This window comes from Perissodus microlepis, chromosome 14, assembly GCF_051167445.1.
Source record: "Perissodus microlepis isolate ML-2025 ecotype Zambia chromosome 14, ASM5116744v1, whole genome shotgun sequence".
Classification (NCBI taxonomy): domain Eukaryota; kingdom Metazoa; phylum Chordata; class Actinopteri; order Cichliformes; family Cichlidae; genus Perissodus; species Perissodus microlepis.
This window is the reverse complement of record NC_140474.1, coordinates 16,762,851-16,834,274: the sequence shown is the minus strand read 5'-3', so window position 1 is coordinate 16,834,274 and position 71,424 is coordinate 16,762,851. Positions and strand designations below refer to the sequence as shown.

At 39.7% G+C, this 71,424-nt stretch overlaps 4 protein-coding genes across 17 annotated transcripts in view; 1 reads left to right on the top strand and 3 right to left on the bottom strand.

Annotated features, from left to right (window-relative positions):
* The window catches only part of ptgir (prostaglandin I2 receptor), a 26,401-nt gene extending 3,289 nt beyond the window's left edge, over positions 1-23,112 (bottom strand). The window contains exons 1-3 of the mRNA XM_084950967.1: positions 22,608-23,112; positions 21,370-22,413; positions 1-119 (exon numbers count right to left, since the gene is read on the bottom strand). The exon at positions 1-119 is cut by the window's left edge and continues 3,289 nt beyond it. Of these exons, the coding sequence (XP_084807093.1) occupies positions 1-119; positions 21,370-22,200 (950 nt within the window). The 5' untranslated portion in view covers positions 22,201-22,413; positions 22,608-23,112. The remainder of the gene's footprint in view (positions 120-21,369; positions 22,414-22,607) is intronic.
* Positions 23,113-32,173: 9,061 nt separating this feature from the next.
* calm3a (calmodulin 3a (phosphorylase kinase, delta)) lies at positions 32,174-41,460 on the bottom strand. Its single transcript, XM_084950627.1, has 6 exons — positions 41,235-41,460; positions 35,699-35,729; positions 35,129-35,272; positions 34,630-34,736; positions 34,138-34,273; positions 32,174-33,958 (listed from the first exon to the last, which is right to left on the bottom strand). Exons 1-6 carry the CDS (start codon positions 41,235-41,237, stop codon positions 33,930-33,932), a joined length of 450 nt encoding a protein of 149 aa, XP_084806753.1. The 5' UTR covers positions 41,238-41,460; the 3' UTR covers positions 32,174-33,929.
* A 2,573-nt stretch (positions 41,461-44,033) lies between these two features.
* Positions 44,034-50,253, top strand: LOC146373743 (uncharacterized). Of its 14 annotated transcripts, none has more exons than XR_014802254.1 (9): positions 45,119-45,203; positions 45,401-45,516; positions 45,614-45,682; positions 45,844-46,217; positions 46,366-46,445; positions 46,807-46,896; positions 46,994-47,172; positions 47,265-48,491; positions 48,608-49,442. XR_014802254.1 is itself a non-coding variant. In XM_084951344.1 (4 exons), exons 2-4 carry the CDS (start codon positions 49,443-49,445, stop codon positions 50,203-50,205), a joined length of 399 nt encoding a protein of 132 aa, XP_084807470.1. In that variant the 5' UTR covers positions 47,526-48,491; positions 48,608-49,442; the 3' UTR covers positions 50,206-50,253. The 14 variants fall into 14 exon arrangements, 1 of the variants encoding a protein (XP_084807470.1); XR_014802251.1 differs by having other exon boundaries at positions 46,665-46,896; XR_014802252.1 differs by having other exon boundaries at positions 45,844-46,896; positions 47,265-48,112; positions 48,232-48,325; positions 48,400-48,491.
* A 4,086-nt stretch (positions 50,254-54,339) lies between these two features.
* On the bottom strand, positions 54,340-57,546 carry LOC146373742 (uncharacterized). The gene is made up of 4 exons (XM_084952013.1): positions 57,399-57,546; positions 56,758-56,965; positions 56,142-56,307; positions 54,340-55,171 (listed from the first exon to the last, which is right to left on the bottom strand). The coding sequence occupies exons 1-4, from the start codon at positions 57,500-57,502 to the stop codon at positions 54,525-54,527; spliced, it is 1,125 nt and encodes a 374-aa protein (XP_084808139.1). The 5' UTR covers positions 57,503-57,546; the 3' UTR covers positions 54,340-54,524.
* Between the last annotated feature and the right edge of the window lie 13,878 nt (positions 57,547-71,424).

The window sequence follows — 71,424 nt, the reverse complement described above, 5'->3', positions numbered from 1 at the left end:
TTGCGGCAGATGATAAAGACCCAAGGATCAACGATGGGGTTGACTGCATAGAATCTGAAAGCTGCCAGGTTCTCTTTGTCACCGCAAAATGGATGGATCGCATTGATAAAGCCTGCAATCTGTAAAGAAAAGACAGAGAGAGCGTCAAGGTTAGATGCAATTCCTGTGATTTCCAGCTTACAAGTGTAAATGTTTCTGTACCGTCTCTTCTACAAGGCCAAGGTCAAGAGTTAGAGAGACAATTTTTGTAGAATTGTAAATTAAACAATCAAGATGTGTTTGAAGTGCAAAATTTCAAGTGAATTGAAATAAAAATCTGGCATTTTTATATACAGCTCTGCATTCTCAGAAGTTCAGAATTAATGGCCAGGTAAGACCTGTTCCCTTCAAAGTACTGAATTTGTATGTCATAGCTGTTCACTGTTAGTGTAAGTGCGGGAGGTCATCATTAGGCTGACAACCCCAAATAATCTGGTGTATTGTTAAAATTTTACACTGATCAGCTCACCAACACCAAAAGACCTGAAAGACCACAGAAGACAACTGAAGTGCGTGATGACAGAATTATTTCCAAGGTTAAGAAAAACAACTTCATAGCATCTAACCGAGCCAAGAACTCTCTTGAGGAGGCAGATGTATCATTGTCAAACTTTATTATAAAGAGAGCCTTCATGAATGGAAATACAGAGAGTTTACAACAAGGTGCAAACCACTGGTTACACTCAACACCAGGAAGCTCAGATTAGACTTTGCCAGAAAACATCTAAAAGAGCCGACACAATTCTCTAAAATAATCTTTGAACGGATGAAACCAAGGTGAGCTTGTACCAGAATGATGAAGACAAAGGTATGGAGAAGAAGACAAACAGTAATAAGTTATTAAATGGTAACAATGTATTTTTAAAAATATTAATACGAATTTTTGAGAGGAAACTTCTTGACAGCGGAAAGTTTTTGGCACACGATTAAAGATATTAAAGAATAAACGTTGTCTCAACTGGATGGAGACCATTCGAAGCTTCCTCCAGCAAATAGAGCAGAGTCGTCGGCACTTTGTTGCTAAAGCCAGATGAAAACTCAACTGCGTGTTCAGCATCAGTGTCAAAGGAGATGGCAGTTCATCTTGCTGTGCAAGGCTTTAACAAATGTCAGCATCATCACACTCGGTGTAAGCGCATCTTTAAGTTTCAAATGTACAAAGTGTTCCGAAAACAGACCCACATAAGGCAGCATGTTAAAACCACATCTTTTTCCTGTATCGACCTTTATGGTATGACAGACTGGAGAAAAGCAGGCCAGACAACAGCAGCAGCTGGCTGCTTACAAAGCCAGGGCAGAGAGAGAAGCAGCAGCTGGCAAAGCATCTTTGTCACCTCACTCCCATTCTCTATCAACAATTCTCCATTTCCTCCACGAAATATCCAACAAACATTCTCCTAATTAATGGCTTCTGCTGATTGACTGCTTTTCTACATCAGTGTAAATGTTTCCATGTTGCTAGGGACTGGACTGAAAACTAATAAGCAAGAAACATGAGAGAGGCCTGAGGGAGAGTCCAGACCCAGTGCAGGGACCAGTCACAAGCATGACTGCATGCTTCGCACACTTATCAGCTGGCTTAAATCAACCAAACACGATATTTCACCTAAACATGTCTGGGTATGCTGATGACAAACAATAAAAAAAAAGACAACAGAATAAGAGAACAAGCACACCCAAAATAACAGCACTTATCATGTGATTTTACCGAAGGCGTTGAGCTCAACGGTATAACAACATCAAAATCCTGGAAGAGAGCCGTCATCCTGCATGTGTCAGTAGCAGTTACAGTTGAGCGTGGAATGAAATACTCTCCAGATGTTTTTGACTTTTTAGGAAGTAAGCATGCAATTTTAAGTCATCTAAACTTTCTTGAATTGCACAACTGATGCTGGCAGATTCTAGCGGATTTCACAGGCTTAATAAATGGCAGATAAGACACGGAGGGATTTTACGAAAACACATCTGAGCTAGTGTGTCCTCAACTTCCTTTCACACAACACGTTTCCTTTTTTGCAGGCGTAGACTGCAAAATTTCACAATTTACCTGCTGCCACCACTTTATTAGTAAGTTTCTCTCCTCCTTGTTACTACATTAGTAGCAACTGGTAGTAAAATAAAAAATAAATAATAAAAACTCCAGCTTTAGTAAAAACCAGTAGCTTCCAAGATGGAGTTGGAACTCAATAAAATTATCAATGTCGACTGTGTGTAAATGAAATGCCAGCAAACTTGAAAAATAGTCACCCAAAGTATGTAAGCAGGAAGTCACTGCAGCATCAAGAGCGGTAATAAAACTTTGAAAAATTGGGGAGCGGTTATTTAATAAACTCATCTGGAAGTATTCACAGAGTTTTGAATGTTTGTTTTGTTAGTTGAGAATTATTATTTTTTAATTCATCACTGCGTGAAGTGGCTGTTAACTGCTTTGTGATTGCCAGCGTAGATCACGTACATTACTAGTCTTAAAATTGGCTTTTGTTACCTAGACATCAAAGGTTACACTGATATACACGCTGAAAAATTGAAGATTACTAAATTCAAACAAACAGTTTGAATTTAGTAATCTCAAGATTTATGTATCGTGTGTGTGTGTGTGTGGAAAAGGGCCCGGGGGTACAGATGTCAGCACAATTTGGTGGCAGATACATTTTAAAAGATGTTCGTAGGAACGATAAAGAAAATACAACAACACCCTTAACTATTTTGGCTTCTGACCTAGGAAAAGGTCTCATGCTGGCAGTAATTTCTTATTTGATTTAATGTTTCAAACAAAAATGAATCTTGGCATTAAACACACTAACAAACACAATGACAAATGCTTCTTGTGCTCAATGCAAAGTTATGGTACCCTTAATTCATCACGCGGCGCTGCCAGAAACATTTCAAACAGACTCGTGTGCTCTGCTACCTTCCTTGCTATTGTTGTCTCACGCCACATTACCACCCTCGCTCATGCTTCTGCTCCCTGCATGCCACCCTGCCTCTTATGGTGCTCTCAGCAGGCTTTAAGCCCCGCAGAGACAAACACAAATCACAAGCCGTCCACTCAAAGCACTACAGGCTGTGGGGCCAAAACTGATGACATGTCAGGCTCTCCTTAAACAGGAGCATATTAATGGATCTGTCTGTGCTTAAAGAGCAGGCCAGACATAGAGGGAAAGCATCATGGGGGATTATTTAGGAGAACAGAGAACCTGGGAGCTGCAGGGAAGGCGTGATGAAGACATATAATGTATCATATATGTACCATATATAAATCTAGCCAATAAAGTGCCGTACATGTGCAGTTGCATTCACCTATCACCACCCACAGCCTTGCAAATTGTAATGAAAAATACTGAATGAAACAGAACCTTGTCTCTTTTTTAGCCATGGAGATATTTACCTTTTAACCAAATACTCTTTTAAAGCAGGTAAAAAAAAAAAAATCGATGGATTTTAAACATTTCACAATTATACGCAGAAAGCTTTGGAGGGCACTGTTACCAGACAAGTACCAGACTAGTATTATTATATTTCAGCTGATGGTTTCACATCCAGACTATTTTACTTTGATATTTTGACAGCCCTCGGACTTCTCAGTATGGTTTTACCTTGCCTGCATGCAGCTTTCTCAATCCTCAGTTCCTTCCCTCACCACCTCTCCTCAAGTCTTAATCCTACCCAGCAGAGATGCAAAGAGAGTGGAGCCAAGGCAACAGGCATATAACAAAATGAGGTATTTTTGCTTAGACGCTTAGACGCTTAGACAATCTGAATGAATGCAGAGACTCCTTTATTTACAGACACCCCCCCATCAATGCCATGGTTTGTATATTCCAGCCGTGTCACGCACGTCTTTCATGCGTCATGGGTAAAAGCGCTTTAGCAGAGGATCCAACACCTGTGCACCCTCGAATATAACTCGTCCGACAAGCCTCCTCTCTCCTCTCTGCCAGATGCATTTTAGGAATTGAGACATCCTTCAGCTTGGCATATTTAGATTGATTTCTGGGTCATGGTGGTGATGAAAGACAGAGGAGATGAGGAGGCACGTGGCATCATTTGCTCTGGTTTGACCGGAGATGCAGTTATCGTTTATTTAGGCCACCCGTATTTTGTTTTGGAGATTTTTTGTTTTTGTTTTATTTTGCTCAAATTGTTTTTTGTGGATCTCGCTTCTTTGTTCTGACAGCCTTCATGTACCTTTATCCAGGCCATCTGTTGTAAATAAGGCATGTAAGACACACATAGGTTGCATGTAAGAGGGTTGGTGATGGCTTCATTCAGGAAACAGACCACATAATGGATTTCTACACTCTACAACCCATTACTGCCTATCGTGTTGTCCTAGTGGACTCCCCTAACTCTGTCTTCCTGATCCTGTTTCACTGCAGATTGAAGCTGAAACTTTAGAGCAGACAGTGCAGAGAAAACGGGGCTTTCAGAGATCATTTACAGATCGATTACAGTCTCTGAAGGAATTAAAATTTTGGGGAAAATATGCGTAATTACTTTCCTTCCTAGAGTAAGAAGAGAAGCTCAATATCAATCTCATTGGCGCCTGTTAAACCTGCAATATTTGTTTTGGGTGTTTTTTAGTTGGAGAAAATGAACTATTAATACAAAACTGACATCGCACGTGCAGCTTCTTTCATGTTTGTATTCAATATTTGTGCTTCTTTAACTTCTACAGAAAACAGCTGGTTCTTTAGTTACCTAATGCACCGCAGTGTTCGCCGCCCGGCTGCTGGCTTTTCAGGAATTGGAAAGCGTGTTGTGTAGTCTGAGTTCGCTCAGAGTGTTTCCGTTAAAAAAACACAGCCTGTGTCAGTAACACTGATCATAGCTTGAGCTAGATCTGCATGAGTCTAAAGCTATGACTCCCACAATTTACAACACACGAACTCATTTTATCTGTGCTTAATACAAAAGCACTGATTTTAACAGGTTTAAGTATGGAAGTGGCTTAATGTGTACTGACGTTTGCCACAAACATTATTGTTTAACAAATTTCTGCACTTACAGTTTTGTGTTATCATCATTTCAGAGGACGTCACACTTACAGTCATTTCGTGAAGATCTACTCACTATTTGCCGAATCCTAACATTTGATCTGAACCTGACCTTAAAAGTAAAAGCCTTTCACCGTAGCCATCCCCTTCAATGGTAAGCTAGCAGTAACACAACACATGCGACCTTATTGCCTCAGGTTGATTCATTCACTTACATTTTGCTCTGAAGTGATTCAGCGATGCTCACACTGATGATATTCTGTTTCCTTCAGCTTCATAACTTGCTTACAGCTGTTAGCCTTTACAAGCAATAGTGAGTCATTTGCAGACTTTTTGGTTCACTTCATTTAAGTCTTTATGAGAAATCTAACACACCCATCCTCCATGGAATAAATTTATAGGCTTGAGCTTGATTAATGCTCTCATCTTGCTTTTTTGGAAACAAATGAATCATTTTGGGCTGTAGAGTTGGCAACAGCACGAGAGCACAATTTACCAAAGGTGCGTGAAACTTTGCTGTATTTCTGTTTTTTAGCCAAAAGGTTGCATTAGTGCAGCGACAAAGATTCCTCGGAGGGGGCTCTCTGCACCGGGGCTGTGATCGACCGTGGCTGCCCAATTTTACTCTTTAAGTGTGTGTGTGTGTGTGTGTGTGTGTGTGTGTGTGTGTGTGTGTTTGTGTGTGTGTATGTATCCATGATCGTTTATGTTAATGAGAGTGTGGGGAGTGAGTTGGAGGGCGGGGTGGGCTGCTTTTAACCATGTAAAGCACTTTGTGCTACATCTTTGTATGAAAAGTGCTTTATAAATAAAGATTGATTGATTGATTGAAAGATAATCGTACAAAGATTTATAACCATGGCATAGCATGGAGGAATCTGATTCATTCAGCACTTTATATGAGGTGAATCATAAAAACTACTAACTACACACAGATGAGCCATGACAGAAAAATGAACGGCCTTTTTATTGTGCAACTCCCTTTAGTGGTGTTTTTCCATGCCTAACATACAACACTGGGAGAAGGGCTTCTGGGTCCTGTGGGATGCACAGCAAGGACTCTGTGTTCCTTGACTGTTCTTGGCCAGTTTGTTTAGTAAAGCTTGCATGTACGGCGTGTCCTGGTAGGGAAAGGGGGGCACATGTGCATGTAAGGTGCCATTAACACAGGATACACTTGGTTTGGGTGGCACATGTTAAAATAACGTCCATATAAACGCCAGGACCGTACTATGTTTCGCTTCACCTTTCAGTGTTTTCTTTATTTATATTGTGGCTGAACTGTGTACATATTCGTGGCTTTATTTTTGAAAGTAATCTTTTACTTTTAGTGACATTTTTCCACATGCAGTAAATTGGTGGAAATGTGAGTTCACCCAAGTGTTTTTTTCCCTGTTTAGTTTTCTGAGTTGTCACTTCTCTTCAACTTCACACATCAACGAACGTTATCTCTGTTTTCTTCCCGTGTGTATTTATCGAAAGATTCATTCAAAACATGACAGCAGATTTCGTAACTCCGCTGGAAGGTCAGCGAAAGGTTCACCACAGCACACTAAAGTTCATTGATCCATTGATCATTGGAGATTATAGGATTTCCACTAACAGCTATGCAGGAGTGTTTTCTGTGTTTTTTCTCCTGAACGCCTTAAACAGAGCAGCACGAGGCTTAGTGACATAAAGGCTGTCTGAGGATGCTTATCTCTGAGGATGATTATCTCCTGAGATCCTGAAGTTGTTTTGTTTTTGTAGTCGGTGAATTATTCAGTGTGGCACTATAATGCAAGGGTAGACAGTTTTTTTTGTTGCGTGTTTTCTGACATTTGAGGTTAAGGAGAACGTACAGAGAGGAAAAATGAGTGGGTGTTTCCTGCCGACACCATCTGCAGGATATACATCTCTGGTGCATGTACAACGGCTCAATGGTAACATTTGTTTTGCTTACTGACTTTTTCACAGAAAACACATCCCAGTCTTTAGAGATTATTATTAAGCTGTTCATTTCCATGAAAGACATTTCCAGAAGACAAAAAACTATATGCTGCAATAAGTGACAGTAGTATAGTCAGTCTATATTGCTATAATCAGACATGCTTCATCAGGGGAATTACACTGTCTACACTTACGGTCCATTAGTGAGCTTCCTCTCTAAGATGTGCCCAACACTACAGTGAACTACTGCACCTGAAAACATTAAACCTTTTACGATCATCATCCATAAATGACTTCTGAGAATAACGGACTCTCTGAACACTCACGCATCAATTCAACTGTCTGCAAAGACCACAGGGCAAAGTAATATTACATTTAACACGCATGCCTTGGTATCGCAAAAAACTGACTCTTGTTTTAAATAGTACACAATGTCTTATATATTACATGCTTTCTAAGTTTGTGGAAAACACATAAAAGTTTTAAGACAGGCCTTTATTATCTCTTTAGAATTCAGGGTCAAATAAAGCTGTCACTCTGAACTCTCTCACAATTAAATCCTGTCTCCGGAGCAGGATGTGCCAAATGTGTAGGAGTTGTCGTTTGCTTAACAACTGAAAAAAAGAGGCTGGTGTCAGAACTACACTTCTCAAACTCCCCAAAAGAGGAAGTGGAAGTAACCGTGAAACCATAAAACTCCACTTTTCAAACTGTACAGTGTAAAATATGAGGCACAGTGTTTTAGCTGGGCAAATTACAAAACCTTGAGAGTATTACAACAGAAGAAGCTGTAGACCGACACTTCCTCTTCATTGGAGATAAAAATGCTCATTTTCTCTGCTGTATCTGATGCTGCTGTGGTCTAAAGAGCTTGGAAAGGAAAGCGTCTGGACTTCTTTAAGTTTCTTGAAACTTAAAACTTCAAGAAACTTAAAGAAGTCCAGACGCTTTTCTTTCCAAGCTCCTTAGACTACGGTGACCTGGATGACTGAGAACCTTCACAGACATGATGCTACTGTGCTTTCGTGTATTGTTGACAGGGTCATATATGCCCTTTGAATACAGCAGGAGTATAACTTCAAATCGAACAGAATTGCTCACAGTAAAGTGTAACTGTTGTTGACTGAGGCTGTGTTTAATGTCACTAGTGGAGCCAGATGAATTTAATCCTGGTTGCGACATTCTTTCACAGAGAACCATCTGGACGTCATCCATGTAAATTAACCGCACATAACCGAGGACTATGAACTAAATCCCTTGTTGCTGTTAGCAGTGAAAAACATCCACTGGAACTAATTTGCTGTTGCTTTAAAACATCAGTCCTATTTTTTTGTTTGATTTATTGATCTTCCATCCCTGTTATGGCATTATATTAACTCTGGTGATGTGATGATATGTGACATGGTCACGTAGTCAAAGGGTGACACAACCAGCTGGGGTGGAGGTAGCCGGTGAGCGCTCTATGTTTTAAGCACTTTGTAGCTGATAAAGCCACGATTCAGTTATTTCAATTATTTTATTGCTTGCCATCCCAGACTAACTTTCATATAGTTATGAATCTATACAGCAGTAAAATAAAAACAGTGGTCAAGATCCCAGGAGGTTATGATTAGCACACTGTGTTTCCACCCACAGCAGGTGACAGGTGATTTCCTCACTTTACTGCAATGCCAATAAAGTCTGTTCAGCTGACAACTGTTGCTTTTGTGTTGACTATATTTATTAGACGAACATCACTGGAAGCGACTGTGTGTTTTTATCACTTTCGCACAAGGTAAAGTCGACCTTTTTTAACTGAGGTCATTTTGATCCAGCTCATCACCTTTATTGCACAACAGTGAAAGGAGAGTGAAAGTAAAATATGCATTTTTTACATTTAAATTAGTTTGTTTCCAAATACTTTAAACGTTCTGAAGACGCAACCATAAAAGAAAGAATACATTACTTACATTAAGCCTGTCTTTTGAGCTACCATATTATAATTCTGTAAATCGTAGGCCTACTTTCTCGTCCTATATTTTGGATATTTTTTAGCACTACTAAATGAATGGATGTTGTCCACAATGAGGAGCGCGTGACATACAAAGAAGAATTCCAGGTCTTAACACGCACAGCAGGCCTTTATTTTGGGCTTTTCCAAACTGGTTCTAACAGCAAACCAAAGCCAAATAAATCCCTCACCCTCTTTAGTTGTTATATTTTTGGGATTAGCTTCATTATTACAGTAAAAACACTGCAATATAAACCTCATTAAACTAAAAGCGCAGCATATTAGCAACAATATTGCAACACTATTCTGGTTAAACACAGCCAAGAGAGTTACACCTGCATCGCTATGTGGTTTTCACCACCTGTATGGTGCAGTTTTAAAGGTTATCAAAGCGGTTTGCATAATTCATTTATCCTGCTAATGCGAGCTCCAAATAACCACAAAGCACTTCCTTTATGAAGTCTGTAAGTGACTATTGCTAAGTGCTTTGTTTGCATGTTTATTTGGATCTTTGATTAAATTTATAACTGGCATCCTGATCAGAACAGCTGCAATTCAGCATGATTCCTTGTCATTGTCCATCTCTTAGTTTTTCCCACTGAGCTGCTGGGACCAAGAATCTATGTGCCAGGCTGTGTGCTGGGTGTGTGTCAGCTGGGGATCAGCAGCATAGCAGCATCAAAGGAAACCTCTCAAACAGAAGATAATAACAAGGATTGAATCTGGATTACGGCACTATCGAAGCACACAGAACAGACTCTAAAGCAAAGCTAACTGTTACACAACTGCGAGACAGATTAACCAAATGAGACATAATGTACACAAAGAGTGAGAAGTGAAGCCAGCTAGTTGATTCCTTATGTTTTCAGTCTTTATTCCCAGATAACAGGCTCGCGCTCGCACACACACACACACACACATGCACACACACACACACGTTATTCATTAACTATCGATTAATAACTGTTGAATAAAAGTTTTGAATGATTCTGTCTCGGTTTCTAGTTCTGTTCTGTGTAGAAGAAACATGACAGGAAGAAGAAAGTTAGATATTTTATATCACAGCTTTTTAAACTACATGCATTCATTTCAGTTTGAGTGTTACAGAAAAAAAAACAATTAAAAAAGTACCTCGCCATGTCACTTGTGCACAATTTTTATCAACAGCAACTTGTCTGTAATAAAAAAAAAAAAACAGTTCCTCTACTTAGGAAGTAAAGTCTCATTTCCATCAGTGAGGGGCACACATCTAAAACTATACAAATACACCCTATGTGGACTGGCTATTTGCCGACATGATGTATTTTTAGGATTTTGCAGGACTCTCTGGGAGAAGATGAGAGCAGAAGAAACTTCCCATCATATTCTCAAGTTCGCTGCAGAAGTAAACATTAGCCAGGGCGCAGTGACCCCCAAAATTTCAAACCACCAACTCGTCACTACTGTCTGGTTGCAATTATGTTGTTTCGTTTGTTTAGTCCCTGTTGTCTACATACTCTGTCTTAGATGTGTTTGAAGGCAGAAGTCAATCCACGCACAGCTGAAATGCATTTTGGAAAGAATCACAAAGAGGATTCATTGATGTGTCCCCCCACCCCTCATCCATCAGCTCCACCCACAAACATTTTTTTAATTTAGTGATATCCTAGATCAATGACTTCATTGTAATTCTATAACTTTATGTGATGTGTGGAAAGTACAGATGCTGGTGCTGACGTATCCTGTCTCCGTGTTGAATAGTTAGAACAATGCTCTGATTTCATTAATAGAAGAAGAAACCTTCAGCCGCTCCTTTGTGGTAAGGCATCACTACAGCAGGTTAACATGTTTGGGTTAGCAGAGCTCTGCACCAGATGCCCTCGTTTCTCCAGCTGGAATCAAACCAGCAACCTTCCACATGTTGAGCAAACATGTTAACCACTGCACTACCGAGCCAGCAGTCTCTGTAACAGGAAATTAGTATTACATTTTTCACTGTGACACTAGCAAAATTATTTAGCTTTCTCATGGAGATTTTCTTTTCTCTTTAAAGGACTTCAAAAGACTTCCTCATGACCCAAGCTGAGGGCACACCTGAGCACATAAAATACACACATTAATAGGATTTATTGAGATGAGAAAGGTCTTTACAAGAAATATCAGTAACCTGGTTAGTCATACATGATTCTTACTCAGCTGGACGATTAAATTAAAAGCAGGTTATATGAGAGTCAGTCAGTTGTAGACTGTTGACCGAACTGTTAACAGTTTTTACAGTTCACAAAGTTTTTTTCTTCCTTCCTCTTTTGGGGCCCCTCCAGCGGGCAGCGTGGCCAACTCAGGGATCACCCTAAGCAGTCATTTAGTTGGCCACGCTAAAAACCAGCCTTGCTATGATAATGGTTTTTAACTGCAGCAAGGGTTTCACCACATTATTGAACTTGAGTGTCAACTGCTTCCCTTTTCAAGTGTCCTTCAGCACATCAACAGATGCTCTGCGTATTCTGCCATTGTTATCGTCTGTTTGATATGAGGGTGTTATATTTCGCTGCTGTGCCATTGTGCCAGGTCGTTTATCTCCTGATGCTGCAGACAAGGCGGAGTAAAAAACAAGAATCCTATTGTTCTCTGGAGCTGCTAACATAAGGAGACTAGACTTAGCTGTATTTACTTAAGCTAATTATCAATTGTAAAACACAGATAAGTGGTTGCCCAGGCGGAGATTTGTGTCTCCACCTGGGTATAAAACCAGGGGTTTTTGCTTGTTAGATGAACGTGTAAACCACTACACTGTGGAGCCATTATGAAAAAGTCACACCTGTGTTTTTCAAATCAAAAATACATTTTTAATTACACAATGTATGCCTGGGGGAAATATGATTACTGTATGTACCAACATATCATTTTATATCATCTGTTCTATATAAACTTTTGCCTCGTCTTGTGACTTTCCTCACAATCTGAAGCGACTACACAAGCCCTAAGGTTGAGAAACTCTAAACTTGGGTGTGGAGCACATTTCACACAACAGCGTGTGAACAATGACACTGTTGACAGAAAGGCAAATAACTGTGCACACACGTGGCAAAAAAAAAAAAAAAAAAGCTAACTACCCAGAGCTCTCAAAGTGAGTGTATATGCAGCAAATGGCTAAATGAAAAAAGGGGTGCTGGTACTTTCTCTTGTATGTATACAGGCACACCAAAGCATGACACCTTACATCTGTTTGGACCAAATGCCTATGTTCCCGATAAGGATTAGCAAGTGGAAAAGAACTGAATCCTTCCTAGAGTTGCTGATCTTTTGCTTTGATTGTCAAGGCCTCAGCCACATAGGTTTAGTGACCATGCACAGTAAGATCAGTAGGAAGAAAATTTATCAACAAATGTATATGCAATACTAACAGCCTAAACACATATAGAATCATACAGTGGATCACTGGTTCCTCTACATCAATTTTACTGTATCTACCATAAATAATAGCAAATAATTCTTGCTGGGTAATCCAGCTGTGAGTGCAACTGGTTGCCTGCCTCTCTGTATTGGCCTTGGTTAGACTGACCTGTCCAGGGTGTACTCCCACTTCTCGCCCTGTGGTAGGTGGGATAGACTCCAGCTGTATTACCATCAATTATCTTAAAAAAAAATGCTGCAAAATTAAGAGGCCTGTAATCTCAAGCATTAGCCAGAGTGCAGCGGTAGTGTGAAACTGTTACATTTCATAATGTATTGTCCTTCCAGTTTTACCACTGAAGTATTCAATATGTAACTACAGAGAAATGTGTGGTAGACAATCTGGCTGGAAGTAGAGAGATCATTCAAAGGACAGAGAAAAAAAAGTGCCATGTACAGGAAATAAATGACGCGCAAAAGCGCGACAATCACTGTTTTGACGTTTAGATTTGAGACAAAAAATGACTTGTATAGAAGAGTCTCTCATAGCCACAAATCCACAGTGAATTATTAGCCAGACTCAAGACAGCTGTTTTCAGCACAAAAGAAGATTCCCTGAGAGTCACCTACCCTGCACCAAACAGCAGACCAAAAATGTCAGAAACTAGATGGTAAACAGAACATATAGCAGCTAAAGGAGCAGATTTATTTTTACTTTGGGAGTTGGTCACAGAGATACAACTGAGGGACACATTCAGAAACACAACATTAAATAAGTGCTTAGGCTGCTTCACACTTGTTGGATGTGCAAATAAGCAGCTATAGTTACGGCTCACTTTCTCAGAGTTGAAAGTCACAAAAAAGTCTATTAAAAAAGTATCTACTAAAGGTATTCATTAACAGTGCCAAAGCATTTCGAGCTCAATCAAGCATCCAGAGTACAGTACAAGGTTCAGTTAAGCACATAATCATCATCAGTCACAAATAATTTTTCATTCGGGGAACCAAAAACACATGAACAGATGATGATTGCTGCAGCTGCCCCCATCTGCTCCACATCTGTCTTTAGCCTCTTCCATTCATTCTATTCCTCAGCCATTAAAGACCTCTTCCACAGCTGCTCACCTCCTATTGTACTGGAGCCTAAAGCCATGTTCTCCAGCTCCCACACTTAACTGGCACATCAAAAGGTTTCTTCAGGAGATTCGTTGGCATCATATGTTGTCCGATTTCAAAATGAGTTCAAAGGTAAGGCAAACAGGATAAAACTACAGGTAGTACAAAGAAAAACAAGATCAACAAGCCTGCAGCCATCTGACTACTGAAATACAAATAAATACGTGCACATGCATGCGCATTTGTAATGTGCACAAAATAAATGCTTATTTTATAGCAATTATTGTTTTTATTGAGTTACATTTGAGTATGTTATTTATGTTAAAAATAAAACTGTTTGCGTAGAAATAGGAAAGAACATTGATTAAATTGTTTTACATATTTTTTGTGAACGAATTACTTGATTGATCAGGCAATATGTGCTTAATTTTTAAGTTTTTATTTTATTTTATTAGTGCCCTTTTTTTCTTGTGGGTGGTTAAACTTTAACAATGTTTCCATTCTGTAATCAGAAAAAGCCTTAAGTGTACAACATAGAGCGTGTTTACCAGCAGCAAAAAGAAGATGCCCCAGTGCCCACTTTTACAAAAGCAATCCAAAGTAATTAATTACACATTTTACTCTGATGAAGCAATTACAATTACTTGACTCGATATAGTTTTAACAGGACAACTAATCTCTGATTTTTGCGGATGATGTGGTTCTGTTGGCTTCATCAGGTGGGGGCCTCCAGCTCGCACTGGAACGGTTCGCAGCCGAGTGTGAAGCAGCGGGAATGAGGATCAGCACCTCCAAATCTGAGGCCATGGTTCTCAGCTGGAAAAGGGTGGAGTGCCCACTCCGGGTCGGGGATGAGTTCCTGCCCCAAGTGGAGGAGTTCAAGTATCTCGGGGTCTTGTTTGCGAGTGATGGGAGAAGGGAGCCGGAGATCGACAGACGGATTGGGGCTGCAGCTGCAGTAATGCAGATGCTGCACCGGTCCGTCGTGGTGAAGAGGGAGCTGAGTGTAAAAGCGAAGCTCTCAATTTACCGGTCGATCTACGTCCCTACCCTCACCTATGGCCACGAGCTGTGGGTAGTGACCGAAAGAACGAGATCGCGGATACAAGCGGCAGAAATGAGCTTCCTCCGAAGGGTGGCTGGCCTCTCCCTTAGAGATGGGGTGAGAAGTTCGGCCATCTGGGAGGGGCTCAGAGTAGAGCCGCTGCTGCTCCACATCGAAAGGAGCCAGCTGAGGTGGTTCGGGCATCTGACAAGGATGCCCCCTGGGCGCCTCCTGGGTGAGGTGTTCCAGGCATGTCCCACCGGGAGGAAGCCCCGGGGCAGACCCAGGACACGCTGGAGAGATTATATCTCTCGGCTGGCCTGGGAACGCCTTGGTGTTCCCCCGGATAAGCTGGAGGAGGTGGCTGGGGAGAGGGAGGTCTGGGCCTCTTTGCTTAGGCTGCTGCCCCCGCGACCCGGCCCCGGATAAAGCGGATGAAGATGGATGGATGGATGGAACTAATAATCTCTTAAGGAAACTCCCCAACACTGTATAGATGTTTGCATGTGTGTATCTGCTTATAGGCACAAAGGAAAGGAATCCTCTTTGTTCTTTTCACAAAGTCAGCTGCTGATTGCAAAGCATCTTTCCTTTTAGAGACAACACTAAACCTCACAACAGGGTTAAAATACCACAGAAACAAAAAAGGTTCTTATTTTCAACTCTGTCATAGCATTAGTACTTTTACACATGTAAGTACGACGCCCATGCTGCGTGGACTGTGCTTCTAACAACAACCTAAACACATGCAAAGGTAATGGTATCCTATGCTGATGTCACGCAGAGTGCTTTCCATTCTAGTTTATGCTTCCTCCTGTCCTCGCTCCTACGTGGTGTGGAAACAGTTTTCCCATAGAGAAGATGGGGAGCGAGAAGGGTCGTGCAGGAGGTTTTAACAAGAAAACACAAGTGCATTGCTTATAGAGGTGGCACAGTGGTTAACACGGTTGCCTCACAGCAAGAACGACCTGAGTTCAAGTCTGCCATCTGTTTTTTCTGTGTGGGGTTTGCATGTTCACCCCGTGTTTGTGTGAGATCTTTCTGGATGCTTAGCTCTTGTTCTTTCTCCAGCTTGTCGCTCAAGTTGGCAGTTTAGCAGAATTAAAGAATTCAACTGAGATTTCCAACTTTTGGTTTAATTTTAGACAACCCCTGGAAGGCATTTTAACTTGAATCTTCTGGATATGTCTGGATTTGGGAAATTCCCCTCTTCATCCACACTAATTTTCTCAATCTGGATCCAGTTGGATGCAAATAGGAGTGTCCCTGAAAAAAAACACCAAAAGCCTGTTATTCTGCATAGTTTCAATGGCATTCAGGCTGGGCATGTTAATGCATGTAAGAACTCCAGGCGGTTTGGAAACTATTGTTATAATATTTAGTTGTACGCTTGTTTAAGTCCTGCAGGGGAACAACAAACATTCATCTAAATGTTCTTGAACTAAAAGCAGAATATCCTGTGAAATTTGTCTTCATAACATTTTGTTAACTAATACCTCAATCTTTCTTAAATCTATGACCTGACAAATAGTTTACCAATTAAATTTTTGTGTCTTTTAACAGAAGAACTATGTGCTGCATACTGTTCCACATAGCATTTTGAAAACTTCACTCTGTGTGATTTCTCTTGCCCAGGCCTGTCAAACAATCCAGATTTATGAAGCGCTGTGATGATTCTCGGAGGAATGATGCCCTGTAAATGTGTTAAAGCTGCCTGCTGTTCATCATCTTCCCAGCAATCAGCCCTCTTGCCCAGTTAGCTCACAGCTATTGGAAGCAAATTGATATTTCCATTTTTCTTTTTTCCAAATCACAGAACACACTGTGCTCCTGTCAGATTTGTATATCACCAGCCCCAGCAGAGTGACAGAGAGACAGGGTTCAACAGGAGTTATATGAAGTCCAAAGACTTAACATTAAAGTAATTGAGGCTCTTAAATCAACGTAACATGACGTATCTACTGTGAGAAGAATCAAAAAGAAAAAGGTTCGTTTTTTTAAACAAAATAAAAATGGAAATTTTATTTTTATTAGCTATTTCACCGCTACTGCCACTAAGCAGTGTTTAATCTTTGGTCTACATTTGACAAATGTGCAAAGGAGATGCCAAACTTTATACTACGGCTGTGGGCGACTAGTCGACTAGATGTTTAAACGTTGCTTGTCTTGATGGTCCGTACTAGAAATAATATTTGGGTAAAAGTATTATTCTCTGTGAATGGAAGATGTACACAAGCAAGGGGGAAAGTAAACAGACGATAGCAGCGCTGTTTTGCAGTACTCAGATACTAAAAAATGAGCGGCTTATACGTCGGCTTTGTCAGAATAAACTGGAATCTAACCACGCAGCCAAAGCAATGTGTAACCGCATAATGATGCTAGCAGAAACCGAGGTTCTTGCTGCTAGCACTGTTAAAGCTCGCCAAACACTGTAATTTAATCATTGTGTTTGCTAATCTCATACACGACGCACATTTCAGCTACATTTAAAACATGTTTGGTTATCAAGAAACTTGACTCATATTTCATGGAGCTCATTGGACAATGGTTAACTTTGTCCATTGAAAGTGTGCTCATTGTAAATGTTTTCTGACGCTTTTCCTTCTTTTAGACTAGCAAATTATTTTGGATCCCTACGTCATATATCAGAACGCTGATGGTTTGAAAACGATTAAAACAAATAACTTTATTATTTAAATAACAGAAAAGAAGGAAACAACATTCACAGGGTGACATTTACTGTCATTCAATTTCCAACTTCCCAGCCTCTAGCCTTCCACCTTACTTAGACGGCCACATGGTGGGTAAAACTACTCAGAAGATCAATGACTGAAGAATTAGTATGACCTCATTCGAGCTGTTATTTTTTTTTTTTAGATACAAATAATATTTTCAAAAGCGGCTAGCTGGAATTTATCATGGATTTTTTTTGCACTCCCTAACCACACACACAGGAATCAATACAGATCTGATGACTGAGATGGGCATATGGCATCTGCCCTAATGGAAACCTTTTATGAATAAGTTAAAACATTAGTGATTAAATCGAGCCCATGCTTCTGCTGATACAGTTGCTCACTTAAAAAACCCCTAAAAAACAGGAAAAACCAAAGGCCTGCCATTTGTTTTTCATTATTCACAAATGGGAGTTTTGGGAAAATTTCTAGCGAAAACAACTTTATTGAGCCAGGTATTGACCAGATGGGTCGCTTCAGGAGTTCCCATAGTGACACTATGAAGGGCATCGATTTGTAGGCTGGAGGAAACAGCCTTTAAAATAGAGATTACAATAGGTTAAATACTCACATGATTCTTATTGAGCTGTCAATTAATGCTTATAAACTTCAATGCCAGTATGTAACAGTCATGTTATTGTTAATTCAGCAGTATCAACTTGCATAATCCTGAGAGAACGCTTTAAAACCTGTCCAGCACCAGGAGATGATTTTTGTTTTTCATAGCTGTATTTTTAAACATTTTACAACCAACAGAGAGCATACTGGCAATAAATTTGACAATAAATCTGTAACAATGTGTCAGTATCTGCCTGAGATTAGCTCTAATTGGATAACTGAACCTAATAGTTTCCAGCTGTCTGCATCAATTGCACGGTATGAAAAGTGTGAGTGGGAGGTAATAGATAACATAAAGATCAGGGTCATAGTTTGACAAACTTGCTAAATAATGCTTATGCGAGCCAGGCAACAGTAAACTAGACATACATCGCCTTTCCTTCTTTGTCTCATAGATCGTGTTTTACCACCTCTCTGTCTGCAACACTAATAGTTAATCTTGCCGTACTCAGAACCAGACCTCAGAAAAATGCAGAGAAAACACCGCTTTATTTATTAGTGTCCAAAAGCCATTCAGCGGATGCAAGATTGTGAAATGTGATCTGTAAATACAAAGTCCACAGACATTATTTATACCTGTGAGCCAAAGACCATTGAAAATAATGAATGTGTCGTGATACGATAAATATTGATATTCCCTGCCAAACTTAAATTTAAAAATGTAAGTGTTCATTTTCCAGTGCCTGCTTTTCATCTCGCCTACATCAACCCAAGTGGAGTACAGAGCCACAGAAGAAAACCTAATTCTTTAAAGTATATTCAGTTCCTCAAAAGTGATCTGAGACAACAAACACTAACCGGAAACACATGCTCAATGTTTTTATTTCTTCTTTTTGCACATTGTTGTTGTAGAAGTGCAAGAATTAATGACCAAATGAAGACTGTATACCTCTTAAGTGAAGCAGAGAAATTGAGAATATAAATTACACTTGAACTCTACATTGTTTTCATTGCAATGAACAGATTCAGACTTCTCTGCCCACATCTGCTGTGCCTCAGGCAAACCGACCATTATTAATCATGAGCCTACATCTGTCTGGAAGCTCTGACACGACAATCAAAACCACAATGTGAACAACCATACATGCACACACGTCTGCTGAAACGCTGCTGCAACATTGTCTTTCATTATATATGCAACGGATATCAAGCTCATAATTTAAGCACGTTGATAGCAAAACTTAACGTTAGGCTAAATTTGACTTTTTCGAAAACAAAGCTCAATTATAGAAATACATAGGAAAGCTCAAAAGTAAAACAATTTTCTATTTTTAACTTTGAAACTGAAACACAAACTGTCTGCATGGCTTTGCAAAAGGAGGACCGTGTGCTTGCAAGCGGTGAAGTTGGAGTTTCCTGGATTCTTACTCAGAGCGTGAACGAGTATGTATCGTCATCCCTGTCACTCTTAACCATAACTCAGGGCAAGTACAATCACATGCACCCTAGGTTAGTCAAAGCTTTAGGGCAAATGTTACCACAAACCACCAAGAAGCAGATGGTGAGTAGACGGTGAATAGCACGAGCATGACAAAATGCATTTTCAGCTTCCTGTAAACTAATTTATCGTGAAACCGTGTGTTCAAGAATGAAAAAAAGGCTAATATACATATGACAGCACATGAATGCCTTTATAACACGATTCACACATCCTCTGTGAAAGGCAGGGCTGGACCAGTCTGTCAGGGTTGTCAGGTTGTAGGCACACTCCTCTTAAACAGAGGCAGATACCGAGCTGTGAAGAAAAATGCATAACACAAACACACAAGCAGCGACAGTGTGCTTTGTGTGGCAAAGGCTGCACTTAGGGACACACCTTTCATTAGCAAAGCACAACCGTTAAGGAGACTTCAACAGGGCAGACAAACACATACCACAACTTACAAAAACATCAACCGTCGCCATGCCACCAAAAGCTTGCTATGTCCATAATGATTACAGAAGGAGGGAAAGGAATTCACTTTATTAGATGCACACAAAGTTAGGAAACCCTGAGGCTAAAATGACCTTACTCCTGTAAACTTTTCCTGCCACCAAACAGCACCTACTGAGCACCTACCACCTACCAACACTGAGGTGCCAAAATCTCCAGTTCCTTAAATTGGCATTTGAGGATCAAAAAGTGCGTCCAACCTCAGACTACAATGCAGAATGCCTGGACTTTCGCAGACATAAGCATTTTTGCAGCCTGACACACTTCACCCTCTTGGCTGAATGTTTTCACTTCCTGCACCAAAAAAGGAACAAAGCAAAGACCACAACGCTAAAATTGAGCCTTAAAAAGCACTCACCAATGGATGAAGTCAGGTGGCTCCATCCATCTTATTTACAGATTACATCAGACTTGTCTATCATCGCTGCAGATAGTGCACAAAAACATCCACTACAGGCCAGTAATGATGATAACAATAACTAAACCTTCTTTAACCCTTTAAAGCTGGTCGGAGTGGGCACGCTCCGTTTTGCATAACTATTTTTAAATCCCGGTAGCACTGCAACCACATAAGCTAGCGCAATAATTTTTTTTTGCATATGAAACCGGATGAGTTGTACTTACATCTTATGCCATCAGCTTGTCCTAGGTCACAGTTTCCTTCCACATATAGCTTTGCAAAAACTGCATAAAAAGCACTTACAGCAACAAAAACATAATATTCCAGAAACAGGCTTTGCCGATCTGATCAGCTGTTCATAACACTTCCTACATCCATCAGCGCGAACTATCGCATATCCGCCATGACCTGCCCGAAACCGGAAGTGACGTCATTTTGCGGAAATGTAGTTTTTTACCATCAGGACCTTATGAGCCTATACTTGTGTTTTTAAAAGTTATGTTTGACTTTATGACTTTCTGTGTCGTTTCTGGGATGCTTAGGACTCACATTGCACTGCTGGAAATAGTTTCTTTTGATGCATATGCTGTTTTTTTTGCAAATTTGCATTATAATATTTATTTTCGTTTTTCCTGCAGTATATAAAAATTGGTGTATTTCAAAAATAAAACTATGAAGACACTTAAAATAAATTTCCTGTGGTGGGAAACTAGTTTGTGCAACTTTTTTGTATTTACAGTTTTGAGGGATAAGCCTCTTAAATTTCTCTAACTAGAAATATATGTTAAAAAAACAAAAACAATTTTTTCTAGTTTATTGCACTTTTTTGCAATTTATGTAATTACTATGCACTTAATGCATACATATTATTAAAAATTGGGCTATAATGGTTGTATTGATGTATAGCAACTTGAAATGCTCCCAAAAATGGCACTACAACATGTAAAAATATAATATAAGCTCTGGCGGATTTGGTTCTATGGTAGGTCTTAAAGGGTTAACTTTCCCCTTTTTGTCTGTAAACTGCTGTAACCTCTTTTCATTTCACTGTGGAGCTGTGGTCATGTTTCAGCAAACTGCATAAAAGCAATCAGTGTGTCACCTCTCCTTCAAATGTGACTGTGTAGTAAAACTAAAAGGAAAAACAACATAATATCAGTAGCTTGCACAGAGGGAAGGTCAAATATAGACTCACAGTGAGCGGCAGTGAGCAGACCACAAAGATGACAGTGATGAGCGCCAGCAGCACCAGGTGATCCATCTCCTCTTCTCCCTGCCCAAACCAGGCCAGGCTCAGCCTCCTCTTTCTGCCCATTGACCCGACCGAGCCACGGCGCAGTCTATGGCTCTTGTGCATCTTGCAAAGGGTGATAATCACTGAACCGTTGCACACGAACACTGCAAAGATCAGCAGTGCCGTGAGGGAGGAGTAGGACAGAGAGAAAGCCAAAACCAAGTTGGCCTGTTCATCCTCAGTCGCATCCATGTCAATGAAGCACCATGTCCCAGGGCAGTACTGCCTGAATTTACCGTAACCAACGAAGGGCAGTAGGCAGAAGGCCACAGAAAATAGGTAGATAAAGAGAAGGGTAAATTTAGCAAAGTTGCGGCGGATGTGTACAGAGTAGAAGTAAGGGTGGCTGATGGCCAGGCAGCGTTCCACAGCCATGGCGCACAGGATGAGCGTGGGTGCAAGGCCGAAGAAACTCATGGCAAAGCCGAAGAGGTTACACAGTCCTTTACCGCCCAGGTCTGTAAGGGACATATTGCGGGCATAACAAATGAATACAGGTGGGCTTAGAAGGGAGGTGCCCAGAAGATCTGTGAGAGCCAGGCCGGTTACCAAGATGCAGAACACAGAGGACCTGGAGCGATGCTCCTTCTGATGCACTCCCAGGATAAACAGAGCCAGGAGGTTTCCGACAACACCAAGCAGAAACATGATGATACTTGTGGCCGGTTTGCCATCACGGCCCACAATGCAGGTATGGTTACATGGTTCATTTGAAACAATGCTATTATTCATCTTGTTGAGAAGAAAATAATAACCCCCTCAGTGTGGAATTAATAAGGAATTCCCAGACATCAATAGAAAATCTTGTCCTCTTGACAGCAACATTTGGCAAGACGTAAGACAGAGGAGACGTGTGGTGAGACTCATAATCCTGTTTTGAATTAAAATATCAGAAGCCTCTTTTTCCTCCTCTGGTTGTTTCTTGTAGACAGTTTTCAAATCTTTCTGTGGACCAAAAACAAACAAAGAAAACAACGAATACATATCTTTAGTTCTCATAAACATAAAGCTATAATCTATGGGAAACCCTAACCACGTTTTCACAAAATACAAAACAGCCACACTTTTCTGATTCTTCTTACGTCATCACATTGAAACTCTTAAAATATATCAAATTTTACTAAGAAATACTGACTCACCTTTTACTGGATCTGACAGAAAGCCCCCCAACACATAAAAAGTACTTGAAAGAAGTTCTTCCCCTTTCGGTAAATCATTAAAGGTAGCACGAGTCTGCTCTGGTGTGCTGGGTTTAAATGTACCGCTGCTGGAAGTGTCGGAAAAACAGAATGAATTCACGGACGGAGAGGAGGACTGCTGGCGCGGCGCTTCTCCTTCAAACTTTATCTCTCTGTTGTCGTTGTGCCTCCTAACCGGTTTCGGATCGATGCAGTCTAGGCTATAGTCCCTCCCACTGAACTTGTGACTCAGATGACATCTTGAGCAACAGGACACTTTAGAGCCGATGCAAAACCGTATTTAAATCCAATAGAATTTCGGTGCTTTCTAGTGACTATTAACCCTTCCCGTTCTAAGATGGTGTAGATTTCAAGATAGTGTGCATTTGCACCGAAATATTTAGTGATTGATATATCATAAATCACTAATAAAGATGGGGGTATAACTTAACTTATCCATTGTGAACCATTTAAATAATACCTGGAGTCTAGGCTGCAGTGAGCTAAAGTAAACTTAACTGTGGTTGGTCTATATATAAGAAATAGGAACAAGATACTGACAGCATATATATTTGTGGACCACGCCCCCACCACACCCACACACACACACGCACACACACACACACACACACACACTTAGATTGACACACAAGCTTCGTCTTGATGTGAGCTAAGAACAAAATGTTTAATCAGTCTTTTGTGTAAGTATTTGGTTTGGCAGAGTCTGACATTCATTTTTATGAAGGTGCTTTGAATAGCCTCAATCTCTTCTTGCTTACATTTCATGCAGCCTTTAGCACAAGTCCAGCGATGCAGAGAGAGAGAGCCAGTGCACACTGGCTGAGCATTTTGTGATGGGTGCAGCCTCAGCCCTTCCACACTGGTTTATGCTTAATTTGTGAAAGCTGTAGTTTCTGTTTTATTTGTACAGTCTGTAAAATACTGATTAGGAGAAGGTGGGGGGTAAATACAGAGGTTAATCCTTCAAGTGTGTTTGCTCTGGAAACAGTGCTTCACTTTGATTTGTCCATGTCATGTTGGCCACGTATTACTACATGTATTGTTTCTTACATGACGCCTATACACACAAAAACATATAAAAGGGTTTACACAGTCATATGTTATCATTATATCTTCCTTAACTGGCCATTCTCTTGACTGATGTATGTGCAGGCTGCGCTTGGATTCCACTGAGGAGAAATGATCGGAGAGCAATACATTTAACACTAGACGCTGTTATTTCATTTTGCCACACTGTTTTCATCAGCAAATAAAAGGAAAATAGCTGGGATGAGATGTTTGCTGAAAAACATAAAATCCTCATCCCTCATATGCTATTACTTTAGTCCTTAATGGTTTGTTTCAGTGACACCTACAAAGGATACTAACAATAGAGTCATCACAAACAATAGCCATGAATACAAATTGCAACATAGTAATTACATTTCACTGCTCACTTTCCTCTCAGAGTAATCCTATTCACGCTTGCTTCCTGTTGCTGTTTCTGTAGCTGACCAGTCATATTCATAACAGCAAAGTGCCGAGCTTCAATTATGAATAGAGTAATGCAGATCAGATTTCTCCTTGTGTTATACTTTGTCGAGTTTTGCAGAGTTACACAGCTAATACAGAGATGCAGTTTCAGTCTTCTCAGTTTCACTTCATCTCTCCAGCATTCAAGCACTCCCTCCCTCCCTCACAAAGTTTACTGTTAACTACCAACTTGAGATCTGGATAGCACTTGAGTTGTTTACAGTTGCTTTGCCCATAAAGCAAACCAGGCTAGCAACTTTAAATAAACAACACACAAAGAAGCTAAAAACAAATGCAGACATACTTGCAAACATTCCTCAAACCATCAGATGAGTTTGTGAACATAGCAACTGAGGCGCCAAGATCATAACACTTGGTAAATTTAAACGACTGCTTATTTAGATACATAAGCAGTTTATAATAGCTTTAGCAAAACTTTGGTTTACAATCAAAGCTGTAGGTGTTTGCTTGTATGATCTTAATTAATGACTAGATGGATCTGGCAACTACAGTTCAGATGAAATATGTACTCAAAATAAGAAATAATGGATGGCAAAATACTGGAAAAATGAAGAATGCTGTATGACGGACAGATTAGTGAGAGGACTATAGGTGGGTGATTGGTAGATGAATAGATAAGTAGAGTAGGGGATGATATTTTGGATAATAAATGAGTGAGTGGGTGAATGGATAGATAACTGGTTGACAGAATGGATACTAGAAGGCTGATAATGATTATGAGTGGGAGAACAGCTGGATGAAATGATTAGATGTGTAATGACAGGAAGAATTATGGACAGCTTGATGGACAAACAGATTATTAACACTGATTGACAGGAGACCTTGGGATCAAAACTCGGAGTCTGTTTGATTTGAAGTTGCAAGCCAGAATTTTTGAATTCCCAGTGGTAATTTCCAACTGGAACATGCCCTCAAGTCGGATTTGCAACTTGGAAAGTCGAAGCGCCCCCACTAACCTTGACTTAACAGTCTAAGGTTCTGGCAGTGCATGTAAATATTAGTAGAACTATAACAACTACTGTTGTGTATTTTTGACTAGTTAAATAAGCCATATGTAGTGCACTGAGCAGACTCCATCCATTACGGTGACACAGCAGTGTTTTTAAATGTAAGAAAACCCCTAAAAAATTGTGCTGTACTGCCACTGATGAGTGAATGGCTCAACTTTTCCATGAAGAAAAGCAAATCCTGTTTCTACTTGCTTTTCCAACTAACCTTTGACTGTCATCTGACGCAAGTATTGGTGCATCACCAGCAAGTGGTGGACCCGAAGAAAGACGAGTGCTATGTAACTCTTTTCAAGTGAACACACTCACAAAACTCTGGAAACTGATAAATTAAGCCAATCTGGCTGCTTGAGGTTAGCGCCAAAAACTGAGTAATTCCACAGAGAGTTTTACGTTAAAATGCCCCAAATTGTTTTGAATCTATGGTTAGCTTAACCCCTCATAGCAAGAGTGAGGAGGGCTAACATTTTATATAATTTATCCATCTGGCTACTGGAGCTAGAGGTGTTGCATTGACTAATAGGTGTCCTGACACAGGTAGTTGGAACTAGTACCTCCACTTCTGCATCTTTCTGCTGTTTTTGTGCTGTTAGAGGTTATAGGGACCTTAAAAATGACATGTAGACCCGCACATCAGACAAAGTTTCACTGAGCGACACTAGCTGTCAAACAACATAGCTCCGGGGATCACTCAAGCACGCAAACCCACTGTCACATTCATTAATTTTCTCTCAAGAGCACTGAGAGTCATTCCAGAGAGGCACAGAGTAGAGGCACTGCTCCTCATCAAAAGTGGCAAATAGGAGTAGTTTGTTCGTCTGATTAAAATGTCCAAACCACCTACAGCTGGGGTCACAGGTTTGCATACACTCATCCTGATTGCTTTGAACTGTTCTATTTCAGGGTGAAATAAGTCTACAATATCTTTAATATTTAAAACATCTTTAATGACTTTTAAAATCAAGAATTGGATGCACAACTTTTAATCTATGTTGGATTGTCTGAAATCCACATAATCATTCCTACTTCCATTTAGTTAAATGTCCCTTAGGAAAGTGTACCTCGACCAGACACTTTTGGTAACCATCAACAAGCTTCTGGCATGACTCTGGATGGATATTTGATCACTCCTCATGGGAGAATTGGTAGAGTTCATTTCAACTGTTTTTTTTTCCTGGAATGGTCCCTGACTGTGCGCATAGTCCAAATTAAAAATGGAAGTAAAAAAAGATGGACTATGAAACAGATGTGCGAACCCCACGATTGCATTTTTCTTGACTTGGCTGCTTGGCAAGTTTAAAAATACAAGAAACACTCCTATTTAGAAATGGTGTGCCATTAAGTGAAGTATCAAAATATATTGCTTACATTGGTCTGTGAATTGTTAAAAAAAAAGGCTGATATGAAAACAAAGTCTAGCTAAATGTTGCTTGAACAGTATTTTTCCTTTTCTTTTCTAGAGAGAATAACAGCCTATGAGCCAGCTGTTTTTAAGTACAGTAGAGGCAGTGAGTGGACATGAATATAAACCGTCTTACCTGATGAGCATCTTTTTACTTTCAGTTGAATGTCAAAGCAGTTTTCCTGTAAAACAAATGACGCATCTCACATCAGCTTGTGCTTTGTTTTCTGCTCAGAAAATGTCATTTCAGATTTAGGACAAAGGAATTTACTGATGTGAAAATTCATTTTCAGGAAGAGAGCATAAAAAAAACAAACCTCATGTTTCCCTACAGAGTGGCTGAATAATGACATTACTTTGTCTTCACCAGAATTACGAAACATGTGAAGTTCAAAGATGTTTGAACTTGGTTGTTTTCATCTTTCTTTGTCTTCCTAATTGGAAGCAGATGTTAGCGGTAAAAGATCTGAGAGGTCAAATCAGATCTCAAGAGATCTTGGAAAAGCTCCCAAAGCTGAATTAGATTATGAAAAAGGTCATATTTAGCATATGGATGAATGCTGTGCACTTGTGTCTGTTGACATGTTTCAAAGGGCCAAGTAAGAGTAGATAAAAAAAATGCAATAGATTGGGGGAAAAAAGAAAAGATTTCTGTGCCTACACAGATTTTCCATATTTGTACGGCACTTCCTTCCTGTTGGTTCTTGTTTTATTTTAACTGAGTGATTCAGGTACTGAAGTCATGGAAATAATAATCACTAAATTATTAAATAAGCCACCACGTGTTTTCACCTTCCCATGTCACGGTGGGCTTTGTTTCTTTCTCCTTTCAAATTCACCCTTCATTTGTGTTTTTACATTCGAAAGACCGGTGACGCAAAACACACTCTAATTATGAGCCAGATGCTGACGCAGACCGTAAAGATGTAAGCTCAAGATTGTGGAGAACATGCTGCTGATCTAATACAGATACAAACCCATGTGCAAAATCCCAAAATACTTTGAAAGAATTTGAGCTCACAATTCATGCCAATTCTGTTAACATTTGTATTTTTCATGCTCACTTACTTTACACAAAGATGTATTGCATATTTCTGTTCTATAAACTGACCACTCTGTTTGAGCACATCATTCATCTTTAGTCCTCAGCAAAACTGCTTTTAGTGAACCATCAATTGTGAATTCCAACAGCCAACTTATATGAACACTACTAATACTGCCAAGATGAGAGAGAAAAGCTAGAATTATGTCTGAAGCTTGTTTTCGGCATCTGGTCAAGGTAAACTAAATATTAGGGGGGTTATGTATACTGTTGACTCTGTGTGGTTTAGAGGAAATCCAACTTGTGCACCCAATTCTTTGTTTTAAAAAAATATATCATTAAATACGTACGCTGTAAAGTCATTCCAACCTGGAAAACGAATGGTTCAGCCCAAAATTAATGTGACATTCATGCCAGTGACGAATGTATGAAAACATCTGGCCGCAAATGCAAAAGAGGAAACAAGAAGTAAAAACTTAGAACTTTCTTTTTTGTATTCTTTCCATTTTTAAATTCAATCACTTTTTATTGAACTATTTTAAGAAAATCACAGTCAACAACATTTTCCTGCCATTTAGCTACACCCAGAATTATACTGTTAGCAGTTGTGTACACAGAAACGGAAAGGGCTTCCCTGACGATAGACATGCAGCTACAATTCAAAAATAATAAGACAGGCCTGCACTGGCTTACTTTGGTTAATGCAATTCAAATCATAATAGCATATGAAGACGTCTTCACTGCTGATGGAAGCTGTTTATTGGTTGTTTTTTATTTTTTCAAGAAGTCCCTACTGCTTTGTCTTATCTATTTGCAGGACTTGGCTTTACTTTCTGTCCATCAAATTAAAAGCTTTTCAAATAAGACAGAGTTTGAAGATTTTTCTTCTCCACCACAACTAATTCCACGTGTATGGATAAATGATTTCCTTTGGGCAGAGACTCCACAAAACTCTTTTTATTCTATGCTTTGCAAAACAAGTAGATCCAGCCTGAAAGACTTTATAGTGTCAGGTTTTGCATCCTGAGTGTGGAGATTTACAGGACTTGCATTAAAAATGATGTTATGGTTTCTTTTTTTAAGCATAGTGAGACCATTGTGGTTGTAAGTTCGGAGAAAGAAGGAAATTAAATACCAGAGATCATACTTAGAAAAATCTAGGCTATTTGGCTGAAGTCTTTAGCAGCATTAGATGGAAACCGCTCCAGGAACCACAAAGCAAGAGAAAGCACTCAACCTGAAGTGAAATGTCACATAGCCCTTCTCTTGAAGATGGGAAAGGGATACTGAAACTTTAGTTTCCATATCTAGTACTTTAACCGTGAGAAGTTTTCATTTCTTGTTTATTCTCTTTAGCTTAACAGTATCATAATCTGAAATGTATGCAAAGTCTTTATTAAAGGTTAAGACAAAGCTAGCTATTATTTTGACAGGCTATTTCAAAATAAACATTCAGAAGTTTTAGGGGACAAACACAACATGCATTGGAACTTTGAGCAGAAGGTCCAAGATTGTTTAGTTTTTATAATAAATCATGCTGGCCTGGGAGTTTGAGAGTTCTCTGTAGTATCTCAGCTGTTCCTAATCCTGCACTCTTCCGGACAGAGAGCTCTGATGTTGTGCCTGGAATTTGCTGGAGCCACTCTTTAAGTTTTAGGGTTCCAGCTCCTAAGTGCTCCAATTAACACTTGGACCACTTTGGACTTTTTTTTTTCGGTTCTAGTTGTTCTTTCACCCACTGATAATTCTCGTGGACCTTCTTCCTGATGTTGTTGTCTGTTGGGATTGTGGTCTTCTGGTCCTTGTCAGTCACCACGATGTTGGTTGGTCCCACGGGACCTGAGCCCTGTTGTTCTCAATGAGCTTTGGCGGTGCCTCAGAACTTCTAATCCATTTGTGGCACAGATGTTCTTGTACATTCTCCCAGGCACTTTATTTTACCTTTTAGTGCATCTGTCCCAACTTGCATCTCAAATTCTGCTACTGTGTGGTAGATAGCCTCCAGGTCACCTTTTCACAACTTGGGAACTGTTGGCTAGTCAGGTGTATATTGTCTCAGCAAGAGGATTATGCAACAGCTAGATATTTTCACTTCTTTCTTCTATTTTGAGACTCTTTATATTTTAAGCCAAAGCACTGATAGTTGGTGGATAAATTTAAGATACAAAAGCGAAGAATATATACAACATGCAGGAGAAACTAAATGTGTTCAGCTTCATGCAAAGCGAGATAGTGTGCCAGGCTTTGCACAGTGCTGAATTATGTCAAAACAGTAGATATGAGGAGAAAGAAGGGGATTCTTGGGAGGTCTTGGAAAGGGAGGTGTTGTGTGAAAAAAATAAAATAAGTTAGAACAACTGTCCAAACACAACCCTAAAATAGATACATTATTTAGGAGTCTGATTTACACCGTGAAATTTATATAATGCCCACTACCCCACCTCCCTCAGACACAATGATAGTGGAAAGAAATATAATATGTTTCTAAAGCAAAGGGGTGGTTAGGTTACAGCGTACACAAGCATGGGTAGTGGGTGTGGTGCACCCAAGCAAACCCATGCACCTACAATTCACACACACGCGCATGTTTCTTCATGTGCACAAACAGACCATTTCACCCTCCAACTAAAGATTTCTGTGACTAAGAATATGCTACCCTTTAATGTTCTTCAACAGAAAACATGATTTCTCAAAAAATGATTTTATTCATCTGTTTCCAGTTAGGCTGTCTCATCTCCTTCCTGTTTTGCGCAGCGCATCTTGAGTCCAGTTGGAACGTGATGAAACACTGCCACCGTGTGGACGTGTAAAATGTTTCATGTTGTTTTATTCTGGTGACAGTGTTTGATTATTTGCAGTGTGTGTGCTCGACGGAAATATTCTTTACCTACAATGTAATATGTCAAAGGTATTAGGTATAGAATGACAGGGAAATCCAGAAGTTTTTGTCTAGCAGTGATGAAGTGTACTTTTAATTAAGTGCAAATTTGATGGGTGTATTTGAGTGCTTCAATTTTTTTAATACAACTTCTACTTTAGTTTCTCTTTAGTAGAAAGTATTGTGCATTTTTGAGCACCGCCTTACTTAAAAAACGTGATTAGAATGTAATAAAATGAATTTAACCTTTAGATGACAGCGAATACGCACCTGCGGACCATTTATGTGCAGCCCTGTTTATAGTTTTCTGTGCATTTCAAACATTGTACTTTCTGATGTTTTTTTTAAATATCTAAAGTAACATGGCTGCTATGAGGCCAGGATCCCTGTGGATCTTGCCCTACAAATGATCCAGGACGGATGGGATGAAAAGGCCATCGGAAGCATTGACTCAGAATCGGACATCTCAGATATAGAGGACCCAGACTAAATATTCCACTACTGATGGCTAAACAAGTCCAAAACCCCTTTGCTATAGCCTAAATACCAAGGATTCAGTTACTGTGCTTCAGAAAATTTACTCAAGTTTCCATACAAACTGTAGTATTACGTTATAAACATATTTAATGTCAATGAAAACTACTGCATTGGAAATGTAGTGAAACATTTAGTGTATGTGTGTGTATATATATATATATATATATATATATATATATATATATATATATATATATATATATATATATATATATATATATATATATATATCACTACACAGCTGCATTATGATAGATTATACAGCCTTGTGTAATTTGATTATTGGATCGTATTCATTGAGGCATTGTCATTTGAGCAGCACATTAAATGGCTGGTGTGTGCTGGGGGCGCTGCTGTTTTTCAGTGTACTGTGTCTTTGATATTTATCAGATTTTGTAATCTGTTTTGCTGGTACAGTTGTAATCTGTAAGTGATTGCCTCTCTTTCTTTTCTCCACTTGATACAGCAGATCCAAAGTAAAAATTGTAATTCAATTATTTATAATGAATGTCTACAACCCTCACTGCAAAAGAGGCAGTGCATTGTTGATTCTCAGTGTAAACCAGCAAGCCTTTCCAGCCTGTTATACAACCGCAGAGGGATTACCACACCTGCCTGTCTGTAGTGCTACGGTTCTTATTGTACTGCTGAGTGTGCTCCTGTTTCCTAATTCATTTATATTATCTACTTACACTTGCACGATTAGCATGTGGACACACATCCAATCACATTCACCTGGCCCAGATAAAACGCTGTTCTATTGGCTCTTGATCTTGCCTCTCAACAAGAAAGGCTTTTTGCATTTAGACTGTGTGAGGGGTCGTGACCCTTGCTGACCTAGATTAGCACAGGCTCCTGCAGCAATCTCATGAGCTGCCAAATATAGCCTCTGCCCAGGATAGTTTCTAGAGTGAAGGCCTAGGCTGACCTGCCCTGACCCAGTCTGAGGCTATCTGGAAGAGACTCCTTTCTAACACAGAAGCACTGGACGGGGGAGTGTATTGCAACATTATGGGAATTTGTGAACAGTTACAAAAAAGAAGAAACAAAAGGATGTCTGTTTCATTAATGACTAATTTTAGAATAAACATGTCAAGGAAATTCAGGTGAAGTAAAGCTCAGTCAATTTATTGATTTATGGAAAATATATCACATCTTTCCATACTGGACACACCTTCAGAAATTAACAGTCCAATAACCATTTACTTCCAAACATCTGACTCAAATGTAACCAATTAGTACGCCTCAAACAGAGCAGTATATTAAGTTTCACACATTGAGGAAATCACAAGATTCCTCAGCTTAAATTTAGCCAACTGTTCAAAAACCTAACACTGAAACCAACTGCACATCTAAAGCTGAAGTCATTGCTACAAACCCATTTCATTCCCCATATGAAAGCCTCAATGAAACACATCACCCCCCACCACAAGCAGTATGTGTCAGTATACACTGAATGTATTCTGTTTAGTAAAACAGCAAGCCGACTGGAGGTTGAATCACCGGACTATAAATTGAAGATCAGACAACAACAAGGACAATAAATGAGTGAAACATGTTGTTATAGCAGCAGCAACAGTGACATTTGGTTTCTTTTTCTTCTTTTAAAACAAAACTTTTTTTGTCCTTCATTTTTTTAAACAACCACATGGTTTATACCAAAGTGCAAATATGATGAACTGCATGTATTTTTTATATTATTATATTAAGTAGAGTTTTTCTATTCTAAAGAACTACAGGTCTTGCAAGAAGGTTGAGGTTTTTTTTTGTTTTTTGTTTTTAAGAGTATTATGGCACATTTCAAAACCGAAGAGAAAACATGTCACAGATCATTTACTACAACAATAGGCATTGCAAATTTAACGATACACTTATATAGATATAATTTGTGACCAAAGTTCGTCAGCAATACATTAATATTTGAGAACACATTTATAAAGCGTTACATCAATATTGCATCATCAGGATATCTGTTTGCAGAACAAATGTATCAACTGCAGTCCTCAAGTGTGTTTTCCCAATAATCATCCTGAAGCAATTCAACACACTCCCGTCTTCAATCAGTGCAACGTAAAACCCACGACTCAAAACAATACAAAATAACATCCAACTGAGGAAAACAAACAAACAAACAAAAAAAAAAAACCATCCAGCAATTTTCAGTCCCTCGTTTTCGTTCGAACTCTTCAAGGTTATAAGAATGCTCATCTCCAGCAGAGCACCAATAAACACCCTACATTGCAACTATTTGCTCTTGCAATAATCAATAGTGACACAAATTTTTTACAGATATATAGCTATATATTTATGTATATACCTCCAGTGTGTACACAACCTGAACACTACCTCTGACAAGATCAGAGCTTCCTTGTTGTCACGAGAGACAGTCACAGAAAGGGTGCATGCAAGAAGAGTACTCAATTCAGTATTTGGAGAGTCACCACTGGTGCAAGAGAGTCGATTTTCTTTGTTCAAGACTATCAGGTAAGAATTGAAAAGCCAACTTCTCTACATGAACCGTGGCATAGGTTCCTATCCCTCTGCCTTTTACGATGTTGCGCTTTCCTCTAAATTAATCAGGAGCAGGGTGACTCAGCAGAATCTTGGTCTGAAGTACCAGGGGCTTTGGCCCTCTTAAAGCTTGGTCCATTAACTTCTCTAGGGATTATTCTGTTCTGGTGGTGATGAAACAGATACCTTAGAAGTAGCTGGATGCACTAAAGCACAATTTGCAAACGGTTTAGATAAATGATTTTTTTTGGAGGGGAGGGTAAATTTATCATTTGAGAATTGTTCTTTTTTTGGTATATTTGACAGTGATCTTAGAGGACAAGCAACGTTAAAAGAAATTTCAAATTTCTCTTCACTTGGCTGTCATCATCTGGACAAACTCTGTGGAAAACAAAAGAACAGAAAGAAACATTTAAAGTTACGTTAAATAATGAACCAATAACTAACTGTAACAGTACCGTTACCAGATGGAAAAAAAAAAAAGTGCATACACACAAACTTGTAGATTTTCACATTTGCAGACTCACAAAAAGTATGGTGGTTAATAAACAAAATCTCACCCTCGTAGTTGACCTGACCATCTCCATCAATGTCGGCCTCGCGTATCATCTCGTCCACCTCCTCATCAGTGAGCTTCTCACCCAGGTTGGTCATGACATGCCGAAGCTCTGCTGCACTGATGTACCCGTTACCATCCTACAGGTGGCAAAACAAAAGCAGAAAATTAGCTTGGTGTCTTCTATGTTTACAGGCAGGTGTGTGTCTACAGATACCATAGCGCCAGAAACACGGCCATTCCCTTCACCTGTGATGTCGAGATCCTGATTTAGGAAGTCTATTGAGCTAAATGCTCAATATTTGTGTGTTTGGGACGCTTAATATAATAGTCCAGCTAGCAGAAAGACAGAAACGCTCCAGAATATCGCTTATGCAGACATTTTTCACTCTTTTGTCTAGCCATCATCATGGATCAAAGTCATTTCTAACAAATACAGAGGCTCTCCTTTTGCTGAATAGTCTAATTAAATATTTCCACTTTACTCCTACTTTACCTTGTCAAAGACTCTGAAGGCTTCTCTGATCTCCTCCTCACTGTCTGTATCTTTCATCTTCCTGGCCATCATTGTCAGAAACTCAGGAAAGTCAATTGTACCATTACCTTAATAAAATAAATAAATAAATAAATAAATAAAACAAAAACAAATAACAAACCAGAAAAAAAAAGTGTTATCACCGAGTAATTTACCAGAAAAACTCAAAATCAGATCAGGAAAATTAGCCTATGACAATGCAAGGTAGTTCAAAGTATAAAAGGAAATGCACACCATTTTTATTAATTACAACAGACAAGGCAACAAAAACAACAAAGACTAGATTCAATCTACACACATCTACACAGAGAGAACAGAAACAAGTTATGCCATCTCAGATATCAGTATCTGCATTTATGCCAGTCACTAAATTCTTGAATGACAAAAGAATTCTCTTCATGAAGAGCTTTCTCAAAAGTAATGCAACTTCAAGCTCTTGTGCATGTTAGTTTGATCTCACCATCAGCATCTACTTCATTGATCATGTCCTGCAGCTCAGCCTCTGTAGGATTCTGTCCCAAAGAGCGCATGACAGTCCCGAGCTCTTTGGTAGTAATTGTACCATCGCCATCCTTATCAAACAGTGAGAATGCCTCCTTGAACTCTGTACGTTTGCAGAAAGAGAACTGTGAGTTGTAATGAAGACTGAATCCAATGAACATTCACTGACTATACACAATAGTCAGTGCATTTGCAACAACTGGGACACTGAACAGACAACCCCTGATAAGGAAGAGCACAGGCTGAATACAAAGCACTGCAGCTTTAATGTAGACATGCAAGCATTTCTAGGACACCTGACTCAAAACCCTGCTGCTTCTCATTACCCAGGGTCTGATTTTATACCTAGGGAAAACAAATTGAATGCAATTATCTAGTTAATAGTATGGGACCATAATTAGCATACAATCCCATAGACCTGCACAGCTTGCATAATCTCTGAGAGCCTAGTTTCTAAGGTTTGTTGGAGACATTACGTGTTGCTAAACCTAAAACAAGCCAAAAAGGCTTGGTTATGGTATGCACTCACCAGCAATCTGCTCCTCAGTCAGCTGATCAGCCTGTTGAAAAGGGAAAAAGACACTGATAAAACACTGATGCTTCAGCGTGGAAATAACCTCTTTTTCAACCCTGCCACCATTTACAATTATTAAATCGTGCATTGTATTCAAGAAATACAGTTTTTAATGGCAAGTTCAACTTATATTAGGACTAGGCAAATAAGATAAGATAGCATTTAAATCCCAGAGATGGGAAATTCACACTGTTGCAACAGCACAGTAGAGACGGCAGTTATAAATACATAGCTGCATCATGCCTAAGAACAACAATACTATGCAAAAAACTGAAAATATACATTATACAAGGTAGAGGAAATATACTTAACTGACATAAATATATGTACATATACAGTCCTGGTCAAAAGTTTAAGACCACTTGAAAAATGGCAAAAAAAAAATAAAAATAAAAATCATATTTGGCATCTTAACAAGGTTCCAAGTAGAGCTTCAACATGTGGATTCATTGTCATTTTCTGTCAGGTAGAAAATGTCACACTGTCATGATGTTCTGATGGCAATGCAAATAAACATTCCCTTTTTGAACCCTGGTCAGGTTGTTGAACTGCATAAACAGCGTCTCTCGCAGCACGTCATCGCTGCTGAGCTGGGACGCAGTAAGACAGTCATTTGGAATTTCTTAAATGATCCTGATGGTTATGGAACAAAAAAGTCAAGTGAAAGGACCCAAAAGAATTTCACCAGCACTGAGCCGGAGGATCCAACTGGCTGTCTGTCAAGACACTGGACGATCCTTGACCCAAATTAAGGCCAATGCTGGTGCTGACTGCAGCCCCATAACCATCAGACAGCATCTGAGACTGAAGGGCCACAAAAACAAAAAACGTCTTCAAAGGCCTCGTCTCCTTGATAGGGATGGGTACCGGTATCCGGTGCCATTATGCCAAACTCAGCAGCCTGCAACAAGTGCTCTTATGCTGATACTGTGATACTGTGCAAAGGAGGTAACTCCTCGAATCTGATGAATACATGGTGGCGCATAGCGTTTTTTTAAAAGCCAAGAAATGCACCCTATTTGATAGCTTGCTGCAAGAGCTCACACCGAGCACATCTACTGCGGGTGGGTTGCCTGTTATCGGTGCCAGAGTTAGCAACATCCCCCAAAAACCCGAAGAGTAGAGTCCTGGCCCCTAGCCCTGCCAGTGTAGCAGAAATGATGACGGATGATGATGGCAGCAGCAGCCGTTCTTCTCTGCATGAGTAGCTTAATGTTGTTCGTGTGTAATTTACGTTGAGTAGGCTAACCACGTTATTACATTAATGCACGTAAGGTGAACTAGCAAACACCGTCGTAGTTACATGCGGCTGTCTTCTTGTTTGATGGCAGATACTCCCTTCACCCTGGCCAAAAAGGCTAAAATGACCAAAGAAAAAGTAGAAAACGCACAGCCCAGGAGGTGCAGGGGCATCAAATGGCCGCCACCTATGTCCAGATGTTACAGAGAGCTTCCCTCATGACTGAGGGCCCTCATCTGTGTGGTGATGACTGGGTTTTTCAACAGGACAACGCTATAGCACACAATGCCTGCAGGACAAGGGACTTCTTCCAGGACAATAACATCACTCTGTTGGACCATCCTGCGTGTTCCCCTGATCTAAATTCAATTGAGAACCTTTGGGGATGGATGGCAAAGGAAATATACAAAAATGGACAACAGTTCCAGACAGTAGATGCCCGTCATAAGGCTGTCTTCACCACTTGAAGAAATGTTCCCACTCACCTCATGGAAACGCTTGCATTGAGCATGCCACAAAGAATTTTTGAAGAGATCAACAATAATGGTGGACCTACTCATTACTGAGTTCATGTCTGGAACTTCGATTTCTGTTTTGGGGTAGTTTTCGGGTTCTTTTGGAAGGGTGGTGTGACATTTTCTACCTGACAGAAAAGGACAATGAATCCACATTTTTGCACAGATTTGGCCTTTTTAAGGCTAAACTTTTGATGAGCTGTAAAACAGCCTGTTTCAGTTTAAGCGTGGTTTTCAATAAATTGTTTTGTCTCACTCCTATTTCTTCTTGTTGCACACTGAAACTCTACTTGGAACCTTGTTAAGATCCAACCATGCAAAATATGATTTTTTTTTTTGCCATTTTTCAACTGGTCTTAAACTTGATGGGGAAAATAGCGAAATTTCATAAACAAGAAACGAAAAGAAAGACAAATGAAACAGCCGTTTCTCATATTTTTGGAAAAGAAATGACTAAGCAGTAACAAATTAAATCACTTCTGGATTGATATAAAAACCCTAAAAAAAATAATTACAAAGAATTTCCAGCAGGCAAAATGGGGAACACGTGCATCAGGCTCCACTGTGTACACAGGCTCTGCCAATGCAAATGCAATTTAGACAAACTAATTCAAAACAGACTGCAGTATTTTCTGGCAGCTGGACCCGACCATTACCTATGACCTAGATAAAACTATGTTAATACAGCATAAAAAGCTTTACAATAAACTTGAACTGTAGATGTGTTCACATTTTCACATACAAATGTATGTAAATTAAAGAAATACACATGATTATTTTACACACATTGTTTGAACTCATGTAATAATAATTGTTAATAACTAAATGAAAATATTCTGGGAATACTAGAAACAAGAGAGCTCCATGATCTTGAGATATTGTTAGCCAAGCAAACTTGCATTAAATCGGCTCAACCTAAAATCCAACACTGGAGTTTCTGCAGTCTCAGTCTGACTTGGCCAGTATTCAATCACTCTCAGAAAAATTACTTAAGGTTTGTAAATGACTTATTTAATTTGTAAATGAAGACAGATTGCTAACAAGTTGCTATCAGTCTGAATGAGCCTTTGTCAATGAGCACAACTCAAGGGGACTCGACTGGCTGCCTGCCGGCTGTATTCTAGTTAGATTCCAACAGAACAAGAAGGTTACTGAGAGTACATTTAATAGTTAAATACAAATGTCTAACTATAACAGTGCTTGTATGCCTGACCCCCCCCACCAACAACAACAACAGAAAAAAAAACTGAAGTGAGATAACTTTTTTATTGGATAAAAAAAAAAAAAAAAAGGCAAAAAAATTAACTTTGAGGAAAAAATACTCATTTGAAAAAAGAAGAAAATTGGCAGTATGTGTTAATGCAAAGTTGCAAATGTTGTATCATGATGACTGAATTATTGTGATTTCTTATTGTGGGGTGTCTGCTGATTCATACAGTGTTCAATATTTTTTACCACATTCACACACACACGCATACACACACACACACAAAATAAATTAATTAATCAAACAAGTAATTTAAACTCATGTAACACAAATTCATTCTTCAAGTTCATCTGAGACATAATTGTGCGCTCCATGTGAAGCCTTATCAGGCCTGTCCAAGTCAGTCAACATACTCACTTCAGGCTGAGAAAGTGCGATGAGGGACTGGTATAAATACTCCACAGCCCGAAATACACATGCCTGCTATAATTAGTGAGACACGAACAGGGTCGCCAATGTAGCACACTGAATATCACCGCAACTAACCACCTCCTCGAGTCTTTAAAAAAAAATTTAATTAATTAAAATAAAATTTAAAAAATACATTATGTTAAAGCTTGGTTAAAAAAACAAAACAAAACAAAAAACAGATTAAACCCTTTGAATGTGCCTTCTGCTTTGCATACTCCTTCAGGATGTTTGTTAGAAAACTGGGAAATACCTGCTGCATAAAACAGACCATTAGAGTCTGCAACAATTTAGCACTGACACTAATTCGTTGATGGGGATAAGCTGATAATGCTATATGTAATACTGCCTAAGGACTCACTGTGCATTTGCTGTTGAGCTAATGCCTCGAATAAACATGTTTTCACTGTATCCACATGCTCTTGCACCACAGATAATGGACAAATAAACTTGCTTTTTCAAAACCAAACAGATTAAAGCCAACATTCCTGTAGCAAAATTTCTGCGGTGGTGGTGGTAATGCCATGCATTCAAGTCAATTTCAATGAGTCACCCATTTAAGGGGAAGGGGGGTAGGCAGAAGGGAGCATGGCAGACTGCAGAGTATCCAGTCTGCTCACTGCCAACCAATTCAGTGTTGCTGAAGCAAGCAGTGTCTGGATCAGGGCACAGCTGGAGGATTTATACAGCTGCTGTAAAAAGTACTGCTGGCTTTCAACTCATCAGTACCCCAAAGAGCATGTCATATATTCTTATGTTGACAATATTTTTCTGAAGTGCAGCCAGTTAATCATATTTGCAAATGGTGTTTGAGCAGCATGTGAATAAATTAGATTTTGTAGCTGTCCAAGTTTCCTTACTTGGCAAAGACCGCAAGGGACTCCATTCGTCTGCTCTCTTACAGTATGCAGATGAACAACAGACGATACATGATAAGACAAAGATACAGATATTCACATGCAAGTCTATATTAGAAGTATTTAAAATAGTTAGATCCCATCTTGGAGGGTGCACTGCGGGTCCTGACAGCCGACTGCACCAGGGATGCTTGGTTCAATGCGGGGGGAAGGGAGGCGAGAAAGGAGGGGTGGAAAAGAGGATCATTCAGCAGAAGCAGAATGCGGTTCAACGTTATGGCGCAATACGTAACGCAGGACATGGTGTCACGGTGGTATTGAATCTATTCCCAAATTGTTGCAGCGCCTTGCTGAAAGCTTTGCAATATGACAAACAAGTGTTGCTACCTGTGAGCCGTATTCTTATGTAACCCCAATCGGTGGTTGAATACGACCCCTTTTCTCGCTTGTTGCGCATGTCCGAGTCCGTTCAAAACACCCTGCTGATGTGGCTAACACAGATACTGTCCGTGCTGCAGCACCTTATGTGGCATGTCGAAAATGACAGTTACCCAGAGTCCCGATGTCTTTCTCGCAAGATTAACGAGATGGGTAAAGATCACATTCACACTGGACGGTCTATTTTTACACAGCACCTTCACCGGCACCACGCCCACTCTCGAGTCCAAGCGAACCAATAAATAAATAAATGAATAAGTGAGCAAAAAAAAAAAAAAAACACAACCCAAAAAACAAATGCCACAAATATCTGTCCAACCACGGAGACTGCAACCACATCATCAACAACTCTGCTAATCAACCGAATGAATGGTGTTACATTTGAGCATTAAACAGGCCGTTTGTGTGCTCTCACAATACGGCGTGTGTGCTGCGCATTTGGCAGACACTAATAAATAAAACGTTTCTCTTCTCTTCTATCTCGTCAGCTGTTAAGCACACATAAAACCACCGATCAAAAAATTGCGATATATAGACGATAAAATGATGAAAAAAAAGAGCGTTGTATGCATGTCAGGTGTGGGATTTTTCTGCAGTTTGCCAATATTAAAAATGCCATTGTGAAGGGAAGCCGGAATATGCTTTATTGCTTTAGACCGTATGCATTTACGATTATATTACGCATTAAAGTGTCGCATGAGGACATTACGATGTAAACGATTCATAGCTAAGGCTAGCTAGCTTACGTTAGCTAGCTTACACTCACCATCGTCCCGTTGACTTTTCAAGCTCCGTGAAGATGAAAAAAAGGTCAGTTAAATGTCTTGTATTTTACTTACTTAGGGATCACTTACTCAAACAGAACAATAAAATAAAACAGGACTTTAAGTATAACAAATGCTTCGGGAAATCTGTGTAGACAGTATCCTTCTGTTGCAGCAGAGTTGCCCGGAAACCTAAACCAGCGACGTGCTGTACCACAGTTTGACAGCCGTGTATCCCTCCGCCGCTGTCTTGTACGTTTTTAGTCCCACTGAATCCACTGTCAAAATGGAAATACACGAGCATTCAAAAGCTCGTTCTGTTGCGGTAATCATTCACTGTTTATCGCCTAATAATTATTTGACACTTAACAAAGAGCAAACCACAATTTTTGCTGCTTTACAAAATCAAACCGCGCAAAGATACTAGCCCCATTACCACGTCTCATAAACAGTCTATGGGAGAAAAGAGTGTTCCAGTGATCATACTGAACACAATACTAATGGGCCATTTTAAAATTGCAGGGCAATTTCTGTACCGCTCATTAATTTAAAAACCATTCGTGCAAAAAATACTAAAATAGACATTTGTGGTTGAAATTACACTTGTCCTGGGACAAAATACTCCAAAACATGATCTCAAATCCAAAATAGGTCTTCAGAACACCTTCCAAAATGTCTTCTTCTCTTGTCCAAGGTTCTTGATCAAATCAAATCGCATATACAAATTGGACAAAAGTATTAGTGTGTCTGAAGACCCCAGAAAAACTTCCAACACACAAATGAATGACTTAGCAACGTCGAGAACAGTCTAAAAGAAATCAATCACTTAAAACACAATGCACAATTTAAAGATTATGAATATCTTTCTATAAATGTACTGACAGTGATTCAGTAACAAATGTTCCATAATTCAGACTATCTGCTGACGACAATAACAAAGACAAAGACAGTGATGTTCCCATTTTAAAACCTGTTTTTTTCCCCAATTACCAATTAGAGTTTTTCTCAGTTCCTAGAATGCCTGACAATATGTATCCATCTAAATATGTGCTGCACAGAAATGGAATCTGAGGTTGCAGACCAAGAAAAATTCCACTTCTGCAGAAGAGACATCTTCAAGCTAGACTGAAGTATATTAAGGATAACCTGGAGAAAGATTATGCATGCTAGAAAGACATATTTTGATCAGATGAGACGAAACTATAACTATAAAGGTGTTGCTTATCTTTGAAGAAAGATGAAGAAGCATTCAACCCAAAGAACACCATTGCTACAGTGAAACCTGGTGGTGGGAGTATTATGATGTGGGGATGCTTCAGTGCATGTAGAACTTGGAATCATGACGAAAGAAGGATATGTGAAGATTTTGAAAGACAACCTTAAAATATCTGCAGTAAAACTGGGTTTGGTTGTCGCTTTGCCTTCCAGTCTGTCTGCCAATGATCCAAAAATATGTTGTTTCTGGTAGAGAACTACCTCCTGGAGATCAAAGTGAACGTTATAGAGTGACCTGCGCAAAGACCTCACTTGAATCCTATTGAAAATCTGTGTGGTAAACTCATGCCAGAAGGTCATTAAATCTGCGGGAGCTTCAGAGATTCGGATGGACTAAGGATGGACTCAGTGGCGGTCCTATAGCCCCCCCACACATTATTTCCTTAGGGATTAATAAAGTATTTTGATTCTGATTCTAATTGTTTCAGGATGACCTGCCATTATCCAATGACACATCTGCTTACCTGTATCTTTTGCTCGTTTCTCCTCCTCTTCTTTTCTCTTTTTTCTAAACTGAGCACCTGATGGCTTTGAACTTTTCTTGACCATCTTCCATTGGTTTTAATTTTGCACTCCAGTATGAACACCCATCCCCCAACCCGAGGATTACCACAACATAACCAAATAGACTTACACCTTAGCTCACAGATTCGATTTGTCTAGGGTTTATTTCTGGGATTTCGCACAACCCAGGGTCCAAATCATGAATACATAATGGGCTTGGATTTACAACATTATGAATGAAATGTGCTCTATTTGGAAAAAGCAGGCCCCCCTCCCCTTTCGACGGGTTGTGTGTGAGACTTTAAATCATCAAACTGTAAATTATAAATTTTAAATTGTTATTGATCCCTTTACCACGTGTCTTAAAGTGTATATTTATTTTCTTACTCTCCTTATATTTGTTGTTTGTTTACTTGCACTGCTGTAACTGGAGCCACGTCGTCTCGTCTCTCTATATACTGGACTGTATGTAGCGGAGATGACAATAAAGTTTACTTTGACTTCATCAGCGAGCAGGCTCACCGAGGGCTCTCGCGCTCACTTTTCGTGTATAGAATTTCGAAAAAAACATCGGTGCAAATTATAAGTCTGTATTATAATGTCTGGTGTTTTCGTGTTTGTTGGTTTGTTTTAATTTTTTTTATTTTGCGAGTTGGTTATTAGATGCTGCTCCAGCCAGCCAGAGAATCCGCCGCCGCTCCGTCCTCTCCTCCCTGTGTCGCAAGCAGCAGGCGCATCTTGCAAACGGAGGGCGCCCTTACTCCCAGCAAATGGGCGATAGAAAACCAATCGGTGCCTATGCCATTCCCGATATGCGCTGGCACGATGTCGGGGCAGCATAAGTACGAGTAATTTTTTTTTTTTTTGCCGATGCCCGTGATGCCGCCCCCACCATGATGCCGCCCCGGGCAACCGCCCGTGTCGCCCGTATCAAAAACCGCTACTGATGGACTAGGATTATTCAGCAATTGCAAGGTGAAACAGACTGCAGACTGGATGGTGTGCTGGGTATTGAAAAGTTGTCTTGAACAGCAAACATCAAAAATCCAAAACCAGAGGAATTATTTCTCTGTTATGACTTTGTCTCTGTGGCAGTGCCTAAATCGACAACCCGTTCTCTTTGACACTTAACAAAGAGAGACGCTAAAGGTACCCTTCCACGTTTTTATGCGACGCTGTGGGTTGTCAATTCATTCCAATAGGAACCCGCTCGAGACGCTTCGAGCAGAGGCTCCAGCCATCCATTTACTCCAATAATAACCCCGTCACGGCGAAACATGACGCCGTGAAGCACAATCTAACTGGAGAACCGGGGACCCTCTCCGCGAACGGGTTTTTCTCCCTAATTTAATGCTTTCTTTTAATGACATCGTTAACATTTCTCAACAAAAACACATGAAAGTATCACTGATAATTCAACAATAAAATCGCTTCATGTTGTGGCCATCACACAGTGCTTTCCAAACTGATTCACGATCTGAAAGTGCGCAGATTTAACGTACATAATCCTTGTTAGGTTTATTATTTTCATTTCACACGTAACACATTTATAGATTCATTGACCACTCCTGTTAGTTTTGGATGCTCTCGGCTCCAACCAATCAGACGCAACCTGTGTAAGCAAAGGATGATGGGAGAACGGAGAGACGCATTTATAAGAATAAGAAAATGAGGCGGTACTGATTGGTTCTAATGCAGGTATGTAAAAAATACATATATTTAAAGTAATACCTTGATGTGTGTTTCAAAGTTTGTTTTTCATAAAAGCTTCAAACAAACAGAGGTGACTGATCTCGAAACGGTGTAATGCATTTAAAAATGGCTACAGCTACCGTCAGCATGCTTGCTAGGTGGCTACTGCAGCATTAGCCATTTAATCCAACGATGATGGATTAAATCTATTACAAACGTTAAAGGACTTGTTTGTTGCAAAATACCCTCACATAGTGCGTAAAGCAGTTTTTGCGCTAAGAGTTCTGCTAGCTCTTTACAAACTGATGATGCTAACGTTAATTGCTAACGTTAACCGGAGCGCCAAGACTGAAAATCATTTGAATTGCGTTAGTTATGTGGTTATGTCACTGAGTTCTGCAAAAATCTCTTTCCTCTTTAACTTGAAAATGAGTGATTCAGAGGATCCCGAGCTGGAGGAAGAGCTTCAGGCTGCTGACGAACTCCTTCAAGATATGCAGGTAACATTTTTAGTGGAAACAGTTGTTAAAGAGGGAACACGCTTGTCTAATATTTTGTACGGAGTAAACGTTATATTATTTGAATTTTTTTTAAGTTTATGTCAAATTAAGTTGGTTAACTTAAGATGTTTGATAATCTTTGCTTTAATCATGGACTGTATTTTAGGTGTTCCCTTTTTTCCTTGTTAATTGCCTAGAATGATGCACAGAGTGAACCTCAGCCAAGACCAGTGCGCTGGAAAACACGTGACAGACAGGGAGATTTTATTCCTCAGACCATCAACCAGTCGAAGTACTAGTTGCATGCCACGTGGTCAGTGTTCACACAACCATTGATTTTATCTCACAACTTGTTTTCACCAAAGAATTTCAGTAAGTAAATATTCTTCAATCTCTTTTTCCCCCCCCAGTGTCCAGAGATCAGCATCAATGTCCACGTGAAGAACCTAGTTATGTTGCCAGTGTCAACCCAACAAAAGGTACTTTACCTTCTTGTATATATTGTGATTTCTGTTTACTTTTATATTTGTTGTTATAGTTGAGTTATGCAGGGCTTTTGTGCAGTCCTAAGAAACATACTGCCTAGTGTTTTTCACTTTGTGGAAGAGTTTCTTCCTTTCTTTATTTTTTTTTCTGTTAGTGTATGGAACTGAGGTGCTTCGTCAGGAGCTCCTTCAGATGTTGGAGGATGGAGAAGAGGACGCAGCAATGGCTTGTGAGACGTCATCTGAATCAGCTGCTACTCACTGGGCGATCAGAAATATGGTGTCCTCGCAAAAGTGGAAAGAGGCCAGGCCTTGTCTTATAGACAATATGTTAGCTACTCTGGATCCACAGTCACACCGTGTGTGTCAGTGTGGCAAACAAGTAGTTGTGAGGTGTCTGGACTGCCTGCCTCTTCCATTCCTTTGTGCTGACTGTGATATTGCAGTTCACACACGCTTTGTCCTGCACAGCAGAGAGGCAGTAACAGGAGGGTTTTGCAGCCTTCATCAGAGTTTCACAAGCCAATAGGTACGGTTTTTAAGTCTTATGCATTTCTTGCTATGTACGAGTATGAGTGGGTGCTGTTATTGTATATTTATTGTGTATCAGTTAATTTCCAATTCTTTTTATATATATTGTGTGTTTTAATGTTCGTTCGGCTGTTGCCTGTGCAAAGGCCAGACCATGTGTGTGACTGCCCAGCAGGTAACGTTGAGGTTTCACCCGGCGCAATTGTGGCTCTTGTAACCATAAATGGTAAGTTGCCCTTTTGTCACACACTACATACACAATAGATGTGTTTGGAGGTTTTATTGCAAATTGTGCATTGCTATCTTGGTTTGAATTACCCTCGGCCCGCAGTATATGTGGGCACCTGTCAAAGGTCATTTGGATTTACCAGACCGATTTGAAAACAACATGAAAAAAATGAATGCTTTGAGCCATGACTGAATTTATCCTTATCCTTTCTAAAAGCCGTTATAACCTTGCACTGCCAGTGGTGAGCTGCACCAGCTGTGGCCTAATGTGGTCCCCCTCAGTTAAGGACATCCTGGGTAGTGGATATTGGCCTGGCACCTTAAATTTCTGCACCCTGTTTTCAATGGATGTCTTTCAGTCTTTCTATGACATTAAGAAGGCTGCACCAGGGATGTCACTTAAGGCATTTGTCAAAATGCTGGATGAACGAACAGCCCATTTTGGAAGGGTGAGTTTCTAAATTTGCCAAGTTTAAGGAAATTGTGCAAATCAATGTTTATGATGACTGTCCTTGAATATTCTGTTGTATGTCCTCTATGTAAAAGACTGGCCGAATATCAGCTGATGCCTTCAGTAAAAGTTTCTTGGAGTGGAGTGCTGTAAAGTTTGAGGTGGACAGGATGTGCAAGGAGCCATGCTTTAGCTGCCCTGCCTGCACTCCAGACATGCTTGCCGTCTCAGTTGATGGAAACCGCAAGCTTTATCGCTTTCAGTCAAATGCAAGGTACGTTATGCATTGTGTACATAAGTCAAATATGGATTTGTAGAAAAATGTATTTTAATGTTTCTTTTCAAACTGTCACTGTGTTCGTTCAGCACTTCAGAGCAGGGGAACTTTGAAAAGAAAAAGATGAGGAAGTTGCTGAGTTTGTGAAATGCATCCAGAGACACACAAATCATGTAAGATACACATATATATTAGTGCTGTTAGCGTTAATCTTGTTAAAATGACATTAATGCCATAACCATATACACATACGTGTGTGTGTGTGTGTGTGTGTATATATGTATATTTGTATATATGTATATATATATATATATGTGTGTGTATGTATGGATGGGTGGATATTTATTTTACTTTATCTTAATGTGTACTTAATTTTCTCACCATGTGTATTTAAAAAAAAAAAAAAAAAAAAAAACCCATGATTTTTATTTTGTGTTATCAGTGCTGTCCTGGGGAGATATGAGGTCTTGTGTGACTCAAGGCTAATTCAGCTAATTGTTATGCATTTGTTTTAAAAAGTTTGTCCCTGATAGGGCTTAATCATGCCATGTCTTTTATGTTAAAATCTTTGAGTGTATAGGTCCCGGGGAAAGGGTTGTGCGGATCTTCATCTTGGACTGCAGCAAAGGAGTCGTCCAAAAAGTCCACTGGGAAGTTGGATGAAGAGGGCATGGAAATAGCTGTTTGTCGCCACGGAGTCCTCTTAGCTGCATTGAACATGTTTCGAGGGGAGATCTTTGCTTACCCCCTTTTTCTCCAGAGGAAGTTGGCAGCTAACGTCCCAGGACATATTACGTTCCTTTGCTCCGATGTGGCCTGTAAATATTTCCCATATTTAACCAAGGTGGCTCAGCAGTGCCCTGAGCTGAGGAACCTCTTGTCAATGCGTCCTTTTCTCTCCGTCATGCATGCAAAGACTCACACTTGGAAATGCGAGGTATACTGCAGCTTGTAGTTTTGGATTAGTTTGAGACATTTTGTTATAAGGTTGAATGAATTCAGCAGTCATATATTGTGACCTCCTTTCTATAAATCAAATGGGGAGGTGCGTTTCAGGATGGGGCCGATTCAACAGTTGGAGAAGAGGTGGAACAAGTAAACAGTTTCCTGTCTAGGGCGGCCATCACAACGAAGTACATGTCTAAAGCAGGTATGTGTCCGTGTCTGAGATTCCACTCAGTCTCCTGCTCATTAATTCTTATTTGTATACTAACTAAAATGCAGGGCGAACAGACATGCTGACCCTCCTGGCTTTGGGGTGGAACAAAAGGAAAGTGGAACAACTGGGCCGCACTTTGAGCCAGAAATATCTAAAGGTGATTTATTTATTTTTTTTCAAAAACCATTTTAATGTGTGTGGTAATGGGGGAAAACACCAGTACTCTTAATGTCAATATGAATGACATTTATTAATGTATTCTTGGATCATAAGGATCCTTAGAGAACAAGTGGAGATCCTGAATGCAACCAAAAATGAGCTGGGTGTGGATGCCGACACACTGCAGCAATGAGTGGCTGATGTGCAGAAATGGGCTGAAGGTGAGTCTCAATATAATGCACTCGTGTATAACAATAGGACCCACCATGGCCTCATTAAAGAACTTAAGGTAGAATTAATATCTTTCTGACAGTGTCAACAAACAATGAAAAATAAGCCTTGTAAAAGCAGAATTTATGGCAGAGTTGTTGCGTTTCATCAAATTGGATTGGACCTGGGTTGAAATGATGTCGTACTAATTGGTTTTATAAACCTGAACACCAACATACTTGTTATCTCATGATAATGCAGCACATGAAGGCTCCAGATGTCTTATAATGAATGTCATCAAGTCAGTGATTACAGAGTCCACTGTAGTTTGGTGACTGTTACTCATCCTGTATTCTGATTAATATTCCTCTCACTTAGAAAGTGATCAAACTGATGGCAGCCTTGGAGCGTTGCAGGCACGAATAGAGGAGCTTGTCGTCATCATCAGAGTGCGAACACAAAGTCTTTACAGACAAAATGGTCCGTCCCAGTTTCTTTGAAATGGACCGTTTGATACTTAGTTTGTACAGCTTGTACAGCTACTTTGTAAACAGAATAAAATCAGATCCAGGTTTGTTTGAGCTGGATGTGATTTGTTCTAGCAAACAAATTGATGAGTGTAGATTAAAATGTAATTCGCAAGGTCATCTTAGTTGAGAAGAAACGCTTGGCGGCTGCTGTTGACGACTACAACAAGCTCGCTGAACCAACAAAGCAAATCGTATCCAGTGATGCCCTCATGCAGACTGATATTTGGCCCTGGCAGAGCACAAGTGAACACAAGCTCTTGATTTCTAAATATCCTTTTTAAACAAACTCCCAGTATCTGAGCAGTAGTTGAATGTTTTGTTCTTGAATCATAATATGCTACTATGTTTTCCCATCTGATGTTGTTAAACTGTAGCTGCTGCTGACCTCCGGACAAAGAGAAAGGTCTTTGAGAAGGTGATGGCTGTGAGGCGCCTGAGAGAGGAGGAGATGATCCTTTGCAGGGAGATGCGGCTTCACTGGACAGTGTTGCGAATGCGATCTGTGGTGTTGGGGACAATCTCCTCAGACTGTAAGCACTTTATTTATTTATTAATTTTTTGATGAATCGATTGAAAATAAGAGCAGATGCTAAAGTCTTACTGGATCTTTTACCTATATCTAGATTGCTAGCTAACACTGCCTTCTCCCTTTTAAAAAAATGTTTAATTACAGGATCCTAATTCCTTGTGTTTATGAGGTGTTTTTTTTGTTTGTTTGTTTTTTTTACTTTACTCATATTTATTTGTTTTGTTCTTTTTACAGCCTCCTTTGTTGGCATGTCGGAGGATGCACAGAAGGGACTCTGTAGCCTGGTTTTAAAAAAACAAAGTGAACTGAAAGCTGAAATGCTCAAAGTAAAGGACGTGTACAAGAGAATCCTCAGCCACAAACCACTCCTGGAAATGGACTCGGAGGAGGACATTCCAGACGATGCCACTGAGAGTGATTTGAGCACTTCTGATGAAGACTGATTGTGTCATCATTGATGTTATGTTTGGTAAAATAAAAAGTTAATCACATCTCTGTTTAATGTGATTTTTCAACAGACATTTTACATTTTGAGAAGAAAAATGGAATTTCCTTGGTGCAGTTGTTTACCCTGAATCATTATTTCCCATCTAATTTAATGACTAGTGTACATGTTCAGATACGATAACATAATTTAATTTATGGGATGCTTTCTGGGCTGCTCAAATTATCACAAAATTTAAAAGCACCAGGCAGCACACTCACAAGTAAATTTTTTGTTCAGTGTTTTGTCGAAGAGATCAACAAGTACAATTGAGATGTTTGCTGTAGTGATGTGTTTGTTAAGAAGCATGCCAGCACACTGGTGAACTGACAGTCCCAGAATGCACCCGAGCCAGTGACTCGCCCCAGAGCAAATGAAATTGCTTATCTAGAAAGACAACCGTCATCAAAGAAGAAGTAAAAGAGTAGGAAACAAATGGTAAGGGAAGGTACTGTGGGGTAGGAAAGAAAGGCCAGAGCTGTGCAAAATGACCTCCAGCAGGCCACAAATGTGCATGTCTGCTCAAACGGTCAGAAACTGACTCCATGAGGGTGGTATGAGGGCCCGACGTCCACAGGTGGGGTTGTGCTTACAGCCCAACACCGTGCCGGATGTTTGGCATTTGCCAGAGAACACAAAGATTGGCAACTTTGCCACTGGCGCCCTGTGCTCCTCACAGATGAAAGCAGGTTCACACTGAGCACTTGTGACAGTCTGGAGACGCCATGGAGAACCTTCTGCTGCCTGCAACATCCTCCAGCATGAGTTTGGCAGTGGGTCAGTTTTGGTGTGGGGTGGCATTTCTTTGGGGAGCTGCACAGCCCTCCATGTGTTCGGCAGAGGTAGCCTGACTGCCATTAGGTACTGAGATGAGATCCTCAGACCCCTTGTGAGACCATATGCTGGTGCGGGTGGCCCCGGGTTCCTCCTAATGCACGACAATCCTGGACCTCATGTGGCTGGAGTGTGTCAGCAGTTTCTGCAAGACGAAGGCATTGATGCTGTGGACTGGCCTGCCCATTCCCCAGACCTGAATCCAATTGAGGACATCTGGGACATCATGTCTCACTCCATCCACCAACTGCACCACAAAATGTCCAGGAGTGGGCAGATGCTTTAGTCCTGGAGTCTGGGAGGAGATCCATCAGGAGAGCATCTGCCACTTCATCAGGAGCATGCCTAGGTGTTGTAGGGAGGTCATACAGGCATGTGGAGGCCACACAGACTAGTGAGCCTCATTTTGACATGTTTTAAGGACATTACATAAAACCAGATTAATGATTCTGTATTGCATTGATCAAGGAACCAACCCAATAGGAGCTAAAGGAATCCTCTTGACATTACTTCACTCAGTAAGTTTATATTATGTTTAATGTGCATTTTCTTCATCAGTTTAGAACATAACATGTTAGCACTCCCTGGTCCTTTTTGGAGACAGATCCCGAGACAGCAGGCAGCTATGGAGAACTCGTGTCAGCTGTGGTAATTAAGGAATACTTTGATTTAATATTGATTTCATGACAACTATCCTCAGGCACATATTCCTGGATATATATAATGACATAAGTAAACTCCCATTTTAGAATCATTGCCTTCTTTGATCTGACTTATTGCCTCAGACTTTGGCCCTGTGTCCCCAAAAGTATAGAAAATCCATGACACTGGGTAAGAGGCCTTTATCATGTTATAAGTGAGAGAGTTTGGTGTAACAGTGGTTGAACATGCCAAATCAATCCACAACATACTGCCATTCCCCAGCTGTAACCTGCATATGCATCAAACCAAAATCCAGTATCATAGCCACATGATAGACATACAGATGAGGTTAAAAGGGTTGTATCATTTTGCCAGATAGCTTCATCCCAAAAAAGATAAACATTCTTCAAAAACAAAAGTTTGTGAATATTTGCTGTATTGCCAGGCCTAAACCAACCTGTTAAACTTATCAAATTATTGTCATAGATACGAACCTATTGATTGAAACAGAATAATCCATTGAAGCCTCCATCATCATCCAAGATCACTGTTACTGTTCAGATTATTTTATCTCTATTTTCCTCTAGAATGTTTTGAAAATCAGCATTTGATCAACAGACTTTTTAAAAGTTTATTTTGATCCTATTGCTTACGTGTGTAATTGCATTTGTATTGAAATTATGACAGGAAAACCCTTAATCAAATTGTATCTTTGATATCTAATAATAATATTAACAATAATGTTACATACGTAATATGTACACAATAATAATGTGCAAACAAACAAGAAAAATATCAAAAAATGTTTTCTAATACCCTGTATATAAAAACCACATATGACCACAACTTCAAATGTGCAATTGTCACTGCATCTAAACATGACATATTACAAAAAGGTAGAAACATATAATATACAATATGTTTTGAAGCTGGTACTGGTGCAGTTAACTTTGCTTTAGGCTCCCATACACAGTAGGTGTTACTTACTATACGTGCAGTGCAGTATTACTTTAACTTGTAATATGTTATAATAAGCAAGTCACTTCTATATTTATGAGGATGTAGACAATAATGTTGGCTGATATGTAAAACTATGAGATATCGAGTGCAGGGAAGATATTATTGATCGATCAGATTCATGAATGTGTTAGGTACTTAAGCCACAATTAGAGAGTGAAACAGAGACTGACACTGGTTGAAATGTATAGTAAATATTTTATTTTGAACTTTTATGCTGAACTACAAACTGTGAACTGTGCGATCTCTGCGACCTGTGGTGCCTGGTTTACTGTGTGTAAAACTGCGCAGGTTCCCATGTGTCATCCCACACTTTGCCACTGTCAGGAGAAAAACATAACAAACAACAACCACAACCACACACAAAATAGGATAATTTAGGTTGTGACATATGACAATTTTTTAGGATGAAATATCTTCTATATTCATGTCATGCTTTATACACCTTCATTGTAATATAAATCAAGTCAGAGAGTAATAATATATGTAGTAGATGTCAAGCAGGACCACAGCAGCAGCCACGATCCATCGGAACCTGCTGAATGAGAGAGCACAGAAACTCCAGGGAAGAAGTTTAGTTAGTAACATGCATGAACTGCATTACTGAGACATGTATGTTTACAGATGGTGAGGGAGAAGGGGAGAGTTTTTAGTAAAACGAGACGTGACTGCATCTTCAACCAATACTGAGCCTGCATAACCCTGAAAGAGACAGACAGAGAGGGGGGGGGGACACTAACCCCCAGCAGTCTGGTCCTGTTACAGCATAACTAAGGGCTGACCTGAACCAGCCCTAACTATAAGCTCTATAAATAAGTAAAGTCTTATGCCTACTCTTAAAAGTGTTGACCATGTCCACCTCCAAAACTCATAATGGACTTTGGAGGTGGACAGCTATCAAGCTCCTCACAGAAGAGGAGCTCGATAGCTAAAAGCTCCCAATTTCCAAATACATGAGTTCAAATTGAGGTGATAACTATTTATCAACAATATGAATGTCTGTTCCCGTCCAACAAAGTTGTTACTACATACCATGTTGAGCAGGGCTTCCACTTGACTTTAACTTCTTCTTTTTTCTGAAAAACATGATATAAACAAACAATTAATTCAGAAAGACATGCAAGTTGCATACAAAAAGGAGCTTATAAACATTTGTGTACTATTGAATGGCTCAATATATTATACAATTAGTTTACAAAAACATAAGAACCACTACAATGCTTGTACTGCCAGCATCGAGTGCATGTCAGCAAAGCAACACTGCTTACATTGTGGCTCACAAGCAAAACTAACCGAAGCAGATGTTACTGAATGGGAGGGAGCACCTCCACATCAATCACTCCTTCTGAGCATGATGTCAGGAGGACTTTAAAGAACATAAACATCAGGAAGGCAGCACGACCAGGTCGTATCAGGTGGTATGTTCCTATTTAATGTCCTATTTGGAGTGAAATCCTGACTCAGTGGCTGAATTAGTGTAGATTCATCAAATACAAAAGCTTATGGATAGTCAGTCAGGCACAGTTCAAATCCGGGAAGTCCAAAGACGCAAACAAATCTGCACAGCAGCAGGCTAAATTACTTACATTTGCAACTCTCCTGTCTACTATCTCTTCATATTTGAAAATCTTCTGTGTACGGTGTTTTCGGCATTCTGAAAAATAACAAATGAAATATTTACATGAGGTCTGTAAAACTGGAGAAAATGCAAAAATTAAGAAAAAGAAATCTTAACAAACTTAACGAACCTGTCATGTGTTTCGTACATTTACAATAACATAACGTCTAACCTTTCCTTGTCCTTTTTTTGTTTGGGACATCCGAGGTGTACACCGTAGAAATTGAGGGAGATGCAGGATGTGGAGATGGAGAGGAGGATGCAGGAGAAAGCAGAGATGGAGAGGAGGATGCAGGAGGAAGCAGAGATGAAGAGGAGGATGCAGGAGGAAGCAGAGACATAGAGGAAGATGCAGGAGGAAGCAGACATGAAGAGGAGGATGCAGGAGGAAGCAGAGATGAAGAGGAGGATGCAAGAGGAAGCAGAGACAGAGAGGAAGATGCAGGAGGAAGCAGAGATGAAGAGGAAGATGCAGGAGGAAGCACAGACGAAGAGGAGGATGCAGGAGGAAGCAGAGATGAAGAGGAGGATGCAGGAGGAAGCAGAGATGGAGAGGAGGATGCAGGAGGAAGCAGAGATGGAGAGGAGGATGCAGGAGAAAGCAGAGATGAAGAGGAGGATGCAGGAGGAAGCAGAGATGAAGAGGAGGATGCAGGAGGCTGACAGAGGGAAGATGTTGGTACAGGCTCTAAATGAAGAATAAATTCCTCGTTTAGAGCCTCTGGGTCTGGGACTGGTCCAGCATCGACACTGTCAGCAGAGGATGGTCCAGCTGCTGGTGTAGAACTTTTAGCAGGAGGTGAAGCTTGTAATTCTGCAAAATTTTAAATATTAAATATTCATTAAAATGGGTTGAAAAAATGTACAGTACACATAAACACATAATAAGTAGTGATTTGCATGTTTTCAGTTAAGTTTTTACTAAAGTTACAACTTGTAAATATTGGCGTCAAATAAGTCATCTCACACACTCACTGACCCAAATCATTCAGTACAAGTGCCCTCTAGGGTAGTGTGACATCTGTAGTGCTTTTCTACATTGTACATTAATAAATTAATGAGTGTGACTATAAATCCAGATAGCTAATGACTTTTTTCCTCTGATGACACTACTTTCCTGACTTTGTAGTGCATAACATTTGACACTTCAAGCTAGTACTGTGACTTAAGAGTTTTGTACAATGGTGATGCTAACTACCTCAGGGAGGTAATCAGGTAACCTCTTAAGAAGTATATAAGTTATTTAAGAATCTTGGTGTTCATATTGGTAACATTATAACATTTGTTATACTAGAAAGTCTCGAAGAGAATTATAAGGTCTGGTTTTCGTGAAGATTTTTAAAATTACATTTGTATATACATGAGTGTGAAAGACCATACTATACACACACACACATACAAAATTGTTCAGGTGGGTAACACCAGAGGTTCAGTATGGCTAGCTTTGGTGTATGAACGCCACATGGGGAGGTAATAAGGCATATATAACACTATTTTATGTTAGCAACAGGACATGTAGGGCAGCTGTCACCTCACAGCAAGAAGGTTACTGGTCTGAACCTTGGCTGAATAATAGAATAGAATAGAACAGAATAGAGTAGAGTAGAATAGAATAGCTGGTGACTGTTAACTATCCTCATCCTCACCATCTTGTTTGTCTCTATGTACCCCGTGATGATCTGCCTTCTTATCTAGGGTGTACCATGAGTATCACCCAAAGACAGCTAGGATAGGCTACCTGATAAGGACACCTGGTTACAGATAATGGACAAAGCATATCTTACTTCTCAGAAGGTGTTCATAAAGCTTCCTCATCTTCATGAGGATGTCACGTGCAGCACCTTCCGCTTTTTCGATCTGAGTGATCACGTCCCCTACTATACGGCCCTTACGGTCAAACTGTCCAAGAAACAGAATTGGCTGGTAGCCCAGGGCGTGTAGTTTTGAAACCTGCAAGAACAACAAAGAAAAACATGCAGCCAGTCTTTCATGTAAGCAAATTGATGTATAACAAACCTTTAAGTTTCACATCTTTGTTGTTTTATTGTTGTCGATAGTTAAAAAGTATTTATGGTGACCAAACCTGTAAATGTATGATAAAATCCATCTTGAAATGTTTTGTCTCTCAGTTAATAGCCGATTAAATTAAAAATCAGAAGTAGCTTAAATAAAAATAGTTTTTAACAAGTTTTTTCTAGTTTGATGTCTTTAGTGTGATGATGTTATTCTGATGTGAATAACTTTTTTATTTATGCTCTTTTATAAATTAATATTTTATGTGTATATACATGTCTTGTTAGTTTCTTACTTCATGATATACAAGAAAACATTGACAATTGTGATTAATAAAGAATTGTCTAGCAGACCAACCACTTATTAGATCAGAACTTTTAAACTTACTGACAACTGGGCTGAATTAACCACCCTGCTCGCATTTCTGTTGTTTTTAACAGAGGCAGCCCAGTTACTGTTTTTAAACTGTTCTTGTTTTTTTTTTTCAAACCCTCCTTTACGTTCAGGCTGCCCAGGCATCCACTGCATGTCTTCCTGTTGCAGGTGTTTGGAGCCTGACAGGAAGGGCATGGTTTGGTTTTTGGCTTTGTCATTTCTGCAAATGAAAATGGAACATGTAGGGATTATTTCAGGTCTGTTTTGGTGAAATGATTACAAAAATAATTTATGACCAAAGAAATAACTTATATTACGAGGCAGTATTACACCATATTTAGAAAAAAAATCAATTACGAGATTAAAGTCGTTAATATTGAGTTAATTACGTGAATAGGGTTAAAAAAACTGAATTAATTACAGAAAATATACATTGCTAAAATAGAGCAGTACTAACATTAGCTGGGTGGCCAAGCAAGTGTCTTACACATGAGAATACATCACAAAAAAAAATTAAATAAACTTTTTCAGAAGTAGTTCTCTTGGTACACAGACTGCTCTGTGAAAACATTTCAAGTTTAATATCAGTTTAATATCACTGAAAATAATATTTCAGTGAACATGCAAATTACCCACAGTTGATCACAACTTACTTAGCTAGGATCTGCCTCGTGTCGAGTCGAAAAATTCGCTGCAGGACCGTGAGTTGAAAGATACATTTACTACGACTCCCAAGATGCATTGCAGTAAAAACCATCCAATCGCCTTGCTTAAGATCTGTTGACGTGTCGCTAAAGGCGCGCTGTAGATAAATATTGCAATTTGTAAAAAATAAAATAAAATAATAAAATTTGCAATTTTTAATTACATAATTAAACGCTGGGCCAGTTTATTTTCGTATTATCGCTGGTTATTATTTTAGAGTAAATAAAGGAATAACGTGTAGCACCAAGCAGTTGTTATCTTCATTTCCATAGCAACGGCGGTTGAGGATTATGGGTAGTGTGCAGTTACGGGATTAGTGCGTCTGCGTAAATTGGTCTGATTGGTTGGAGCCGAGCGCATCCAAAACTAACAGGAGTGGTGAATGAATCTATAAATGTGTTTTACGTGTGAAATGAAAATAATAAACCTAACAAAGGATTATGTACGTTAAATCTGAGCACTTTCAGCTCGTGAATCAGTTTGGAAAGCACTGTGTGATGGCCACAACATGAAGCGATTTTATTGTTGAATTATCAGTGATACTTTCATGTGTTTTTGTTGAGAAATGTTAACGATGTCATTAAAAGAAAGCATTAAATTAGGGAGAAAAACCCGTTCTCCAGAGGGTCCCCGGTTGTCCAGTTAGATTGTGCTTCACGGCGTCATGTTTCGCCGTGACGGGGTTATTATTGGAGTAAATGGATGGCTGGAGCCTCTGCTCGAAGCGTCTCTGATCGCCGCGAGCGGGTTCATATTGGAATGAATTGACAACCCACAGCGTCGCATAAAAACGTGGAAGGGTACCTTTAGCGTCAGCATGAGAAGTTAAGGGACGTGACAAATCGTCATTATTTTGCGCGTCGGGAGTGAGAACGGGTTGAAATCGAAGGACCAATAGAAGCATGAACATAAAAAATAGCCTACAGACTGGTTCTTTTTTTGTACTGCCTCCTGGTGACATTGAACAGCTACAACTGGTCTGCAAAGGTCTGTGTAGGAGCATGGTGTGGATGTGGGTATATTCATCTTGTTTACAATTTATGGTTGCGCACTGAGATTGCCCACTGAGATTGCCCACTTTAACCTCCTAGGACCTGGTGTCCACATATGTGGACATCACATTTTGGGTTATTTAGCCCAAAATACTAAATTTTGCTCTACAAGGGCTTGATATCCACTTAAGAGGACATTATACTGCTACTGTTCTATCAAAATTTTAAACAAATAGTCTCATATGTTCGACGACCGTGGCTCAGGGGTTTTGGAAGCGCATCTGTAACCGGAAGGTCGCCGGTTCGATCCCCAGGCTTTCTGTTCTGGTCGTTGTGTCCTTGGGCAAGACACTTTACCCTACCGCCTACTGGTGTTGGCCAGAGGGGCCGATGGCGCGATATGGCAGCCTCGCTTCTGTCAGTCTGCCCCAGGGCAGCTGTGGCTACAACCGTAGCTGCCTCCACCAGTGTGTGAATGAATAGTGGCATTGTAAAGCGCTTTGGGTGCCTTGAAAAGCGCTATATAAATCCAATCCATTATTATATGTGGCTCTCATTTTTCTTAAAAACAAAAATAAGGTAAAAAAAAATCTGGTAATTCTTTGTTTTTACATTCATCGGCCCCCAATATGCCCAAATATCAAAGAGAAATTAAAAATGCATGCCGTGGAAGACTTCGGGTCTTAGGAGGTTAAGGTGAGACTGTGTTTCTGTGTGTTTAAGATTTTTGAATGCATATGACTAGCATATATTAGACTTAGTGTCATTTCCTTATAGTTTCACTTCGGTAAGTACTGTGAAGAGTGAGAGAGCAGGCTGATCACAATGTATAGAATGATTGGGCAGAGGGGAAAAAAACAACTTAATTATGCATGGGTGATAACAGGCCTGCTGATTAGATCCTGTATTTAGTGAGGCTCTGCCTGTTTATACAGACATTTGTTATATGACTTTATCACTCACCCATCCAAATCATTGAGTTCAGGTGTTCAAATCACTTCTATGGACACAGGTGTATAAAGTCAAGCACCTAAGCAGACGGTATTTACAAATATTTGTGAAAGAACGGGTGCTTAGGGTGATAGGATGCCACCTGTACAACAAATCTAGTCATGAAATTCCATGCTATTAAATATTCTATAGTCAACTGTTAGTGGTATTAGAACAAAGTGGAAGCAATTGGGAATGACAGCAAGTCAGCCACAAATGCCATAACACAGAGTGGGGTCAGCAGATTTTGAGGTACATAATGACAAAGGTCACCAACTTTCTGCAGAGTCAATCATTAGACCTCCAAACTTCATGTGGCCTTCAGATTAGCTCAAGAACAGTGCGCAGAAAGCTTCATGGAATATGTTTCCATGGCTGAGTGATGCGTGACTGTATTGTCACAGTCCTTGGTCGATAACCCAGTGTTTTGTATCTGTTTAATTTGTATTTCTTATTTGCTACTCCTAGTTTTAGTTCTCTTGATGTTATGTTTTATACTTCTAGCTTCTTGTTTCTGTTTCTGTACCTTCCCAGTGTTCCATGTTTGGTTACCTTTTTGTCTCTGTGTTTCATGTTTCCTCTGTGTCCAGGTCTGTCATGTTTCATGTCTCAGTGTCTAGTCTGCATCTTTGTGAATTGTGCCATGTTTCCTGCTTTATTTTGATAGTCACTCTCCTGTGTGCAGTGTATCTAATTTTGCTTGTCTTATTATGTTTGCTTACTCTCTGCTGTGCTCTCCTGCTGTGTCTCATCCCCTCATTATCCTTCAGTGTATTTAAGCCCTGTGTTTCTTTCTGTCAGTGTTGTGCCCTCATAATGCTGTGTGATTTTTCCTTCAGTGTGCCCTGTGGCGTTGATCCTAGTTTCTAGCTTCTCAGTGTTCAGTTATTCATTTCCAGGTTCTAGTTTAGGTTTTATTTTTGCAAGTTTATTTAATGGAGTTTTCAGCTACAACGCCTCTTTTAGTTCACCCTTGTCTCCGAGTCCTACGTTTTGGTCCAGTTCTGCCTGCCACACAGCCGAACCATGACATTTAATGTGCCAAGTGTAGAGTTTGATACGGTGTGAATATGGTGTGGGGCTGAATGCTGCTGGGCTTGGACCCTTAGTTCCAGTGAAAGGAACTCTAAACGCATCAGCATACCCAGACATTTTAAACTGTTTCATGCTCCCAATTCCTCAATTCCTAGAACATCTGACAGTATTTATCCACCTAAATATGTGCTGGGTTTCAAGTGTTCTCCTTTGAATCTCTCATCTTGTTGGTGATGACCATATTCACAAACTCCTTCTAATGAGGCTCTATTAACAACCTTTGTCTCCACCATGTGGTTGTCTCTCAGTCCTACAGAAGAAGTACTCTGAAGTTTGTGAAGATGGTCAATAAGAGTGGAGTGATTTTCTTCTGACACTAATTGTCTCCTTGGACTTCTTCCTCCACCATCTCCACCTAGAATAGGAGCAGCGCGTTTTCATAGCTGGGCTGTTTAGTCTGTTTAAATTGAGCTCTGGTTTAATTTTCCACTTCAGTGTGGTTTGTTTGTGAACACAGTAATCAGACTTGAGTGCAAGCCACACAACTGCACCAGGATCCTTTAGAGGAGGTGTTTTGTCTCACTTTGATTCCTCATAAACTCCCCAGCAGCTTGTTTATGGTGAGTGATGAGAACATGATGTGACCTTGATCCTGTACATTCTCTGATGTTTCCTGCTTCTGATTAGTCCTATGAAGGCAGCACTTCTTTCAAAAGTGTGAAGCAGTGTGCTATTTTGAATACATCTCTTTGAAATTCATTTGGCACCATGCTCATATAGTTTTGCTTGAAACATCCACTGGTCCAGCGTACAGCACTTTCTTTCTAGTAAGTGGATGGAGCAATTTCAAGTGTCAATTTGGTTTTTCACACAGTTTGGCTTACAGTTTTCACGGTGTTTTCCAACTAAACCACAGGAAAAGGGTTTAGCAATAATAGCTGTTTTTGGTGAGGCATAAGCAGTCCAGTAAAACTGTAGTTTCAGCATACTGATACAGAGTATATCCTCCTGAGAAACAGCTTATTTATTTATGTCCTCTGTAATGGACATTTGTTTTTGGTCTGTATCTTTTGACTTATTTGAGCTACCCTCTTAGGTCCTGATGTATGACATAGAGGAAATCCTCGACTTTCCATTGATATCTCAGGTGTTTGGGTGGCCTCTTTTAACTCCAAAGGGGAAGGAAATTCCAAAAAAGGTTTAATGGGAACATTATTTTTTCCTCGCTTCTCAGGAGGAAATAGTGTATTTTCTATGTGAACATCAGTGAGGAACTTTTTAATGTGATTTACAAATACTCCAGCAGAGGGAAACATTGCTCTAGGATTGCCCACCAGCTAAAGCTGGCCTGTCACAACACTGAGAGTGACTCAGTATTCATCTCTTCGTGAAGCTTTAGACATGAAAGATTAAGTTCCAAGAACTAATGGATAAAAGAAAGCAATCATCTGCAACCAACACTACCAATCCTAACACTCAGCCTTTTTTTGTATTTTATACCCATAGATGCCAGATAACACAGGGTGTCACACAAACAATATCACATCAAAATACAACTACTGGTCTTCTTGTTATTAGAGTAGCAGGGATTTGGTTATTTACCCTTTTCTTAACTAGACTGACTCATCAAAGGAGAATAGTGTAAGCACCACTCCCTCATCTATAAATATTGAGAGGTGTTTACATAATGGAGGTAAGTTAACTGGGAGATCTTCAGTGAGGAAGATCTTGAACTCGCAGCTCAGTTAACAACAAAGCTCCCTGGGAAAAAAAAAATCAACCATAAAAATCAAATTATAAGCATCCCACATATATGATAGATTCCAACACAACAATAGTTTCACACCAATAGAAAAATGTGTCACAGCAATGCATCCATCAACCATTAGTTGTTGCTAGTTGTGGCCTGTGACTAAAATGAAATGAAAAGTAGCTGTACAAAAATCAGATTGTTGAGTGCTGAAGCCCTTACTATGGCAGACAGAAACATTCTTGTGAGATTTGTGAGGCTGTAATCAGAGGGTGATCCATTTTTTCGGGGGTCCAGCTGTGTGCTTTTGGTTCAGACCAATCAGCATCCTAGCAGCATGGTTATGTTCATGTTTTAGCTGTGTCAGTGTCTTAATCGCTCATTAAATCTTTCAAGTTAGATTTTTAGTGAATGTGTTTAGTAAACTGTCTGGTCTGTCTCCTGGCACAGTTGAAACGGCATAGTTCAATATGTCTGGAATGGATAGAATCCTGTTTAAAAACACACCCACATGACCTAAAGTGTCTCCAGCTATTACCGTGAGAGTCTGGTCTGGGTATTTGTCAAAAAATGTTGGCATGAGTAATTGAGGAGAATTTTACTCATGCCTCCTTTTTTAGGCAATAAAACTACTTGGATAGGTTAATTCAAAGGAATTTGGGAGGATCTGGTGAAAACCCTGTCCACTGATGTGTAAGGAAGTGGAGCATGGAAGAAGGCAGAAATGTGTTTTCTTTCCAACAGTGGGATACTGTTAGAGTAAATTCCTTTTATACAGTAGGACTTCATCATAAGCATCTCTGACCATTCATGGCCTACCTCCCACGGCTTATAGTGTCTGGAGACTTCTTGGTAGTTCTCACTCGCAATTTTGTGAATATGCCTGCTATCTAAGCAATGTTTGTCATCTCATTTCTTTTGGGAAATGAGAAATCAAAACAAATTATGAGCCTTGAGTTTCTTTTTACTTTGATCATAAAACAGATATAGGTCTTGATGTCTGGTGATTGGGGGTTGTGGTAAATAAAGACAGCATTTAGAACTTTAAATATTTATTTGTATTCAAAACAAATCCTTTTCATATCTCCTCTTCTCTGGCTGTCCGGCACCTATAAGGTGTGGGGCACATCCACTGCACATCCCCTGGCTCTAACTCGGAAGGTAGAGTGGGTTGTTCACCAGTTTAGTATTTGGGAAAGAAACTAAACCCGGTATTGTTTCCCATGCCTCCATCTGGGTGTTAATGGGTGATTGACAGTTATAAGCATTAAGAAAACAGAGAGAAAAAACACCCACACATCTGTGGGGAAAAAAAACAAGCCCAGGCAATGTTTCTGTAATCTTTTACTGTCCAATTTAGGTAAGTGAATTGTAGCCTCAGATTCCTTTTCTTACCTGAGAGGAGTGGTATACTATGGGTCTTGACCACTTGTGCATGCCTACATGGGCTGAGTTGCTGTGATGGCCTGATTAGTTATTTCTGTTTTGGTGATAATGAGCAGTTAAACATGTATAACCAGTCTTGAAGTGGATGACTAGTGGCTAACAAACAGACAGTATGTTTGTTTTTTTTTAATGTTAAAATAATAATAGAGAACAGACGTGATTAAAAACAACAACAACTGGAATTATGGAATTTCCTTGCTTGCTTGCTCCTAATTTGATTGACATTTTCCCCAGAGCTACTCTGTGAAGGAAATTGTAGTGATGGCTGCTGTGTAGTAAACTGTGAGATACCAGCAGGCCCAGTGCCTTACACAGTAATAATGAACTATGGCGTGTCATGAGATGCGAGGTATCTGATGAGGACATTTTGTATTGCATTAAGCTGGCCCCATATATCAGCATGACAGAGTCTGGCCTGTCTGTCGATGAATTAGTTGCATATGGCAGAATTAGTAATGCTGTTGATAATGTGGGTTTTTATGAGAATTTTACTCTTGCTGTATTGTTTTTTGTGTGCTGTTCTGTTAGTCTACATTTTTTTGTTGTTTTTTGTTTTTACATTGTTCTACATCATTTAGTCACTAAAACTACTTGGATAGGTTTATTTGGGATGTATCCTGGCGTGTAGCTGAGGAGTAGCTTGTCACCAGACAACAACTTTACCACCTCACCTTTATGTCTCTCAAAGACCTTTTCCATTGGTCTGCATGATAGTGAATAATGGCAAAAATGATGTATTTATTCAACAGTGAGGTAATTTTAGAACAAAATCCCTTTTACAGTACGACTTTATTCATTAAAATTGTAATGAGAGAGAATAGAGAATTTAGAGAATTTAATTGTCATTTGGCCCTAAATTGCTCTTGTAGGTGCAACCTTTAAATACTCAGTTAGAATGGAGGTTTTGGTCACATCTGCTAAAGGCAGCTGTAGCCAACACAGAGACTGAGTCTGCAGACTCTGTTGGCAGACTTTGCAGATCAGTTCTGCCAGCAGACTTTGAGCAAAGTCGATGGCCTACATCCAATGGTCTGTGGTTTCTGGAGACCTCTTAGCGGTTCTTGATCACAACTTCAGGAAATGTGTGCTGTCTCAGCAATGGTTTCCTCAGGCAGGAAATCACAACTAATGAGTGTGGAGCTGAATTATGTCTACTGAGTGGGTGTTTATCGCACATAAACATGACTGTTAGGAAACAGTTATTTTCTTACAGTTATTACAGTTATTTTTCATCATGACAATATGTCAAACAAAAGAAAGTAAACCTTTTTGTTTTGCTTGTTTTTTTTTTTTTGGACAAATGGAAAGCTGCATTATTTACACATGGGATCAGCTGACGGCAGTAATTAGTCCTGTTATCCCTTTCAGTACTGGTCCATGGCCTGGGGGTTGGGGACCGCTGGCTTACATGATGTGCTTTGAACAAACATGACTAAACCAACTTTTCCCAGCCCTGTCATGATTGCTGGCGGCAGATCATATGTTTTAAGTGAGGACCCAAATGCAGACAACACAGCTGAGATGGAAGTGAACGAAAGCGAGACGGTTTATTTGGGGCTGATGGCAAAAGGCAACAAAGTCAGAGGTAAAGAGACGAAACTGGGAGAGCTAACCTAAACATCTCACGGTGAGTGGATGGGAACTCAAGCGCAGACTGAAAGTCACAGTCTCAGTCTGCGCACAGCTCTTTATTTACAGAAAACACCAATAGCTAAATATGTACAGCTGGGGAGAAATCCGGGGTCCCAGAGGTCCATAAGGGTGATCCAGAGAGGGGAGAAGGGTCTCTCACACTCGCGCTCCACAACAGTAGCTCCCACTCTGAGAGACTGTGTTGGTCACAGGTCGGGGGAAACTGTTCACAGGAGAAGGAAGAGAAGTCAAAAAGAAACAGCTTATGAAGGTATATCTTAGATCTTTTCACAAAGCTAGAATCTAACACTAACGTGTCAAGCACAATCATCCAACGACGAGGGAATCTTAGCTCCGGCTTTAAATGGCATAGAAACACAATAGCTGAGTGATTGGAGACAGGTGCGTGGGCCAAAGGTGGAGGCCCGCAGTGAGATCTGCCCAGGCATGAGAGAGAGCAGTATTACAATAAATAAATGTAGCCTCGTGGGCCTGGCCTGGGATAAACAGGGACCATGACAAAACACTAAACACTTTAACAAAGGAAAGGTGGATCATGGAACGTACCCACCAATGACGAAAAGGAAACGGTATGACGAGGGAAGTGGAAACACATGGGTAACACAGCTGGGATGAAAAGACGTAATGGCACAGGAAGAAGCAAAACTGAACACAGGACACAAGCTGTCAAAATAAAACAGGAAATAGACTAAGATGCAGACTAGACGCTTGGCTCAACCACAACTGACCAGAACAGGAAAATATTTTTTAACTTGACTAATTAAACTAAGAAGAATGGGACCACAAAAGGAATTTAATTAAATAAACTTCAAGTCATCCGGAACTGAAGCTAAGATCTGAGCACACAAAGCCATAAAGAGCCCTTACAAATCATTCGAAGATAACAAAATTAAAAAAGAACTACACATTGAGTGAAAAACTCAGGACCATGAGTATTGTAAGTACTAGTCACTGTTACAGAACAGTTATAGAGTTTGCATTTTACATTAAGTGCACGAGGTTTAATTTAATCTGTTGAAAAAAGATAAAGTCTCTATCATCAGTGAATTCTTTATTGCTGGCAATATGATTTGGGGTCAAACAAACACTCAGTATCTGCAAAGTACTGTTTGAACTTTGAACCACTGAGGAATTTTGATCCGCTAGTTCAGAACTGTTTTCATTTAGTTGCATGTGGTTTAGGCTGCCCATTTAAACTCCTGCCAAAGTATTTAGACTGTTTATTGGGTCTCAATACCAGTAAACTGGAACTCTGAGGAGAGTTGTGTAGAGATGACTGCTGTTGACCCTATGGTGTGTGCGCATTCATAGAGAGGATTTTTTTTTTTTAACACTGGACCACTTTCAGAATCATTTTATCATTTACATAATTTAGAATAAGCCTTCATCCATTTTACTGTAACTGTGTCTGGTCTGTCCCCTGGTGTAGCTGAAATGCAATAGTTTATTATCTAGTCATCTGGCAGACTGTGAGTATGTCTGGAATAGATAGAATGCTGTTTAAAAACACACCCATACAACTTAAACTCTCTCCAACTATTAGCATGAGAGTCTGTACTGGCTGTTGAGAGATTATGCTGTACATTGAAGTGTTATTTATTTTGTGGAATGTTAGCATGACTAATTTAGGAGAATTTTACTTTTGCTCCCTTTTTAGGAAATAAAACTACTTGGATAAGTTAATTCCAAATGAATTTGTGAGGTGTAGCTTGTCACAACAGCTTTAGCAGAAACTCTTTCTCTCAAAGACCCTGTCCACTGATGTGCAACCAAGTGGAGCATGAAAGAAGCCAAATGTGCTTTCTTTCCAACAGTGGGCTACTGTTAGAATAAATTCACTTTTACAGAAGGGCTTCATTATTTAAAGTTTTAATGAAATAAAGAAAACTGAATTGGAATGCGATATGTGTTCTGATGGATGCCCGCTATAAAATTTCAGTTACAATGGAGCTAAAATCAAGTCTGGAGAGTCAGATATTACTGCGCTTAAGCATTGGCTGCAGAAGTTTGAAGTGTTTTTGTGTGTGTCTTTGTGATGCAGGTGCAGATAGGAGGTCGACGAGGAGCGGATGTGGGCGAAGAGGAGGTCGAATGGAGACATCAGGATAAGTTCTGGAAGAAGACAGACATCATTTGGTATTCTCGCAGTATAAAAACTGTATGGCCCGAACTCACAGAAAGGTCCAGCGCTGTAACTAGTAATTTCAACTGCTGAAGAAAATTAAATATTTTTAAATGATAGATATTTTTTCCTGTACTCCCTTCTGAAAAATTTGAACACTACAAAAGCCTGCTTGATTCTTCGCTGGGTATAAAGGCCTACCTTTATATGCCTGCGGCTTGTGGTTTCTGAAAATCTCCTGATGGTTCTCATGCTCAGTGGTGCTAATTTTGGTCATTTTATAATGGTTATAAGGCTGAGGTGAGATTGAGGAAGTCAGCTGAGTGAAGATGAGTGACTAAATGTTTCTCCCACTGATAATAATTTGTCCAGATAAACAGAATCAACTTCCTGGAAGTCAGAAGACATTTTAAATTTCTATAAGCCAGGAACTAGTGAGAAGATCTATAAACAGCAGCGGAAATGTGGATTTCTGTGGTTAGGGGAAACTTACTTTTTGGTCACTGAACTGTGACATGGCTAACCTTGGGTAGCATATACTTCAGTGATTGATTGTTAATCTTAGAAGAAGCCCAGGGATGAAATTGGGATTCAAGTTGTGGCAGGTGTGCTTTGACTCATTCTGCTTTGACTCATACCGTCATATAATTATTCGTTTACTGGAACAGCATTGGGGTCATTTTCCAGGCACACATACAATCCCTGAGAGTTCCTTTGGTTTTGTGTTAGGAAGGGTGGCTTGGTATTAACATCTGCCAAATCAAACATGCAGAGCCTCCCTCAATCCGGTCGTTAAGTCTGACGTCACTAGCCGTGTCTGGGCCTAAACTCTGCTGCAGGTCCATATATCAAACGATCACTATGGCATTACTGAGAGTTGAAAAACTGTCTAAAGTCTTTCATCTTTAATAAAATGATCAGCGTTCTGCTCTACCAGGTGTAACAATTGGGTTTAACATCCAGGCATCCATGAAAACAGAATTTATGACATTTAACGGAGTTAGAAGTTAGCAGGAAGTTAGCTCGCTAGCTTCTATCTAAATACAATATAGCATGTCCTGACTGCGGGGTTTTGGAAACAAATTAAAACGTACAGCTCTGTTATCACTTCCAACATAAATGAAGACAGAAAACTAAACAGCAGTGACATTACTGAAGTTTGGCTAGCTGGTATATGTGCTACGTGACCGCTAGCGACACAGCTATGTTAGCATAATATAAGCAAGCTAACTTTTTTTCCACTCGATAAAAGTTAACGTGAGTGTTCTCGGTGGTCAGGAACAAATGTAATCGCATGGCAGGATGCTGTAAAAGGACCAAACTTCAGCCAGGAGAACAACTGAGATAATCCATCCACAATACGAGGTTAGTCATTCATATACTGCTGCATGGGCTGGGCTGTAGTTACATCCTAAGGTTTTAAAAACTGAGCTTAAATAAATGATTTGCGGTAATAAAAGCCGAGGGAGGTCAACAGTGATCACTGACTGTTTTAGGAGCTTTTTGAGATTAAATAGAAGAAAATACATAACATTAAACATGTTAACAACACAAAAGCCATATTAAACGCAGACTACTTTAGGCCCGCAAGTAGGATTCGTCACGTCATCACTTAACGACCGGATGAAAGCAGCTTTTTACCCATAATTGTAAGCATAGCATCATTAGTCATACATACATAAGGAAATAGATATGAGAGGATAAAAGTCGGAAGCAAGTTAAACTCTAAGGCAACTGGTGAAAAATAACAGGATAAACATTCTTTAAATGTTTATCTATTACTAGTTATGTTTTTGTAGCATGAATTCCTGTGGGGAGTTCTTTACCAGTAGGACAGGCTGTAAATCTGAAGGAAAAAACAGTTAAAAAGTCTAAATTTATGCCCTCATTCATATTTTCCAAAGATGGATTGGAGTCTTTGCTGTGCTGACTCTGGACCCCAGGCCTTATGTTTGACACCTGCTTTAAAGGTATATGGACTGCATTGTATATGGACTAACTGAAAACTCAAAGCAATAAACATTTCACAGATTATTCACCAACTGAGTTATTCCATATACTTTCACTCTCTATTTACCTTTCACATACACCTATGGGCAATTTGGAAGCAGAATTTAATCTAACATACATATCTTTGGACTGAGCGAGACAATGCAAGGAAAACCATGCAACCTTAGGTAGAACCTAGGTAGAAATCCAGAACTTTCATGCTGTGAAGGAGCAATGCTAAACAGTCACGAGCAGTTCTCTATTCCCTGGTTGGCATTAGTTCATGTGTCTCTGATTCTATAGCATATAGTTTTGACTTTAGCTTCATCACAAAGGCATTTGCCAAAAACACCAGGAGCACATGCTGTGGCCTGAAATGGAAACTGTTTGTAAATGCTGCTTATGCAGAGTTTCACCTCCAATAAAAAACATTACCAGTGATTTAGAGTCAGAAAGACAGTTTTATTAGCCTGTAGTTTAGCATATTATCACACATCCACTTCAGTGTTCGCTGGCTAGAGTTCAGCACCCCGAAAAAGTGGCACCCCCATGGTGCTATTTCTAAGCCCACTGTACTGAGTGCTCTCTCTCAGAGAAGACTATGTTGCAACCACTGTGAAATTTTTTAGCGTGCTTATGACTTTTTCTGTATGTATTTCTGTATTTCTGGTGTGTAATATTGTATAATAATGTAATAAGATTTGGCAGTGTACTAGCCAGACTCTACTCACACACACTCACACACACACACACACACACACACAAAAGAAATGCTGCTAAGTGTTTCCATGAACTATGACAATGACATTGAGTTTGACGTGCCACTTTTTGATGTACTTGGCTCTGCTCAGTACCATAGGAAGTTGCCTTCCTTGTCCTTCCTTTTGTTTATTTTTGACTAATTTATGGCTGGATTTTACTCCGACAGAAGAAGGAAGCTTTTAACCTTTGTCTGTGACTTCATATCCTTTTGCCTCAGTGACATTTAAACATCTGTCATAATACACTAATTAACCTTCTAATTGTGTTAAGGGTCAGTTTGACCCATTCCAGTTTTTGTGTTGACCAAAGTACTGGTCATCCTTTCTTTTTCTTCATGAAAGTTTAAAAAAATAAATATATTAATATTAAACACAAATATTTTAGATGGAAAAACCCTAAATACAAAAAATATTTGTGAGAAAGAGATGAATAGGCAAATTTTATAATAAAGAAAAAGAAAGAAAAAAGAAGTTAGAAAAGAAACTTTGAAAGCTTAAAAATAGTACTTGTTGAGTTTTACAACTTAATTCCAGAGTGCAAATGAAAGGTATTAAAGTATGTTTTCCCTTCCTGCTCATGCAACACCCATCCTGTGTAATTCCCTCATGGTCTTACCCATGCAAAGAACTCAGAAGTGAAAAACAGAAGTGATGTATTTCTGAATGGGTCAACCATTGTATGATGTTGATGTCATAGTAAATACTGGAGCAGTAAATACATTGGTCTTGTTTATCTTATATAGAATATATGCCATATAATAACAAATTCACAATAAACATCAGAAAGGAGTTAAAGGTAAAGTAAGTACCTGAAGGTATTTAATAGAAATAAAAAGAATGCTGTACTCATAAATATACATTAATTAGTGTGTAATTACATTTCCAACAACTTGATGTGTTCCCATAAACTTAGAATGAATGTATTAAAAAGACATAGGAGCTGACAACGTTTGTGAAAGCCGCCTTGTTGTCTTGCAATCTTGAATACAGTGGCTAAGATGGACATCAGTGTTCTGCCTAATAACATTTTATATTTGTGTGGCTAGAGGCTGGCCGCATACATAACATGCGTTATAAGTTAGTGTCCATTTAAAAATCACAACTATCTCTTTCAAAAGTATATAACATTTGTGCATGTATGTTTTCCCTTATGTCTTTCTCATCCTCCTCCAGCGCTCTCCATCCTCCCTCATTTTCACCTCAAGCGGATAGGTAAGAAAACTGAATTGCATTTAC

What these genes read in the sequence shown, in the direction of transcription:
- calm3a (XM_084950627.1), bottom strand. An exon ending in GACTGAGGAGCAGATTGCTG is followed by an intron (nt 35,273 to 35,698) that starts GTGAGTGCATAC and finishes GCAAACGTACAG; the next exon opens with AGTTCAAGGAGGCATTCTCA. An exon ending in TGGTCAGGTCAACTACGAGG is followed by an intron (nt 33,959 to 34,137) that starts GTGAGATTTTGT and finishes TGTTTTCCACAG; the next exon opens with AGTTTGTCCAGATGATGACA.
- LOC146373743 (XM_084951344.1), top strand. Translation starts at nt 49,443, where the DNA reads ATGCAGACTGATATTTGGCCCTGGCAGAGCACAA. An exon ending in TTGGCCCTGGCAGAGCACAA is followed by an intron (nt 49,477 to 49,607) that starts GTGAACACAAGC and finishes GTTAAACTGTAG; the next exon opens with CTGCTGCTGACCTCCGGACA. An exon ending in GGGGACAATCTCCTCAGACT is followed by an intron (nt 49,764 to 49,996) that starts GTAAGCACTTTA and finishes TTCTTTTTACAG; the next exon opens with CCTCCTTTGTTGGCATGTCG.
- LOC146373742 (XM_084952013.1), bottom strand. Translation starts at nt 57,502, where the DNA reads ATGGTTTTTACTGCAATGCATCTTGGGAGTCGTAGTAAATGTATCTTT. An exon ending in TTAATTCAGCCCAGTTGTCA is followed by an intron (nt 56,308 to 56,757) that starts GTAAGTTTAAAA and finishes TTGTTCTTGCAG; the next exon opens with GTTTCAAAACTACACGCCCT. An exon ending in TTATGAACACCTTCTGAGAA is followed by an intron (nt 55,172 to 56,141) that starts GTAAGATATGCT and finishes AAAATTTTGCAG; the next exon opens with AATTACAAGCTTCACCTCCT.